The 72,089-nt window shown below is 46.1% G+C and overlaps 2 protein-coding genes across 2 annotated transcripts in view; both read right to left on the bottom strand.

The window, feature by feature from the left end:
- Positions 1–814, bottom strand: part of LOC147001182 (uncharacterized) — a 21,922-nt gene extending 21,108 nt beyond the window's left edge. The window contains exon 1 of the mRNA XM_085830452.1: positions 478–814. Coding sequence (XP_085686578.1) covers positions 478–675 — 198 coding nt within the window. The 5' untranslated portion in view covers positions 676–814. The remainder of the gene's footprint in view (positions 1–477) is intronic.
- A 52,607-nt stretch (positions 815–53,421) lies between these two features.
- On the bottom strand, positions 53,422–65,744 carry LOC147001181 (hippocalcin-like protein 1). Its single transcript, XM_085830124.1, has 3 exons — positions 65,633–65,744; positions 57,729–57,834; positions 53,422–54,173 (listed from the first exon to the last, which is right to left on the bottom strand). The coding sequence occupies exons 1-3, from the start codon at positions 65,693–65,695 to the stop codon at positions 54,076–54,078; spliced, it is 267 nt and encodes an 88-aa protein (XP_085686250.1). The 5' UTR covers positions 65,696–65,744; the 3' UTR covers positions 53,422–54,075.
- Between the last annotated feature and the right edge of the window lie 6,345 nt (positions 65,745–72,089).

Raw genomic sequence — 72,089 nt, 5'->3', positions numbered from 1 at the left:
TGTGGCAAGTAGTGGGCACTGCCAGGCCTCCCAAGATGGGATGGGCACCCGTGCCTAAGCAGCTTGGGGTCCCTGGAACTGCTCTACATGTTGGCTCAGAAGCCACAGCTGCTCCCGCCGGGCTACTTCCGGAACAAGTTGGAGAGGTCCGCGCAGGGAGAGCCATCACTCCGGGGCCGCAGAGCTCGCAGGGGTCCCCGGCTCGCAGCCGCCACGCAGTATGCAGCCAAAGTTGACCTTTCCGAGGATGGGAGCAAAGGACCTGAAACCCTGCGCTGGAAATGGGAACAGGCAGGATCGTTCCCAAAAAAAGGCCCAAGGTGGTCAAGCAGCCTCTCCCTAGAGCAGGGAACAAAGGGCTTCTGTGTCGGGCACTGCTGGCCCGGCTGCGTCCGGCTTTGGGGGACCAGAAACTTTTCCCGGGTGTGGGCGCAGGCGGAGGGCACTGGGTATCGGTCACCAGGCGCGGAAGCCTACCGGGTGCCCAGGACGCAGCGCGATCCCCGCGACCCTAGCCTCCCGCCCGGCGCGGGCTACGCTACCGCTCACCTCCTCGATGGCCGCCACGGTGTTCCTGCACTGGGCCGTGCGCGTGGTGAAGCTAGAGGCCGTGGGCGCCTTGTAGTCCTCAAGGGTCTCGGCCACGAATTCCGACACAGAGATCTGGTCCGGCATCGCCAGGGCGCCGGGGCGTGGACTGCGGCAGCCTCAGTCGCCCAGGGCGCGGGCTCCGACCCCGCCGCCGCTTGGGGACTTGAACAAAGGGAAGCGCGGGCGCGGAAGTCGCCGCGGGGCGCGGGAGCCACCGCGGGACGCCCGGTGGCAGCAGGGGCGCGCGCAGCCCGCCGCTCTGCCCGCTGTGCTCCAGGAGCTGCAGCTACCGAGTCCTCTGCAAAGGAGCCCAGCAGCTGGCGCGCACCGTTAGCGGGAACCACGCGCCACCAAGCCTCTGTCCGTGACGCCTCCAGCGGAAAGGGGAGGGCCCGGCTGGGGAGGGCGCGGAGGCCCGCCCGGCGGGGCGGGGCCCAGACCTGGCCGCCAATCGGGTCGCCCGCCGCTACCGAGCCGCCAGGAAGCTGAGGCCTCAGCAAGGAGGGCTATGTGCGCTCAGGGCCTGTCAGTGGCTGTGGGCTGCTGGGTTGCATCTGCCTTCGGGTAGTGCTGGCGTTCGAGGGCGCGCCCTCTCCTGAGCTGCGGTGCCCGCCTCCCACCCCGCACCTGCCATGACCTCTAGCAACATTGCCCAGAGGGCGTGGAGTGGAACCGGGGATACTGGCTTCCGGGCTGGAAGGGAGCCCACCCTTTTACTCCCCAATCCCACCCTTGGGCTCAGGACCCCCTGAATTCCCCACCAGAACCTCAGGGAAGGGCCAGTGAGACAGTGTGGGTAGCTCGCCCCCTACAGGACAGTGAAATCCTCCAGGGCACTTTAGCGGGACGAGATGTAGGGACAGTTTGGGATGCAATGATGGGGACCATGTTCTGTCTGTGTGCCTTCTCACAGCCTTAAGAAGCCAGGGGTAAAGGCAGGTATTTTGCATAGGGAGTTGACCATGGTACAAGCCGAATGGGAATTCAAACCCATGACCTTCGACTTGGAAGAATACGCCAACCCCTAGTAAGCATCCTGTTCCCTAAGCTTGTACAATTAGGGACACTCCCAGTTACTTGATGACAGTTTTAGGGTGCTAGGCCAGGCTTCACCCTGAGAACATCATAGAATGTACTGATGTGGGGTGGGAAGTGGGGAATACCCAAGAGAACCAGAGGTAGAGCATGGTGGGGGGGGGGGGCGCATATTATGCCTGATGGTTCTCAGAGAGTACTCCAACCCACAGCTGACTGATCACAGACAAAACTGGGCCAATAAAAATCATCTGAATTAGGACATTTTCGTCTATATCTCATTCAGAAATTCTCAGCTGTATTTTAAAAACCCAGAGGTTCTGAAGACACTAGTCAAAAATCACACCATCTAACTCCCCGAGGCAAGAGGCAGTTACTGCTGCTGCCAACAGCACAGCCTAGAGAAACTTTACAAAAAACTTTTGTGTGTCTGAAAAGGAGGGAATGTGAGGGACATTGTAAACCCAACATGGGAAATAAAAGTGGTCTCCTGCTGCCATAGGACAGTAGACCAATCAATCTTTTTAAGGCTCCCATGTACAAATCTGCTGTATGAGGTAGCAGCTGAGGTTAGACATTATGTATGGCTTCTGGTATTTTACCAGCACTGCCTGTGAATAAGTTCAGCCTTCAAAAATAGCTGTGCCAGTGGGTAGCTTTTATTCCAGCACAAGGCAATAAACTGAAATCCCAAAACTCTGCCACTCTCTGCCACTTTCCACCATTGTGAACATCCTTCCATTTAGTGTCTCAGGAACACATCTATCTCAGCATGTATAACTCGAGGGTATTGTGTTATAGTACAGGCTCTCCTGCACGAAGCAATTTTCTGATCCCTCTGCCTCTTTTCCCACCTATAAGTCCTTTTGTTTTTCTCTGAAATTGAAGGATATTCCCTGTGACTTTTCAAGGTTTTGTTTTTGGAGACCTGGTCTCTGTGATGCCTTGGGAAGTTAAAAGAAAGTAGTGTTTTTCCTTGACATAATATAGTACCAGTCAAACTAATCAATGTGTCTAACACACACACACAGACACATAGACACCCAGACACACAGACACACATATACAGAGACACACAGAGAGACACACACAGACACAGACACACACACACAGAGACATACACACATACAAACACAGGGACACACACATACACACACAGACACAGAGAGACACAGACACACACACATACACAGAGAAACACACACAGAGACACACATAAAGGGATACACACGCAAAAACATACACACACAGACACACACAGACACAGAGAGACACAGACACACACATACACAGAGAAACACACACAGAGACACACACAAAGGGATACACACACACAGACACACTCACACAGACATGAACATAATTTAAAGTTTAAATGTTGAACAGGAATCAAGAGAACACTACCCACTCCTTTGTATGTGGTGCTGAGGATTGAATCCAAGGCCTTGAACCTATAGGCAAGTGCTCGAACACAGAGTTACTACCTCAGCCCTCATTTACATATTTTTAATGCATCCAGAAAAGAAGATGCTGATATTACCATTAGAGACACGGACACCACTAAGTTTATTTTAAAAAATACCTGAAATAATCTATTTTTAAAAATAATTCTTGTTGGGCATGGTGTCACATCCCTTTAACCCCAGCAGTCAGGAGTCAGAGACAGGTTGGTCTCTATGGGTTTAAGGACAGCCAAGTTTACGAAGTGAGTTTCAGGATAGCCAGGGTTCTATACAGAGAAACCCTGACTCAAAAAAGATATAATAATTCTCAAGGATAAAATTGTCCTAAAACTGAATTGAGGCAATATACAATTTCACTTATCCCATCCCATACAAACATTTATGTTTTGCTATAAAATATAAATGCCTTTGATCATACAGTATTCTTTTAGACCTCACTAGGGGCTGGTTCAAAATACATACCATGTAAAACTATGTAAGTTTTAAAGTCTGAGAAATTATGAATCCATATATATTTGAGCCTATATTTTTCATATAAAAGACTATAGTCCTATTTTTTTTTACCTTGTGTGTACTGGTCTGTTTCTGTTGCTCTAATATACCTGAGGTTGAAATTTTTGAAGAAGAGGAGGTTAGCTAGGATGTTGCCAAAATGGTACATTGTTACTGCTGGTCTGGAGTATATGGAGCCCGTGGGTTCAACAGCGAGGGGAGGGGGGAGAGGGGAGGAAGTTAGCTAGTGGTTTTGGAAGCTGCCCTGGTTAGTTTTGTCAACTGGACACAAACCTAGATATAACTGGAAGGAGAATCTCAGTCAAGGAATTGTTTCCATCAGATTGGGATTCAGATATGTCTGTATGACATTTTCATGATTATTAATTGATGTAGATGGCCCAGTCCACTGTGGGTGGCACAATTCCTAGGCAGGTGAGCCTGGCCTGTGTAAGAAAGAGGCTAAGTAGATCAAGGAAGGCAAGCCAGTAAGCACCATTCCTCCACAGTCTCTGCTTCAGCTCCTGACTCCAGTTCCTGCCTTGGCTTTCCTGAATGATGGTCTATAACCTGTAGCCCAGTGAAACCCTTTCCTTCCTCGAGTTCGTTTTAATCAGTGTTTTATCACAGCACAGAAAACAAACTATGACAGAGGTGTACAGTCTAAGATCAAGCAGCCCCTTCCATGTAGCTTCACGTAGGTGGTAACATAATGTTGACATCATTTACTTGTAAGATTGATCACGGGCTGGAAGCCAGAAAAACAGACATCAAACTCCCTACTTTAGAACTCGCTTTAATGAGAACTAATGGAGGCAGATTTCTGAGTTCGAGGCCAGCTTGGTCTACAAAGTGAGCTCCAGGACAGCCAGAGCTATAAAGAGAAACCCTGTCTCAAAAAAAAACAAAAAAAAAAAAACCAAAAAAACAAAGAGAGAGAGAGAGAGAGAGAGAGAGAGAGAGAGAGAGAGAGAGAGAGAGAGAGAGAGAGAGAGAGAGAACTAATGGAGGTTCCCAAGAAAACTCCCTTAATTGCTTCCAAGGATAGTACCCTCAGTGCCCTAACTCCTCCTAGTCCCCATCTGAGCCCCACCATGACACCAAGGCCAAGGCAGGACAAATTGGTGCCGAAACCTGGGAATGAACCAGGGACCTTTAGATATTTGTCCTGTGCTATTCCAGTCCCGCAGGAACGCACACAGAACACAAGTCAAGACCTTTCGTGGTTACACTTTATTTATAATCGTGAGGTAGAACAAAGAAGGATAGAAACGTGTTGCTATATATACCCACAGGTGTGACGTGTTAATACTACTGGCGGTTCCACCCACAGTCTCAAATGTCCCAGGGGATGGACTAGTGACTTGGCAGGCATTTGCTCAGGCACATGCGCACAATGGAGCTTAGCGCCATCTAGTGACAGCACGTATTATCACGGCTTCCTACAAATTCCATCTTTTGCTTCCACATCACTGTTCCTTATTAAAGGAAGTAGGGGCAGGAACTCAGGGCAGGTACTAAAGCAAAGGCCAGTGAGAAGGGCTACTTACTGGCTTGTTCCTCATGAGTTGCTTGGCCTGCTTATACATTCCAGGACCACGTGCCCAGAGGTGCCCAAATGGGTAGGGCCTAACCCTAATAGTAACTAATTAAGAAAATGTCCTACAGTCTTGCCTATAGGTCAGTTTTGTGGAGGCATTTCTTAAAAATTATGGTTCACTCTTCCAGCTTGTGTCAAGTTCATATACGAAAAGAGATAGATGAATAAGTACATAAATTTACCCAGGAAACCCTGGTTTCATCCCCAATACCACAAAATAGGAAAGTAGATAATGGTTGACAAATATAGATTATAGATGATAGTGGTGGTTAATAGAAGACAGATGACCAGATAGATAGATTGATAGATAAATTATAGATAGATAGATAGATAGATAGATAGATAGATAGATAGACAGACAAGATGATAGAAAATAATGATATATGTGATAGGTAAAAGACAATAGAAGAGAGATGGATGATACAATACTATCTATAGATGATAGGGAATAATAAGGTACATGACCCGTAGATGAAGAGATAATAAAAGAGAAGACAGAGCTAGGTAGATAATAAAGACAATAGATAAATAAAATAGCCGAGCATGGTAGCCTGATTCTTTAACCACAGTACTCTGTGGCCAGAGTCAATCGGATGTTTGCAAGTTCAAAGCCAGCCTGATCTAAATGCTGAGTTGCTAGGATAGGCAAGGCTATTCAGAGAAAGCTTGTCTTGAAAAACTAAAAATAAAACAAAACCAAAATGCAGATGAAATAGATGACATGTCTAGATCATAGAAGAAGATATCACAGAGATTGATTTTCATACAGGAGATCTGTAGTTAATAGAGACAGATACTAGAAGATAATATTAGCTGAATAAGTAGATGAAGATAGAACGAATGTAAGGGAAGTTCTGGTAAGGGAGCATGAAAATGGTGAGACCACAGAATGAGAGGACAGCCTAGTTGGAACTGGGCAAGCATTCCACATTTCTCCTTTCATAAGGACAGCAGTCATATTAGTACCTTCCTATTGCTGAGGAAAAAACCCACCATGACCAGTAGTTCAGAGCTCATGTCTATCTTTTTTCTTTATTTTTCCACAATAGTTTTCTTTTTCTTTTCTAAAGAAAATATTTGTTTTCATTGTAGTGCACTGGTATTTTACCTCCATGAATGTCTGTGTTAGGATGTCAGATCTCCTCAAGCTAGAGTTACAGACAGTTGTGAACTGCCATGTGGGTGCTCACCTTGGGATTCATTCCATCAACAGCAGCCCCACGTTATTTCAGAAGTATTATCCAAGGATGGGCTATAAACTCCAACACACAGAATAGTCCAGCAAAACCTCCCGTCTCCACCTGTTCAGAATGCTGTGTCTTTTCTCATGGCCATCCTAGGCCTCTCCACTCCTGGGTTGCCATAGGTACAGTCCTCAGCATCTTTTCTCACCTACTGGGGCTATGGTTGCAATGACCATGGTCCAAGCCATGATCATATTTTGGATGTGATCCCGTGCCAGAGCTGCCATGCTGCTGAATTAAAATTCCTCTATACATGTGTGCTAGGCTTTGAACTCAAGTCATGCTTGCCCAATAAGTACACTTGCCCTGACCTCATTTTCCAAATCTAGATTCTGGGAGGCCTTACTTAGACCTTTAAAATTAGTCTTCAGGAGAGGAGCTCAGGTAGCTTGTATGCTTAATAGGATTTCCAGTATTTTCCATCAAACAAAATTCAGAAGCTTTATGTGGCAGTTAGGTGGAGAAGCTCAAAGCCAGAGTGTTGGGAATTTCTTTATGAGTGTAGGCAGGCAGGGGGTCATTCTTGGAAGTAAGTGAGCAGTGAGCCCATTCCAGAGCCCACAATCCAGCAATCCTCTGAGGATCCATCTACAAAATAATGACTCGAGAATAAACATGGCCAAAAAGTAGGGAAAAACACTTGCCACAAAGCCTGGTGACCTAAGTTCAGTTCTCAGAACCAACATGGTAGATGAGAGAACCAAGTCCTGCAGAGTGCCCTCTGATTTCTACATTAGTGCATGCTCACACAAATATAATGAGAAATATTTTTAAGACCAAAAGCGTTCCCAATGGAGCTGAAAGTGTCTAATATCCATGCTTGGATCACTCCTTTGCTCTCCTGGTATGTGTTTGAGGCAGAGGGATTTGCTTGTAGGATTCTGAGCTACCTGTAAGTGGAAGCAATGCCCAAATCACAGAGGTGACCTAGTCCCTACAGACTGTTTTCTCAGTGCAGTGGAATTCCTAGTGTCTGATGCCCTGTTGTGGGGCTTTCTTTGCAAAAAGCTTATAGATTGTTTTCTTGAGGCTTTTTGATTTGCTTAAAAAACTAAGTCTAGCAGCCTGAGGGTTGGGCATAATTCCCCCAACAGCAGTGGGGAGCCAGGCACTTTGCCCCCAAACATTCATTTCCTGTTAGTGCTTAAAAAACAGAGTTACATTCCGGTTCTGTTTGTTCCAGTTCCCCTCTCCTCTCTCTCCCCTGACCTCTCCCACTCAGCTTGGGCTTCACAGCCAATGCTGATCTCACTGGCTGACTCTGCATTTCATTTTGGTGAGTACCACTTACTAGTGCCAAGAAGTGAACGCAGAAGCAACTACCTCCTGTCCTGGTCAAAGTTTCCTACTGGCTCCCAGCCTCGCCACGGTCATGCCCTGAACCCTCCCCTGGGTAGAACCCCTAAGAGTGGCAACGAAAAAGTCCCTGCATGTGCCACACCTGTAGAAATGTCTGGTTAGGCAGGCTCTCTGGGTCCCTCTGAGTAATTAGCTGGAGATGGCAGCCCAGCAAGGCCAAGACCAAGGGATTTGACATCAGGGTTGCCAGCTGATCAATGTGGTCTTTGTTTTTGTTCCAAAAAAGATGACACAGCGATCCAGCCTGGAGCTTTTAGGAACAAGCAGCATCCCTGGAAGATGCTGCTCACTACAGTGAACCAGGAAGAGCACTGATGGCAAACCAGGAGTAACCTCCATCCTTCATGTCTCAGGGGACTCATAGCCCATATAAGCAGGCTTCACACTTGTCTGAAGTCTGATCTCAACATGGCAAAAGACCCTACAGATCCTGTCCTGGCTAGTTTTATGTCAACTTAACACAAGCTAGAGTCATCTGAGAGGAGAAATCTAGATTTAGAAAATGCTTCCATAAGATCCAGCTGTAAGGCATTTTCTTAATGAAGAAATTAAGGCAATTTCATAATTAGGTGGGGGAGGTCCAGTGAATTGTGGGTGCTGTCATCTCTGGGCTGGCGGTCCTGGGTTCTATAACAAAGCAGACTGAGCAAGCCAAGAGGAGCAAACCAATAACTAGCACTCACTCCTTCATGACCTCTGCATCAGCTCCTGCCTCCAGGTTTCTGCCCTGCTCAAGTTCCTGTTCTGACTTCCTTTGATGATGAACCGTGAGGTGGAAGCCTAAGCCAAATGAGCCCTTTTCTCCCCCAAGTTGCTTTGGTCATGCTGTTACAGCACAGTAATGGTACCCCTGACTTCAACAGGTCCCTTGTCAGATTAACTACTTGGTTCAGTAAAACATGCTCACTTTCACGGAGGTCCCAGTGGCTGCCAACCCACAGGGAGTGGACGCTTCTCTTGCCCACTGTTCCCTGTCTTTGTTCTTCTCCCTCTAGTTATCAGAGCAGAAGCTTCAGCACCACTTTCCGGGCTCTTCCTCTTCAACTATCGACAATCAGTTGGTAACGAATCCACGTGCCATTGGATTGGATATTTCAGTTTATTATCCACGAACCTGTGGTTCTGAGCCCTCATTTCCCACTGTGCCCTTATCCATTTATGTCTCTCCTCATCTGCAAGTATTATTTCATAATAAATCTTCCTATCTCTGGGTTAATCAATTTTCCAATCACCCTGTTTACTGGGTGCCAGACTCTTTCCCATAGTGATCCTTCTAAAAAGCAAATGTAGTTTTAAGTGGCTCAAAATCTTCCAGGGTCTCCCTACAGTCTACGAATAAACCCTAAATTCTTCAATATGCTGTAAAAGATCCTTCATGGCCCAGAATACCTGACTGTGCTGACTCACTTCTCCTCCAACCTTGCTTGTACCCAGAGATTGAACCATAGTCTATTGACTGAGGCATTTCCTCATTCAGTTTCTGCTTTATTTCTTTTTAAGGTGTATCTATTTATTGTATGTATATGAGTACACTGTAGCTGTCTTCAGACACACTAGAAAAGAGCATCAGACCCCATTACAGATGGTTGTGAGCCACCATGTGGTTGCTGGGAATTGAACTCAGGACCCCTGGAAGAGCAGTCATTGCTCTTAACCACTGAGTCATCTCTCCAGCCCCAGTTCCTACTTTATTTATAATTACACAATTAGTGTTGGGGGTGGGGGCTGGTGCATACATATAAGGGAGTATGCATTTGCCCTAGCATGAGGTCAGAGGGCAACTTGCAGGAATTGGTTGTTCTATCTTCCCATGATTTAGGTCACAGGATCAAACTCAGGTTGTCTGCTCATGGAAAGTCACCAAACCACTTCAAGAAGGTTTGCATTTTCAAAGTATCTCCCTGATTGGGAATTTAAGAACATTTTGAAATCCAGGCATAGTGGTACATGCCTTGAATCCCAGCACTTGAGAGGCAGAGGCAAGTAGATCTCTGTGAGTTTGAGGCCAGCCTGATCTCCATAGTGAGTTCCAAGTCAGCCAGGGCTACATAGTGATACTCTGTCTGGAGAAAACAAAAACCAAAAAGAATGCCTTGAACCCAGATTACCACATGGTCTTCTGTGCTTTACAGAAGCCAACCAACATTTCATCCACTAGGGCTGACTTCCACTTCAGTCTACCTGATGAATTCATTCCCATGGTTCAAAACTCAGCTTGCAAGCTTTAAAATTCAAGAGCACTCCTTCCCTTCTTCCCTTGCCATGTTGAGCATATCTTCAACACTTCCCATGGCACCTTGTTCTGTTATAGCATGTGGTAGCTTAGATGTGAAATGTCTGCCAAAGACCCAAGTTTGAAGAATTGCTCCTCTAGGTGTGGCCTGGGGAAGAAAGTTAGATCATTGGGAGCATGCCTTTGAGGCTCTGTTGGGACCTTGCTCCCCTTCCCCTCCCTGCTTCTCTGCCATGGTAAACGTGCTACAAGCTGCTACCATGATGCACTAAGTTGCTAGAGGCCCAAAGCTACAGGGCCAAGCAACCATGGACAGAAACCATGAGCCAAAAACTAACTCTTTCCTCGTAAATTGATTCTTTCATTTCGTCACAGTTATGTAAAAGTGAGTGACACACAACACTTTCCACTTACAGGTCTGTCTTTGTCACTAGATGAGTTTGCTGAAGATCAGGTATATAATCCTTTCAGCTTTATGTCCTTAAAACCCAGCACTTGATTTAATTGTATTTTTTGAATGGATACATTTATACTGGTGTTTGTGTGTGTGTGTGTGTGTGTATGTGTGTGTGTGTGTGTGTGTGTACAGAAAGGTCCTCCTTTGAATCATAGAAAATGCCTTTAGTCACTGTCTTTCTCTACTGGAGGACACTGTCCATCTAAGACCCAAAAATCTTGTAAAGGATAGGTGGGCCCTGTGTGTTGCTAACATTCCACAAACAAGCTTCTAGAGGAAAGGGGAAGAGAGCTTTTTTTTATTGATTTGGTTAGGTTTGGCTGTTGCTGTTGTTGTCCTGGGGAGTCAAACCAAAGGTCTTAAGCTTGCCAGACAAGCACTTTGCCATTGAGCTGTTCCTTCGCCCAAGGAGTGGGGTTTTGAGCATTCTCCCAATATTGCATGATTTGGAATAGAAGTCTCTTGAACACAGACCTACATGGGAGGTGTAAACTCACAGTAGGCTTCAGTGAAGCAGGGCAGAAGGCCATGCAGACTGTGTGACATGGAACTATGGGGAGGAAGGGTCCCCTTGTCTTTCACAGTTGGCAAGATCGACCTGCAGATTTCCTGAGCTCCATGTCCTATGGGTGACATTGGAAATAAGAGAAATAGGTAACTTCTCCATGATGAAAAGAGCTCCCCTGAGACTACACATAGTAAAGCTTGTGAGGTTTGAAAACCTGAAGGGGTGTTTGGGTGAGAAGCTTGACTGAATTTGTGACTAAATCCTGTCAGTCTTTAGTTGAGATTAATCAGTTTAGGAAGAAGCAGGTTGGGACTTGAACTCGGAATGCACGTAACATCTTTGCTGAAATGGTAAGCTGATTTCTATGTACGAATCCTTGAAAACTGAGATTCACTCATTCTTTCACTCATTTCTTCATTCATCCACTCACCATGTTCATGAAGGACCCCTTTTCTAATATTTTTATTTCATTTACACTTTAAAAATTATTATTTTATCACTTTTATCATTATTAATCTGTATATATCACACACATACCACATATGTATGCAAATTCAGGGGATCATTTTCTTTTCTCAGAAAGAAAAAAAAGACGGGATTACTGGGTGAGAAAAATTTTTGGTGCTAAAACACTGGTGTCCAAACCTCTGTCTTCAGGCTTACCAAAGTGCTGTACTCAAAATGAAGAACAGCTGGCATGAGAAGTAGAAAGAGGCCTTCAGAAGATAGACCTGGGTCCTTCAGTCCCACACCTATTGCTGCTACTGTTAATGGAGCTGATCTCTGACCCCAACCCAGAGGGCTTGATCCCAAGGACTAAGCTGAATAGCAGGAAAACTGATACTGGAATGCTGGCCAGAGGGCCTTTAGCAGGTGAACATTGTTGTAGAACACAGCCCTCTGACCAATAACAGACACCATCTTTATCAGATCAACCATGCATTCTCTCAAGAGACCATCAGAAGCAACCTGTGGAATGTTGACCTTCCCTCAGAAAAGGAGTCCCTGGATCCTTGGGAGAGACTCCAGCTTCTCCTTGCAGGCATTTAATTCAATTCTGCCCTAATTGTACTTAGTCTGCAGCTTACGGATTACTAAAGCACAATGGCTGTGGAGGGGATGTAGTTAGATGGGATGTATCAGATGTGCTGTGTGAAGAGTTTCCAGTGTTCCTTCTTAGGGGTCACCCGTGTACCTGCTTGTAACTCTTCACCCCCACACTGTAAGGAAATAGTTTGCTTAGTTTGTTTTCTATTGGTGGGATAGACTGCCATTAAAGGAAGTGACTTGGGATGGAAAGGGTTTATTTCATCTTACGGCTTGTAGTCCATCATGACAGGAAGTCGGGTAAGGAGCTAAAAGCAGAGACCTGGAAGCAGGAACTAAAAAAAAAAAAAAAAAAAAAAAAAAAAAAAAAAAAAAAGCCCTGGAAGTATGCTGCTTACTGGCTTGCTCCCATGGATTACTCAACCTCTTTTCTTATGCTGTTCAAGAGCATGTGCTTAGGGGAACATTATCCATGGCGGGCTGGGTCATCCTCTCTCAATTATTAGTCAAGAAAACCCTGCAGATTTGCGTATAGTTAATCTGATGGAGGCATTTTCTCAATTGTGGTTCTTTCTGTTTGACTCTAGCTTGTGTCAAGTTGAGAAAAAACTAACCAGGACATAACCTCAGTAAACTCATTGGTTCTGCTGGATGATCCTCAGTAGAAACATATGTTGGTTTGTCATTGGGGCCTTAGGAGGAGGGAGTAGATGCTGCTTATGTTTCTCCAGAGAGAAAGCAAGGTCTATCATTGCATATCTAGCCATGGAGTAAGAAGGAGGAATTTCCAAGATCATAAGACTAAGCTGGCACACTAAGCCTCACAGAAGCAAAAATCTATGTTCTGTGTTTTTCCCCATCAATTCCTTAGAAAGCAGATCCCATGGGATGATAGAAAGGGAAAGTGGGTTCATTGCTTTTCTTTTGCTATAACAAAACCCCTCACCAAAAACAACTCATGGAAGACAGGGTTTGTTTTAGCTCATAGCTACAGTGGGATACAAGTCTCTCATGGCAGGAAGGCACAGCAGGAAGTGACAGGCACAGATGGAGGAAGAGGAGGTTGAAAGATCACATCTTCAACTCCATTCAGAAAGAGGAGAAGAGCAGAAATGGAAGTGGGGAGCATTTATAAACTCTGAAAGCCCACCCCTATTCTATGCTTGATCCAGCAAAGCTATACCTCCTAAACTTCCTCTGACAGCACCACCAACTGGAGATTTGCTGTTTAAATCCCTGAGCCTATAGTGTGGCCTCCCTTCCCCCCAGCCTGGAACCTGCCTGCTCAAGGGTGGAGCTACCGGCTCATTCGTCCTGCCACGCCCACTGCTGGAACCTGACCTTGCTGCCTGGAGGCACACACGTGTTCGTCCTGCTACTGGACCCTGAGTTACTTGGCGGGAAATTGGGTTCCCTCCCCCTTCCTTTATAAACTGAGTGTCTGGAAATATTAAATTGAGCCTCGATCAGAACTTGTTGTCCTGGCTTCATTCTTTTCTTCCGCCCTATCTAGTTACCTCTCTTTGCAGGGAACTGCCATTCTCAGTTGAACCGTTCGTGTTGTGGACCGCGGGCGGGCCGCAACAGTTGGCGCCAGAACTGGGACCTGAAGAATGGCAGAGAGATGCTAAGAGAAACGATTGCTGTGTGGAGCTCCACAAGAAAGGAAAGAATCGTCGTATCGGAGGAGCATCGGAGCAACGGACAGGTACACATGCTAGCGCTAGCCTAAAAAATTTCAGTTTTGAAAGTGTTGCGGGGATGCAGTAGGATACGAAGCAAGTTTGAAGCAGTGCTGACCCAACACTGGTTCTACTTGGGGTCAGCAGTTCGTAAATCGGAACTAGATACGGAGACAGGCGGTGTGCCGCAGTTTTTTTTTTAGAAAACTGCTTAGGTGGAAGAAAGAAGGGTTCTAAAACATGGATCAGGCAATTGTGTTTAGTTTTCAGGAGTTGCTTAAGGAAAAAGGAGTAAGGCTTGAAGTACAATTAGTAAGAAATTTTTTAGATAAGATAGATAGCTGTTGTCCATGGTTCAAAGAAGAAGAAACGATAGATTGTGGAACCTGGGAAAAAGTTGGTGAGGCCCTGAATATCGCTCAGACAGATAATTTTACCCTAGGTCTCTGGGCGCTTGTAAATGATGCTATAAAAAATGCAACTTCCCCAGGGCTAAATTGCCCTCAGGCGGAGCTTGTGGTATCTCAGGAGGAGTGCCTATCAGAGAAGGCCTCCTCAGGAAAAGATCTTCTTAACTCAAAAATTGATAATTGTGGAAACTCTGATGATGGACTGAATTTTAACAAAAATCACTCAGATAGAGGAATGGCCCATTACCCTAATGAGAATTGGTCCTCTTGCGAATCTCCCGCTCCACCCACAGTCACCACTTCGGGAGGTGCTACGCATAGGGACACACGGCTAATTGAGTTAGAATTTGAGATTAAGCTTCAGAGGCTGAGTCTCTTAAGATATTTCTAGTTTAGATAATGATTAATGTGGTTCCTATCCTAAATAGTAAAATTTAAGATATAAAGCAATGCCTCTTTATTAAAGCGTTAAAGCTTGCTTTAATAGGTATTCATAGGTATTAATTGATATCCAAACTTCGTAATATGATAGTAATGCTTCTAATATTGATTTTAACAGTGATAAATTGCTTTAAACGTAGGTTTTGCTTTCCCAAAGTTGTAGGTATTATCCTAACCTTGCACAAAAACTTAAAAATTATGGTTAAAACTGCCATTGTTCCATTGACTGCAGCTTGCAGTTTGATTGCAAATTTAAGATTGATGCTCAGATTAAAAAGTATTTTACCTTTGAGTCAATACAGGGCTCTGGGCAGTCCCAGAGCGGCTTGTGGCCTTTTCTTTTGTTTTGCAAACAATGCCTAAAAAAGTTTTTCCCTGTGTTCAAGAAAATTTCTTTTTAACAGTGTTACAGATCTATTCAGATGTTTAAAATAATGCTTAAATTCAAAGATTTTTGCTTCTAGTAAACTGGTAATCACTAGAAAATTTTGCCTCTATGTATGGCTAATATAGCTTTACATTATGTAAGAAAAATGTTTATTGTTTCTGCTTCTTTACGAGAAGCCAAAAGTTTTAATCTTTCAGTATATATTGTTTCCTACGTGGAAAATATTTTATTAACTAATGCTTCTCAAGGGAAGTTTACCTTAAATCCTTGCTCTCACCCAAAAGATTCAGAGACAGTATCCTTTTGTTATTTGGTGTTTTGATTTGCTGCAAAAGGTTTTACAAAAAATAAAGAAAGCTTTTATAATTGTTGTTAATTGGTAATTAAAAATTAGTTGTGCCCAAGACAATTCTTTGGCCAGAAAAAACATTATTGTAAAGTCATTTTTCTCATCCTCCCAGCCGATCGTTGGCCACGTGGGCCCAGCTAGCTGCTGTGGAGCAGAGTCTTAACACACAGTTGCCCCTATTCCAGCACAAATAATCTGGTTGTGTGCTGTAGATGGTGTTTTAAAATGCTGAACAATCAAACCTTAATTTATATTGATAGTCAATGCTATATCTCTGAGCTCATAATTACTTAAAATTGTTCGTCCCTCAGATACTATTAATTCTCAAATTTACAATTGCTTATACATATTTCTAGTTAATAAATAAATAAATTATGCACGTGTGACTCTTAATAACTTTTCTAGCCTTCTAGTTACAACCGTTCCTTAAGAAAAATAATTGAAAGTGCAATTAGTCACTGCCCCTTTACAGCCAAATATTTAAAATGTTTTGTCCAAAAAGTTATTAATTCAAAAGGTTAGATATTGTAAAATTTTAAACTTTAACCTCTTAAAAGACAAAAGAGAGAAATTGTATCCCCATATATACTATTTAGTGCATTTCCATGCACACTATTTAAAACATACCTTTATTTTCAAAATTTGAGATTAAAATGTCAAATTTAATAAATGCTTTTTAGTATCTTAAAAGGGTCTACTTATTGGCTTATAAATTGATCCTAAAACAGCTACCTTATTAGGAAAGGGAAAAACAGGTTCTCTCCACAGAACTCTACAGAAGCATATTGGTAATTCGTGTGCTGAGCTGACAGGTAAATTAACTCAGTGTCCTGATTAAAAGGACTAAAAGATTAAATTCATGTTTTAGATCCATCCTTGCTTGTCATTTTTCCAGTTTAGACTAGCTTCTAGCCTTTTAACTTTATGGCAATAGTACATCAGAGACTGTATATTCAGACTTAGTAAAATTAGTCATTTAATAGAGTCATAATGATTTTTCACTCTTCTTCAGTGTGACCAGCCATTCTAACTCAATCTTAGACTGGTCTAATATTCAGTCCAATTATTAGAGATTCCTATATTCTAAATTACCTAGCAAAGTTAATTCAGAGCGTTTCCCCCAAGGTCACCAAAGGCTCATCTTGCCTTTACCTTATTTGTCCTAAACTTTTTGCAAACTGACATTAAAGGTCAGTCTGCAGCTGAACGCCACTGGCACCCAGTTACTTCTAATTCTTATGCATTGGTAAAATGGAAGGACCCCCTGACTAATAAATGGAAGGGTCCAGATCCAGTCCTAATTTGGGGAAGAGGGTCGGTTTGTGTTTTTTCACGAGATGAAGATGAAGCACGGTGGCTACCAGAAAGATTAATTCGTCAGGTAAACACAGATTCTGTCTCTCCTCGTAAGTATCACCTTGAGGACTAAAATTCCTCTTGAGCTGGGAGTGGAAGCTCTCAAAAAACACTGTTTCCTCTGAGCCAATTCCCCTACAAAAGGCCGGAGATACACTTTAGCTTTACAATTTGCATCTAAGTAAAGTACCTTGACTTCTCCAAACAGAAAATTTACATTACTACACTCTAATTGTTTAGTATTCTTCCTTCTCTCAAGCAGGTCAATCTACATTCTCCGGTTCTCCGCCCCTAAGAGCAAACAGGTGGTTCTGCTAATCTCCCTTCCAGGGACATCCCAGCATGTGGCTTTTCAGTCTAAGATAAGATTTAGATTTACCAGGAGAGCTAGGGAAGTAGAAATTTCATATATATATTTACAAAGATTAGTTCTTATTTTGATAGATATAGGCTTAGTCCCTTAGCTGGCCTCTGGCTTTTCACCCTTGCTGTTACTGCAAGGTGTCCTTAGTTTCTCAGGCTACTGGGAATAACAGAGATGAAGAGAAAAGACTTTCAGCTCCTATTTTAACCAAAATTAATGGTGTTAATAGTGACATAATTCTTGTCTAGGCCTTGCTAAATCTGAGGTTGACAAGTCTCACATAGAGGCCTCGCAATAACTCAGAATTGCGATACTGATTCATAATCATATGAATACGGTATGGGTACCGCTTGGCGCAGGAGATCACTGCGGAGGGAAGGTCCAGTTTGACCGTTTCTGAGTTCCCTGTGCGACACACCTGATTTGAAAGAGGTTGGTATCCGACTCCAGCTAAACACTAAAAATACTTACGGCTCTGCCTCCCCTCCCCAAAAGATACCAAGAGCCACAGATGTGAGTTGTTACGATACTCACGGGAGGAATCAGGTTAATGTCCACCCAAGTCAAGGTTAAAGGCCCACTCATCTACGGATGAGAAAATCATTTGATCACCTCTGTTAAGCATTGCCTATTTAAACTTAATTAATAGGGGGGAGAGAGATTGGAGACCTTGCTGTTGTAAGAGCAGGCCCTTCACTGCCTCCCACCCAAAAAATAAAAAAGCCAATTGGCCTTGTACTAGGAGCCAGCCAGTCTTAATCTCTTCTCACTGTTTCCCTGCCTGTCACCCAAAATTGTGGATAATTATCAGTTCAGTGTTATTCTAAAATTGTTTAGCTAAACTCAGCCAGGGTTCCAACGCCCTACTTAAAAGGCAAACAGGTAGCTACCTATTCAGCACTAATTAGCATTATAAAGTCAGAGCCTACAGCCCAGTGCTGGTATTTCAGTCAGTGCTTTTAAGACAGTCTTAGCCAGATACAGTTTACCATTAGAAAAGTTAGGGAATCCCACGGAAATAGGTTTTTTCTTTAGCCCTAGGAACTCAGGCAGAACTATTGAACATAGATAATTTTTCTGCCACAGGCCACCCCCTTTTTATTTTTGTTTTGTTATCTAATGGGGGGAAATGTGGCCTCCCTTCCCCCCAGCCTGGAACCTGCCTGCTCAAGGGTGGAGCTACCGGCTCATTCGTCCTGCCACGCCCACTGCTGGAACCTGACCTTGCTGCCTGGAGGCACACACGTGTTCGTCCTGCTACTGGACCCTGAGTTACTTGGCGGGAAATTGGGTTCCCTCCCCCTTCCTTTATAATCTGAGTGTCTGGAAATATTAAATTGAGTCTTGATCAGAGTTTTGTCTTGACTCCATTGTTTCTTCCGCCCTATCTAGTTACCTCTCTTTGCAGGGAACTGCCATTCTCAGTTGAACCGTTCGTGTTGTGGACCGTGGGCGGGCCGCAACACTATAGGGCAGTGATTCTCAACCCATGGGTGGCGAACACTTGGGGGAGTCAAATGACCTTTTAATACGAGTCACATATAAGATATTTACATTATGATTCACTACAGTAGCACAATTACAGTTATGAATTAGCAGTGAAATACTTTTATGGTTGGGGGTCCCCACAACATGAGGAACTGTATTATAGGGTCACAGCATCAGGATGATTTTTTTTTTTTTTTTTTTTTGGTTTTTCGAGACAGGGTTTCTCTGTATAGCCCTGGCTGTCCTGGAACTCACTTTGTAGACCAGGCTGGCCTCGAACTCAGAAATCCACCTGCCTCTGCCTCCCGAGTGCTGGGATTAAAGGCGTGCGCCACCACGCCCGGCTCAGGATGATTTAGAAGCACTGCTCTAGGGGATATTTCTATTTCAAACCACTACAGAAAGGAGGTGTGGCCTGTGTTCTGTCATACTTCACCATTTTAACTATCTGTTTGGTAGGCTCTCCACGAACACCTTACAAACAAGAGTCAGCTGGCTCAGTGAGCTAACATCACTTCAAAGTGGTGCACGCCCATCTGTAAGCACAGGTGCTTCCCTGCTGTCTGGTTGTCCTTCTGTGAATGTTCTATATAAGCCAGACTCTAAGGATCAGGGTCAATATGGAGGTGGTATAACATAAGCTAAAGGAATATGTCTTTTTAGGTTTCAAACTAAGCTGGCTGCACAGTGCACCTTTCTTGGCAAGGGAATAAAAACAAGCTGCCTAAATCAGATGGGAGAAGAGACAGCTGTATTTGGTTTGTCCATGGGAGGAACATGCCTGCTCTTGGAGATAGCACTTCAGAGTCCTCCTTACATTCTTGATAACTTACCAAGAAGAAGGATAGTGATATCAAAATGTTACTTCTCCCAGAGAAAAGCCATTAGTAGGCCTGGCCTTGCAGCCTGGTCACCCCCACCAGCCCCCCTCTTCCTAGCTTGAGCATTAAAGTTTTCTATGTGGAAGCTGGATGGTCAGTCAGTCCCACTGAGACTATTCACAGCTGCCTGCCTGAGCTGACTAAAATAGAATGTGATCTCAAATAGATCTCAGCAACCAGCTTGCTCCATTGTCATGGTCACAAGGTGAAGATGTCCAAGTTTGCTCTGAAAAAAGGAACCAACACAGGTCTCTGCCCACATCAGGGAGGTATTTGTTTCATCTCCTGCTGTTAAAGTTCTTTGTATAAACTGCTCTGATCACAGATGATTTAACAAAAGCCACATAGGAGAGTAACAAGAGCCAAGGGCACTGAGGTCCCTGCACAGCCCACAGGAGAGACTTTGGGGATCTAAGTGAGTTTGGGAAGTTTCCACAGTGTCGGCAGATCCCAGACTTGGGTCCCCAAAGGGGTCTGGGCCAGGGACAGTCCAGCCAGAAAGACAGAATTAAAACATGGCAAGGTCTTTGCCAAGGGCACGCTAATAGCTCACATCTATCACCCAGGGAAGGCAATGTCTGGGAAGAGACAATTGACTTTTCATGGAACAGATGAAGTTTTACATGTCATGCTTCCTGAGTGACAGCTTTGCCTTGGGACAGCAGCAGCATGCAGGAGGGAAAGCATGTCCAAACTCTCATCCTATCCTCAGGCCTGGGTTTAACTTAGACCTGCAAGGTTATTTCCATCACTTAGACCCCAAACTCCATCTGTCTTTGTAGTCATCCCAGAAAACGGAATCGTCCCCACATTCCAGTCCACAAATTGCTATTACTTATATGTTCAAGTTTTTGTAAAAATGTGCTTACCCATTTTGTACCTTTTTATTGCTGCCTTAGTAAGAGATATGCAAATGGTATGCAAGGAGTGACAAGATTTTATCTGGTTTACCTGTAGGTAGACAAAATGGGGGCAGGCACTAATATGCCCTCTGAAGTTCAGAAAGGCAAAGTGGCACACTCATTGTCGCAGAGCAAAGCTGGGCTTGACCTCATCCTTCAGTTCTCAAGCTCTGCCTAGACACTGTGTCCCAATTTTGCCCACAGGTAAGAAATGCCTCCATACCTGATGCTCAAGGGTCATGTGACAAAGCTACCTGCCCATTATACTCAATGTTTGTCATGAGCCTCTCCTGTAATGACACTGCTACTCACAGAGTCACCAATCAAGTTGTCCCCAAGCAGACACACGCAAACACCTGTCTTCCTTAGTGGGTCTCTCCTGTCTTTTCCCGAACTTGGTAAGGTACCAGACCACCCTGCCTGTCCTTTCTGTCACCTTCCAGCCTCACAGCTGGGCTCTCAGAGTCACCCAAAGGGACATTTATATCTCTGTTCAGACTTCTGGAACTCCTGAAGCTGGTTCAACCAGTCTGATTTTTCTAACAATACAGGTTTTGCCTCTGTGTTGCTGTAAGCACCTTATTTGGATAAGGTCTTCACACAGTGTCTTAAACATGATCAGCAGTTAACAACTGAGGATTAGAGGGTGTTCCTAGAAAGGACCACACTTGGAATAGGGACACAACACAGGAGCACACTCATAGGAGCACCTAGGAGATTCTCTGGGTGACAGAACATATATGAGGATGTCCCTTTAGTCTCCAACACCTCCCAGGGGTCTCCTCTTCCTACCAGTTCACACTGCTCAGCATTCCACATACTGTCTAAAATCCCTCTGTATTACTCAGGGCTCTTTCTGTTCTGAGAGACCAAAGTCCTATTCTAAGGGACTTAATTACAGAAACATATGTTCATTGGCTTTCATGCCTACCTGCCCACTAAGGAGTGCTGAAGGGGAGTCACAGAGAGGCTACCACATGCCTGGCTTCCTGAGGCAAGACCAAGGAGTTGCACACAGTTATGGGGGAATGAAGAGGCAGAATAATAGGAAGTGTGGCACTGATTGTTCTGAATTCTGGCTTTGATGCCATCACCACACATGGGCATGCAGGGCAACCTACTGCTGTCTCTTGGGTGGCCCTTCAGTGGGTGTTAAGGACTTTCTATAGGACTTCCCTAGTTAGGGTAAGGAGAGAGGGAAACACTCCCAAGAATGAGAGATGGTAAATTGGTCAAGAATGCCCACCCAGAGCAAGTCATTTACAAGAAAGTCCTCCTCCATGTAGATATCATTTCCTTCCTTTAAGGAATCAAGGAGAGAGCTTCAGGACCAGGGCTGCCCTGGATAACTTACACTTGGGGTCAGAAATCAGAGAGCTGCTACCTGCTCCTTCACTGTGATTTGTTGTGGCTTCCACTTTGTCAACATGGGATTTCTCCCATTCAAAGAGGTTGATACAAACCAGCCGAATTTCCTGGAAACCCCATGGAAACCCAGGACAAGTTGATGAAACCAAGCATGACAGCCATTAGTCTGTGCTTGGCATGGAGTACTGTGGTTCAGAGCTGATGGGTTCCTGTTGGTTGTGTGTGTAGGAGGGACACATTTACCATCACTGTACATTCAGGCAGTTCTCATCACAACAGATCAGGATGTGCTGGAGGCCCATAGAAACCTTGGCTGCTTCCTCTGCTTCTCCACCCAACCACTGCACACAGAGGGCTCGAAGCCTGAGTGAAGGCATTGCATCTTGCTGCCTGGTTGTCCCCACAGAGACATCCTCTATGTGACCCTGGAAAGTCTCTAAGTCTTTCTGAGCCCTGGTTCTTCTTTTGGGAGGCTAGGAAACTTGGTTGTACAACACACAGAACTATGTTGTACATATAGAAAATGTTCCATAAGGGGACTCAGGATTATCTATTATACTGCTACAGAAAGTGATTCACCTAGAAGCACAGCAGACTGTAGACACAGCATCTTTTCTAAACAGCCCTGGGGGAGCTGTTTCCCTTTGTCACCAGGGCCAGGCTCTTTACCCCCCACCCCCACTCTGTGCCCAGGACCAGGACACAAGTTCCTCATGGGGAAGGTCAACTGGGAGCTTTGGTTGCTCATTGGCCTAAATTAGATGGGCTGATGGCTGTTTGGGGAAAGAATAGCTGCATTCTTCATGTGTTTTTCCCATCAAAACATGTCTGTTTTGTTCTCTTTTAAAGGGCACTCATGAGGCATTTAACAGGAACAAAGACGTCTCAGTCTGCCACTTTCCAGGTGATTCACCTTCAAAAGTGTGTGTGCATAGAATCTTTTAAGATCTGAAAACATGCCCCAGAGATTCCCACAGGCACATGAAAGCAGGGGATGTTCTGACAGGCCATTATAGAGGTGACATCAGAATTCTCAGCATCCTTTACTCACAGATGTTGTCTGGCAGGGAAGCTGTCATAGGCTTGTTCTGTCAGGGAAGAAAGACAGACACAATGTGTTTCCCCAGGCTAGCTCGCTGGGTAAGACACAATGTGTTAAGCCGGGCAGTGTTGGCACATGCCTTTAATCCTAGCACTTGGGAGGAAGAGGCAGAGGCAGAGGTAGGCTGATTTCTGAGTTCGAGGCCAGCCTGGTCTACAAAGTGAGTTCCGGGACAGCCAGGGCTATACAGAGAAACCCTGTCTCGAAAAAAAAACCAAAAAAGACAAAACAAAACAAAACAAAACAAAAAAGACACAGTATGTTTCCCCAGGCTAGCTCACTGTTGGAGCATCATGCTCTCAGGATGGTCTCCACTCTTTTGGGAGACAACTCTCCACTCAGTCCCCAGGATTAATAAAGACACCTAAGGAAGATGGGATGAGAGGAGATAGAATAAACTCCAGACTGTTCCCTGGGCCTCTGATACCTTCACCCTATGTATCTCAAGCAGGCTTCCAGTTGAGGGTTCCCTGGACACCCGTACCACATGCCACTCGATCGTGTATTAGCTGGGAGAGCCCAGAGGTCAAGAGCACAAGTTGGATGCCAGCTTTCCTCCCTGGCCTTGTGATCAGACCCTGTTTCAGGGTTTCATGAAAAGCACGGTCCCTTATCTGATACAGAAGAAGCCCAGAACAGATGTTACATGCTGTTCTCAAGAGCATGTTGTCCTGACTGCCTCTACCACCACCACCACCACCAACAACAACACCGGCAACACCACTAAAACCACCACCAACACCCAATTTCTTCCTCTGTTCTCAGCAATTGGAACTCATTCTCTGCTCCCTAAGATCATGTGTATGCTGGTTACCTTATGTCAACTTGACACAAGGTAGAGTCATCTCAGGGATGGGGTCATACCTCCATTGAGAAAATGCCTCCATCTGTAAGGCAGTTTCTTAATTAATGATTGATAGAGAAGGGCCCAGCCCATGGTGAGTGGTAACTTTCCCAGAGCTGGTGGTTTTGGGAGCTATAAGAAAGCAGGCTGAGCAAGCCATGAGAAGTAAGCAAGAAAGCAGCATTCTTTCATGGCTGCTGCATCAGTCCCGGCCTCCAGGGTCCAGATCGGTTTGAGTTCCTGTCCTGACTTCCTCTGATGATGAACTAACTACATGTGCAAGTGTAAGCCAAACAAACCCTTTCCTCCCCAAGTTGCTTTTAGTCATGGTGTCCTAACCAGGACAATGTGTGATCTCATCTCCCTAAAACCATCAGGACAATAACACAAGTGTCTGTGCACGGCTTACTGCACCTTCCATTCTCTGACCCACTTGCTCATTCTTTCACTACTTAACACATTTGTTCACAACACTGCAGAGCATGGTGAGGCCATTGCCTTCCAGACACTGTGTCCATCCAAGGCAACAGAGCTGTGGAATGTCCCTATCTCTGCCTCTTAGAGCTGAGGTGACACATTCTAAAGGACAAACTGTTATCAGTAGTATGGGAGATGGAGGGAGCAGGGCAGTAACCAGCAAAAGTGACCTGGATGGAGGCTGAGCCAAGATCCCAGGAATCTCCTAGAGAGTGTCCTGAAGTTCTGGGGATGCCCATTGACTCCCTCAGTCTTCCATACCTCATCCAAGGACTAAAGAACTATAATCTGTGCTCTCTATTTGGCACAAGCATCTTCCCTATTGAATCTTGCTGGCTCTTCCAGCCTCCCTGGCCTTTGCCCCCTCATCCTCACCATGGTCCATGCCCTCTGAAGTTCACCCAGCCTACTATAGAATCTTTCATTGCTTCCTTCCTTATGTTTTCCTTGGTCCCTTGTCTGTCTCCGCCAGACTGTGAAATCCCTGGGGGAAGGGACTGTCTCACTGGTATCTGGATCCTGGGAGCTATACAGCCATTGTAAGGAGAGTTCTGTTCTCAGGAATTACTGGCCCAATGGCTAAGTGGTCTGGGGGCAACAAGATTATTCACTGCAGGTTACCCAGTTTGTTCTGGCTAAATCTAATCTTAAACAGCAAATAATCCAGCCTTGGACTCAGTTTTTGTTAATGTCCCTGGATCCCTCTTGAGAAAAGCAGTTTGTTGGGGATTTGTTGTTAGGCAAACCAGTGTGATTTTCAAACTATTAAGTAGCCAGGAAGCCTAGGCACAAATATCTCAATGAACAAGTCCTGATGAGAAAGGGACTCCTGGAATCACCTCTATTTGAAGATATAGCTGTTGTCCATCCTAGTATTGTGGATTGAAGGAGAATGGCTCCTATAGTCTCATATATTTAAATACTGGGGCTCCAGTTGATGGAACTGCTTGTGAAGGATTAGGAGGTGTGGATTTGTTGGATGAGGTGTGTTATGGGGGTGGGCTTTAATCTTCAGAAAACTCCTGCCATTCCCAGTGTTTCTTCTCTGCCTCTTACTTGCAAAATCAAGATGTGATCTTCCAGCAGCTGCCTCAGTGTCCTGTTGCCATCCCTTTGCTCTACCAGCATTGCTTCTAACCCTAAGCACAGTAAGAGAAAGGTAACTAAGGCCCTTTAACAGCCAGCAGTGACATGGCTGCCAGGCCCAGTGACTTGCACCTGCAGACTCAACACTTGGGAACCTGAAAGCAGAAACATTGTCACAAGTTCAAAGCCAGCCTAGGCTACACGAGGAAGTCCACACTAGCCTAGCCTGGCTGCAGAGTGTGACTGTCTCAAGCAAAAAGAAAAAGATGAAGCCTGGAGAATCTATTGGTATTGATGAGACACTGCACAATTTCTGGGGCCTGTCTGCTTTCATCTCTGCAGAGTAGCAGACCACAGCAAAAGGATAAAATCTAAAATTAACCAAAGATCCTAGGAATCCCTGCCCACCACATATCCCTGTGCTCTAGAGCAAAACACTTCACATTCTGGCATTTCCCCAGTCTAGGGTATGCTTGTTATGCCAACTACACGGGAGGCTGATGCAGGAGGATTGCAAGTTCAAGGCCTGTCTAGGCAACATAGTGAGCCTTATTTGTCTTATTTATCTCAAGATAAATAAAAATGAGCACGAGGGTATAGCTCAGGGGTACAGTACTTGCATAGTGCACATGAGGCCATGCTTTCATTTCCTGATATCACAAAAGACAAAAAGTGCTTGGATTTCAATTTCCTTTTCTGTATCATGGTTCGAGAGTCCTGTGAAGTCAGAGAAAACATCCATGCAAAGTGCACGTAATGACAACAGCTTGCTGTTTCCTTGGTGTGCTGTGGCAGACAGGCCCTCGTTCCTCTAGCAAATGGCCTGTTCCCCAGGCTACTGTCACTCAGCTCTTAAGAGCCAAGCATGGTGCTCACCAAGGCCTCTGCTAACTCTGAGCCTCTTTACATCCTCGTGCTTGTGACTCTAAGTCCATGATTTTATTATGCATCTGCAGGCAGTAAACCCGTGGTATAAATAGAGTAATACAGAAGCAGCAACTTCATCTTAGAGCGGTCGTTCTCAATGCTGCGACCCTTTGATGCAGCTCCTCACATTGTGGTGACTCCCCACCAACAAATTACATTGTTGGTGCTTCTTAACTGTGATTTTGCTATGTTATGAATCTTTTTTTTTTTTTTTTTTTTTTTTTTTTTTTTTTTTGGTTTTTGGAGACAGGGTTTCTTTGTATAGCCTGGAACTAACTTTGTAGACCAGGCTGGCCTTGAACTAAGAAATCTGCCTGCCTCTGCCTTCTGAGTGCTGGGATTAAAGGCGTGTGTCACCATGCCCGGCTTATATTATGAATCTTGATGCAAGTATCTGATATGCAGGATATCTGATTGGGGGACATGACCCACAGTTTGAGAACCAATACCTTAGATGAAAGAATGTGGACAGCTGTCTTTGAGCACTGATCATCCCAGCCACCTCTCCATTCTTCTCTCCATCCATCTCTCCATTCATCTCTTCATTCATCTCTCCAATCATCTCTCCATTCACCTCTTCAGCCATCTCCACCTATTCTTAGGCATTTATTTTAACTCCAAATGTACATTTACTCATCTTGTCAGTGTATTATCATGGCAATAGCAAAGTAGCTATGGCACTGTCTTCTTTCCACAAGTGGTCATGGCCCTGGTTCCCCATTTGACACTCCAGAGTGCTCACAGCGAGGAACACTTGCTTTTTGTCCCTGCAATGAATTCTCCTATGATGACAACATTCAGATGACTCAGATGAGAGTGTACTTTTGAAGTGAAAGATAATGTTGAAGAACAGGTAGAGAGGACTGGAGTTATGGCTTAGCAGTGAGGAGACATTTTTTTTTTTTTTTTTGCTCTTGTAGAGGAACCAGGTTCAGTTCCCACATCCATATGGCAGCTCACAACTGTTTGCCATTCTGCTTTGAGGATCAGATGTGCTCTTTTGGCCTCCACAGGCACCAAGCACACACATGGTGCACATATATACATGCAGGCAAAGCACAGAGACACATAAAGGATTTTTTTCCTTTAAAAGAGAGTGAGAGAAGAAAAGAAAATTAGCAGCTTCGGTCTCATATTTTTGTCTCTGTCTTCCAATGAGGAAACAGACTAGGGAACAAAGCATGGCTCCACCAGTATCCAGATGCTAACTAGATGCTAACTAGCTGTCATGGCTGGCCTAATGCAGTGGGTGCACTTGGCTACTGATGAGTCATATGTCTCTTGGGGCATCTGCATGGCTGCAGCTTTGAAACCCATCTTCCCCAATGCTGAATTAAGAGCTCCAAGATGGATCTAGGTCCTATTTATCCATGGCAGGTTTTCAATTAGTTTCCTTTTTTGAAAACTCGTCATAGCAGCTTGGGCCATTATCTTGACGTGAATCTTCAGAGCACTTTCTTTCTAAAGGAAGACTTGTCAAAGGAAAGTATCTGTGAAGACGGTTCTGGATGTTTCAGCATAGGAGAGTCCATTGTGGAGAGGAAAAGGAAGTGGTCTTCAATTGGAGTGTCAAATGATGGAAAGGTGTCATGACCTAAGAAGACAATGTCTTAGTTACATTTCCATTGCTGTGATAAAACATGGAAAAAAACAACTTAGGGAGGAAAGGGTTTATCCAGTCTACAGTTTATTCTCCATCTTTTTTATTTTTTAAAGATTTATTTATTTATTTATTTATTTATTTATTTATTTATTTATTACATGTAAGTACACTGTAGTTGTCTTCAGACACTCCAGAAGAGGGCATCAGATTTTGTTACGGATGATTGTGAGCCACAATGTGGTTGCTGGGATTTGAACTCAGGGCCTTCGGAAGAGCAGTCAGCACTCTTAACCACTTATCCATCTCACCAGCTCCCTTATTCTCCATCTTGAAGGTCAGTCAGGGCAAGAACTCAAGGCAGGAACTTGGGGGAAGACCTGAAGTGGAGACCATGGAGAAATGATGCTTACTGGCTATACTGGCTAGTTTTGTGTCAACTTGACACAGCTGGAGTTATCACAGAGAAAGGAGCTTCAGTTGAGGAGATGCCTCCATGAGATCCAACTGTAAGGCATTTTCTCAAATAGTGATCAAGGGGGAAAGGCCCCTTGTGGGTGGGACCATCTCTGGGCTGGTAGTCTTGGGTTTTATAAGAGAGTAGGCTGAGCAAGCCAGGGGAGGCAAGCCAGTAAAGAACATCCCTCCATGGCTTCTGCATCAGCTCCTGCTTTCTGACCTGCTTGAGTTCCAGTCCTGACTTCCTTTGGTGATGAACAGCAGTATGGAAGTATAAGCCGAATAAACCCTTTCCTCCCCAACTTGCTTCTTGGTCATGATGTTTGTGCAGGAATAGAAACCATGACTAAGACACTGGCTTTCTCACTTTGGTGGTAGTTTGCCTTCTTTTTTTTTTTTTTTGTTTTTGTTTTTGTTTTTGTTTTTGTGTTTCGAGACAGGGTTTCTCTGTATAACCCTGGCTGTCCTGGAACTCACTCTGTAGACCAGGCTGGCCTTGAACTCAGAAATCCGCCTGCCTCTGCCTCCCAAGTGCTGGGATTAAAGGTGTGTGCCACCAGGCCCGGCTGGTAGTTTGCCTTCTTATACACCCAAGGACCCTCTGTCTAGGGATGGGACTGTGGGTCCTTCCAATCAATCACCAATCAAGAAAATGCCCTACAGACTTGCCACAGTTAGTCTGATGGGGGCATCATCTCAACTGAGGTGCTGCTTCCCAGATAACTCTAGCTTATGTCAATCAGAATATTTGGCCCCTGTCAACTTGTTACACCAACACTACTATTAAGCCAGAACTCTTCCTTCCTTGTTTATCCTCAATATTTCATATATTAATGTCAATATTACAGCATGAATAACTTTAGAAGTCCAACCATCTTTACATTTTCTGAGACTTTTAGTCCAAAGTCTTTGTAAAAATACAGAATTTTTAAAAGTTCAATGTCTTTAAACTGTGGACTCATGTGAAATAATAATAATATTTTCTCATTTCATGAGGGAAGACCCAGGGTGTAGCCACAGTCTGAACAAAACAAAGCTAAACTCCAACCATGCTAATAACTCAGTCCCCAGTGCCTGGCACTCATGATCTTCTGGGCTCCAGAGATTCTATACAACTCCACTTCTTGAGTTCTGACATTTCTAACACACACAGTTCAACTCAACTCATAGGCTCAGGCCAGCTCCACTCTACAGCCTCTGCTCTCATGTGCAGTGGCCTCGCCCTCCTGACATCTGCATCTGCTGGGGGCTCTAAAAGCTGCACCTTCACATAGCCTCCTGGTCTCTTTTCAGGGACCCTGACACTGACATATGGTGCCAAGCCTCAGACTCCCTCCATGGCTCCTTCAGTCTTTGGGTTCCCACCACAGCTGAGGCTGCACTTTCACTGAGGACCTCTGCTGGCCTCTCAGAGTGCCAAGTTTCAGCTGTTCTCCATGACCCCACTGTGTCTTCAAAACCAGTTAGATGTGAGAGACTCTGACACATTACTGTGTTGGCTACCAGCATGGCCTATGGGCTTGTCTCCCTCTGAACAACAGCTTTAGTGTGCTTACTCTAAGGAAACACTCCAAAACCTCGCCTCAGTGATGATGGTCTCTTCTTAATCACCACTAATTTCTCAGTTTCAGCTACTTTTGATCAGTTCTCTATTTTCCCAGTAAAGCAAAGGTTTCAGTTTAGTGGTACTGGTTTCTTATTAATCACACCAGATTTTTTAACTCAAATTGACAAGACCCACAGATTCATAATTCAAATATACCATACAAACTACCCTGATAAAATCTTCAAGGGATTCTCAAATATCCCTCTGAAACCCCACAAGCCAGGCCTCCATTGTCTGCATTGCTCTCAATATTCCCTTCCAAGTTCCCACAAGACAGGTCACTAAGTCCCTAATACTCAATGGCTCTATAAAAATACATTTTTATACATTTATTATTATTGCAAGATGTGTGACAGAATCCCTGTCTGCTGTGTTTGTTTTTTGTCTACTTGACGTAAGCTAGAGCTATCTGAGAAGAGGAAACTTCAACTGAAATAATGCCTCTATCAGACTGCCTATAAGTAAGACTCTCCAGCATATTTTTCATTTCAATTGACGTGATGCTGTGGGATATAAAAAAAGCAAACTGAGCAACCCAGGGGGAGCAAGCCAGGAAGCAGTCCACAAACTCCCAGGTTTCTACCTTGGGTTGGTGGCCTGACTTCCCTTCCAGATGGCCCATAAACTGTAAGCTGAAACAAACACTGTTTTTGGTCAGCGTTTTATCATACTAACAGAAAAGTAACTAAGATAGAAACTGAAATTGGTACCAGAAGTAGGGTAGTGTTAAGAGCTGTTTTGTGGGATCTGTTAGGTGAGGTAGAGAATGGTCCTGGGCTGGGACCATTCACTGATTGAGCTTGGATAACATGTACTGCTGCTTCTCATGGCTGTCACATCAGAACTCTGAGGCTGGGTCTCCTCTCCCTGCTTAATGTTTATATGTTTTGCCTTAGGAAAATAAATGGCCCTGTAGAGCCTGTGAGACTGCCCAGAGATAAAGATACTTGCTGCACAGACCTGACACCCGAGTTCCATCTCAGAACTCACATGGTAGAAGGAGTGAACTTACTCCTGAAAGTTGTCCTCTTACTTCAATGTACCACAGTACATGCATACACACATGTGCACATGCATGCACAAAGAAAACAAACAAACACACAAATAGTAATAAAACAAATTTTTAAATGTCCTTGAAAACTCAGAAGTAGGGAAAGGATGCTCATTTGATACTTTTTTTTTTTTATGAGACAGGCTTCCCTTTCCAAGACAGGCTTCTCTGTGTAGCCTTAGCTGTCCTGGAGCTCACTGTGAAGTCCAGGCTGGCTTCAAACTCACAAATCTATCTGCCTCTGCCTCCCAAGTGCTGTTATTAAAGGCATGTGCCACCAGTGCCCGGCTCATTTGATAATAATATAAACATTCACATGTTTTAAATTCAATTCTTGGGCCATGTATCGTGGCACATGCTTTTAATCCCAGCACTTGAGAAGCAGAGACAGGCAGATCTCTGTGAGTTTCAGGCCAGCATGGCCTGCCTACATAATGAGTTCCAGGCAAGTCAAGGTTATATAGAGAGAACCTGTCTCAGAAAGAAATAAAATCAATTTTTGAAAGAGAGTCAGGATGTAGCTCAATGGAATGAATACTAAGCATACCTGAGGCCCTGACCTCTACCCTCAGTACTGCATCTACAGGGCATAGTGGCCAGACCCAGTTACATAGACCCTGTCTCACAATGGATAGATAGATAGATAGATAGATAGATAGATAGATAGATAGATAGACAGATAGTTGGATAAATAGACATAGATAGATAGATAGATAGATAGATAGATAGATAGATAGATAGATACATAGATAGATACATAGATAGATACATAGATAGATACATAGATACATAGATAGATGAACAGACAGTCAGAAAGAGAGAAAGGAGGAAAGAAAGAAAGAAAGAAAGAAAGAAAGAAAGAAAGAGAGAGAGAGAGAGAGAGAGAGAGAGAGAGAGAGAGAGAGAGAGAGAGAGAGAGAGAAAGAAAGAAAGAAAGAAAGAAAGAAAGAAAGAAAGAAAGAAAGAAAGAAAGAAAGAAAGAAAGTTACCAAGTACTTCTTATACACCTGTGGCCCAGTGAAGAGAAATCACACAAATCAGGGATGGCAAACCCTTGCCATCTTATGCCTGCCACCTGCGCCTCCTGCCCAAATTCTAGGAAACCTTCAACTCAGAAGACAGTGACCAACAATCAGTGAGTGCAGGTCCCAGTTCCCCTTGTCAGCAGCTTGTTCACACAGTACAGAGCTGAAACTTAGAATCTAGGCTTGTCACTGTAATCCCGGGCTCCCCGAATGCACTCTGTGCTTACACCTGGAAATAATTTAACATCCTGTATTCCCCAGAGAAGAGCTATGAAGAAGTTGGCCCCAGTGCCTCAGTGTGTGGACTTATTTAGAAATAAGATCTTGGCTGAAGTGAGCACAGTGTGTGTGTCCTAATAGCATCCGTGTCTTTCTGAGAAGAAAAATTTGTCTTTCTTCTTTTTCATTTTCAGTTTGGTTTAAAAGCCATTACAATCAAGGACTTCTAAAAATTACTTTTTTAATGTATGAGGCGGGGGTTATTTCACTGAAGTTGGTGCTAGGCAGGTGGCCAGTGCTCTCAGTGATTCTCATGTCTTCACCCACCACAGTGCTGGGCTCACAGGGCCACTCCTGGCTTCTTATGCTGGTCCTGGGAAAAGGATCCCAGACCTCAAGCTCACACAGCAAGCACTCTGTTCACCTTGTCATCACTTCAGCCTACAAGGACTTTTGCTCCATTTGTTTCATAGGAAAGGCAATTTGGACCCAGAAGCAAATACGGATAGAAGAAGGAAGACACAGGAAGATGGCTAAACACAAGCCAAAGAGAGGCGTGGGCAAAGTTAGGCCTCCAGGCTTGTCTTAGGGTTTCTATTCCTAACACAAAACATCATGACCAAGAAGCAATCTGGGGAGGAAAGGGTTTATTCAGCTTACACTTCCACATTGCTGTTCATCACCAAGGAAGTCAGGACTGGAACTCAAGCAGGTCAGGAAGCAGGAGCTGATGCAGAGGCCATGGAGGGGTGGCACTTACTGGCTTGCTTCCATGGCTTGCTCAGCTTCCTTTCTTATAGAACCCAAGACCACCAGCCCAGGGATGGCACCACCTACAATAGGCCCTCCCCACTTGATCACCAACTGAGAAAATGCCCCACGGCAGAATTCATGGAGGCACTTTCCCAAGTGAATCTCCTTTCTCTGTGATAACCCTAGCCAAGTTGACAACACAAAACCAGCCAGTACATGGCCTCACATGGAATCAACCCCTTCAGCACATTGCTCTCGGCCCTTAGCGTCTAGAGTGCTAAGATGATTCATTACCATGTGAGTCATCCTAACTGTTGACATTATTTTTCTTTTTTTTACAATAGCCGCAGGAAGTGAAGAAGACACTGATGAATGGTACAGTCATCTTAAACTAACTACTGTTCTGGGAGACGCTGGGGCTTTGTGTTTGTTTGTTGTCTTTGAAACAGAGTCTTATGCATCCCAGGCTGGCCTGATATAAAGATAATCTTGAGCTGGACAGTGATGGTGCAGGACTTTAATCCCAACACTCAGGAGGCAGAGGCAGCTGAATCTCTGATTTGGAGGCCAGTCTGGTCTACAGAGTGAGTTCCAGGATAGGCAGTGTTACACAGAGAAACCTTGTCTCGAAAAACAAACAATAACAAACTGCTTGCAAGTGCTAGCATCACAGGCATGTACCTCCAAACCCATTTTATATGGTGCTGGAACCCAGGGCTAAGCAAGAAGGACAGCAGAGTCTGGCTGTTTTCCACAAGGGTGACTACCAGCAAGGCCATTGCAAGAACAAGGTCCCTTGACTCCACATCCAGTGCTCCCACTCACGAGGATTACCACCTACTCACTAATGGCTCTGTGACAGTGGATAATGATTGTCAACTTGATGGAATCTAGAATTCCGTAGATGATAAAGCTGTGGACACATCCGCAGGGGAATTTCTAGGTAGCACCATATAAAAGGAAAGACTCACCCTAAGTGTTGGTAGCACCCTTCTGTAGGTTGGGATTCTGGGCTGAATAAAATGGAGAAAGCAACTGAGCACCAGGATCCATCTCTCTCTGCTCCTGACTACAGATGTGTTTAGGTTTGGCAGTCGTGGTCAAGATTCAGCCCGTGGTCGACCCATCCTTGTCTCTTCTCAGCACACAACCCTTCCCCATATCTGTCCTGCAGGCTGTCAGCAGTAGAGACAGAGTCCTGTTCTAGCTAGTGTCAGGGTCCCAGCACTTTCCCTATGTCAGCTTGAAATTCCTGGTGAAAATTCCAGTTCCTTGGGGTCCATTGTCACGGTTCTCAGAAAGCTGAAGGGAGGGCACAAGTATGTCTTTAGAACAACCTTGGTCTTGCCACGACAGTCACAATTTCTTCCTGCTTTCCAATCTGATAACTCCCACAGAGTTTGCATCTCCAACCTGCCCTATCTACACAATGAACTCTGTGCTTTTCTAGCGCGGTGCAATCTTGAGTGATTGCTGTGGGCTCCCTCTTCTCAGAACAATGCTCCTGTCTTCTAGTATCCTATGGTCTACACTCCCATTCTCACAAATCAATGGCTCTTGAATAAACCATTTGGCTATCCAGCTTCAGTTTTCTCATTGAAAAATAAAGGTTTTTATGTTGGGAGACTTCAGTCTCTTTTCATTAGGAGAGCCCTGCCTTCTCAAGGGCTGCTCCAGGCTTGCATTGAAGGCTAAGACCAAGGCTCTCAAGCTTCAGCTCCCAAAGGAATTGCCACAGGAGAGGTGTAGGAATCAAGGTACCACACTTCAGTACTGTGATGCTGTGGCCTGGGGCTAGGCCCAAGGAGCTGCATTCCAGGAGACCCAATCTCAGACACATTGCTGCCTCTCTGGCTACTGAAGACTGACAAGACTACAGGCCAGGAAATGGCTTGAAGAACACCCAGAACCCTCCCTAGATCTGAACATGCTCTTCAGACTGGCTGGTCCCATGAAGGACAAGTGTTTTGCTTTGCTTTCTTTTTTTTGTTGTTGTTGTTTGTTTGTTTGTTTTTGTTGTTGTTGTTTTGCTTTGTTTTGTTTCATTTTTTGTTTTTGCTCCTTCCACTGACTTCACAGCCAACGGGCTCTTTGTTCCAAGGAAGCAGCATCCTAATTTGGCTAATGGAAGTAGTAAGGGAGTTTATTTGTGAGATATGGGTGACGCCCAAATCTCCAGAGGGGCCCAGACTAGGTCAGGCACTATTCAGCAAGAACCCCGTGTCAACTATGTACAGTGGTGTTTGTCCTCTCAGGACCCTGCTGCCCAGCTCTGGCTTCTGAACATTCTCTGATGGTAGAGGGGGGTAGTTAGATCTTTCTGCTGATGTCTGCCACCCCAGGGAGGATTCTTGCCTCCTTTTCACAATAAAATCCCAGTTCAGGACCAGTGCCAAACCTAGGCACTGTACAAGGTGGCTGGGACTGTAGTTCTGGGATTTCAGTTTCTAAAAGCCAGAGGGTTTTTGCTTAAAGGAAGAGTCAGTGGCAGATAGATACAGGTACAGAAACTTCTGCTTTATAGGGCAGAAGAAAGCTTGTCACTAGCCCTACTGCCTCCCTTGACAGCAGAATCTACCTTCTAGAGTCCAGGCCCCCATGCTCAGGGGGAAGACATGAGCACACCATCCAAGAATAGACTTAGGGTCTCTAGGAGACCAGGGAGGAGTGTTGTTCAGTGCCTGTGGCTCCTCCCAGGTCTCCCAGCATCCCTCAGTACCTATGGCTCCTCCCAGCTCTCCCAGCATTCCTCAGTACCTATGGCTCCTCCCAGCTCTCCCAGCATCCCTCAGTACCTATGGCTCCTCCCAGCTCTCCCAGCATTCCTCAGTACCTATGGCTCCTCCCAGCTCTCCCAGCATTCCTCAGTACCTATGGCTCCTCCCAGCTCTCCCAGCATTCCTCAATACCTATGGCTCCTTCCAGCTCTCCCAGCATTCCTTAGTACCTATGGCTCCTCCTAGCACTTCTCACCCCATCCTCTACCCTAAACTTCTCCTTCCGGGGAGCTAGACTTTAGATTCCCTTCTCCAAGCCTGATCCCTGTATAACTCAGCCATTTGGGTTATGCTGTTCTCTTGGCCCTGGCCACCTCTCTTCATATTCTCTCTCTCTCTCTCTCTCTCTCTCTCTCTCTCTCTCTCTCTCTCTCTCTCTCTCTCTCTCTCTTCTCTCTTTCCCCCTGCCTTTCTATAATAAAGCTCTAAAACCATAGACAGTCTCTGCTCATCAAGGCTGCATTCACTCTTGTTAGTGTTGGGAACCTCTTCCTTCATCCCTCTCCCATAAACCCGGTGGCTTTAGCAAAGTAGCTCCAGGACTCCCAGGTAGAGCTGCCCCTTGCCAACTCCCAAAGAGTGGGTCAGAGGCTTAGATGCCCACCCAGGGATGAGTGGAAGGTAGATAGCAGCACTCACACACGGAACAGACCAGAACCTTGGGACCTGGAACCTGCCCACGGTTGTCTTTTTGTTGTTGTTGTTAAACATTTTGTTTCTGTATTTGCATACATGGGTGGTGTTCATAGTCAGAGGACAACTTGCTAGAGTCCATTCTCTCCTTCCACCACATTTGTCCACAGGATCAATTAAGCTTGGTAATAAGCTCCTTTACCCACTAAAGACATCTTGCCAGGCCTCATGAATATTCTTCAGCATTCTACTTAACTGATCTTACCTCACATCAGGGCTGGGAGCCATGTGTCTTAGTGTGAAAATCTATGTTGACTGTTCACTCGGGAAGGAGGATTAGAGAAGTAAGGGACTGGGGAGCAGTGCTCCTGAGTTAGAAGGAAGGAAACAGCCAGGTAGGGCACCTGAGAAGGGGAATTGGGATGGATCTGTCTTTGCATTCCTGTGCCCGAGCCCTAGGTCCAAACAGGAGCCAGGGAGAGCTATTTAGTTTCCCACTAGGTGGATCTGACTCGGCTTGCAGAGTTTATTACATCCTCAGGCACAGGGAACAGTCAAAGATTTTTCCTTGTTTGACAAAGACAGATTCAGTCTGGATATGCAAATCAGTGATCAGAGAGAGTCCTTGTAGCCTGGAAGAAACTTGTGATTTGGACCTTAGAAAGGGTGGCCAGATAGACTGGACAGACAACTGGACAGATAGAAGATGTCAGCTGTACCACAGACACACATTCTGGGATTCTGACATCCATCAATATTTAGTCTGTGGTGAGTGGCTGGGTGAGTTGCAACACCCTGTAAGGTTTCCAGCTTGCTCACCTGTAAAACAAGATGGATTCTCTTAGCTCTTTGATAGTGGGTGTGCTGGTTAGTGGTTTTGTCAGCTTAACATGAGTTAGAGTCATCTAAGAATCGAGAACTTGAATTGAGAAAATGCCTCTATCAGATGTCCTATAGGCAAGTCTATGAGACATTGTATTGATTAATGGTTGATGTGTGGGAAGGCCCAGCCACTGTGATTAGTGGGACTGGTGTGTATAAAAAATGCTATCTGAGGAGATGGAGAGATGGCTCAGTGGTTAACACTGGCTGCTCCTCTAGAGGACCTGGTTTCAACTTCCAGAATCCACATGGTGGCTCACAACCATTTGTTGTTCCAGTTTCAGGGGATCTGGAGCCCTCTGGTGGCCGCTTTGGACATAGCATGTACATCTTATGTAGACAAGCAATAAGTAAATAAATACATACGTGAGCTAAAAATAAGTAAGTTTAAAAAAAAAAGCAAGCAGAGCACTTTGTGAGGAGCAAAACCATAAGCAGCCCTCCTCCATGGTCTCTGCTTTACTTCCTGCCTATTGGTCCCTGCCCTGCTTGAGTTTCTCCCTTCTTTTCCTTCATAATAGACTGAGCTGCCAAATGAAATGAAATCATTCCTCCCCAAGTTGTTTCTGATCATAGCGTTTAACGCAGCAATACTAAGCAAAGTAGTTCAGTGAGTTAGATGTTGCTTTTATTGGCATTTGGGGACCATGAAGAGCCATGTTCAGTTAATAATGGAGGGAGGTTATCCTCCATAGATCCACACATGACTGTGTGGGTGTCAGGGAGATCAGCAATAACTCGAGGAGGTGGGGAGCAGATGAACAGAGATGGTTTAGTTTTATCATGAATCAACTGAAACATGTCTTGCATTGGCAGGGCTTTACTCCCAGTACCTCAGGGGACTGGACCCTAAAGACAGAAAGTTAAGTCTAACCTGAAAACGAAAGAACCTAAAGAAAACTAAATAAACTAAGAAAACTAAAGAATGCACCTGAGCATGCAGATAAAAGACAAGCTTTTTCAGCCAGGCTGTGGTGATGGTGGTGGCTGCCCTCTCACCTTTATTCCCAGTACTTGGAGTGTGGGGAAGAGGCAGACAGATCTCTGAGTTCACGGCCAGCCTGGTCTACAGAGTGAGTTTCAAGACAGCCAGGGCTACACAGAAAACCCAGTCTTGAAAAACCAAAATCCAACCAACTAACCAAACACACAACCAAAAAACAAACACAAAAACTACAACCAAAAATACAGACAAACATACAAAAACCAACAAGTTCTCCAGGACAAGAGAGATGGATCAATGAAAGTCCTTGTTTTTCTTTCAGAGGACGCAGACTTGATTCCCAGCACCTGCTCACAACCATGGTAACTCCAGTTCCAGATGAGGGGGGTGGGGTTTATGCTCTTCTGTCCTCTACAGGCAGTAGATACTCATGCACTCTACACCTCGAGCATGAATGCATAAAAACTGTTTCCCTGGACATTTTACATCAGTGAATGTTTTATCTAAATATTCTTTGATATTTAATTATGTAGAGATTTGTGTGTGTGTATACACACACACACACACACACATATATACACACACATACACACATACACACACACACACACACACACACACACACACACACACACACACACACACACACACAGATGCTCGCAATTGAGTGCAGTGCACAAAGAAGGTAAAGACTTGGTTGGTTTCCTGGAGCTGACCTTACACTTGGTTGGGAGCTGCCTGATGGAGGTGTTGGGAACTGAACTCCTGTCCTCTGGAAGAGCCTAAAATGCTGTTAACCACTGAGCCATCTCTCTAGACCCTTCTCTTTGTATTTAAATCCAATAAACCCCATAGTGAACTATCATTGCTTATGTGTCTAAATAGTTAAAATAAAAACAGTGACACACCCAACACTGGCAAAGGTTCACAGTGACTGAATTTCTCATAAATTGTGGGTGGGGATGTACAATGTCCCAGCCACCTGTACTGGCAACTTTTGGTTGTCAACTTGACTTCATCTGGAATGAAGTAAAACCCAAGCTGCTAGAAACACCTGTGAGAACTTTTTTTCTTTTGAAGTGGGAAGTCCCATTTTTAATCCAGGTTTTCCGAGGTGGGAAAACGAACCTGTAATCTAGATCCTTTGAGATGAAAATGTTCACCTTTAATCTGGCTACACTTTCCCCTGGCAGCCTATAGAAAGAACATGGAAAAGGGAAGCTTTTGCTCTTTGCCTGCTTGCCCTTGCTCTCACTGGCAAGCTCATTGCTTCACTGGCATTGGAGTCTATATCTTCAGGATTCCAGTGTCTACTGAAGACCAGCTGAGATGCCCATCACCATGAACTGAAAAACTACTGGATTCCTGGACCAGTAGACAGCCATTGTTGGACTAACTAGACCACAGCCTGGAAGACACTATAATAATTCCCCCTTTTATGTCCCTGTATAGATTTGCTATCTGTTCAGGTCTCCTAATACACCTTCCTAGAAAACAGTTTAGCTGTTTTGTAAGAAACAAAACATAGCACACTGTGGGTACTAAAGAGGGGCAAGGGAAGGAGGGGGAAGGAAGGATAGCCCACGTCTGGCCAGAGTTCCTCCTATGCTCTGGGCAAGCAGATGCAGGAGGTCTACCAGACTCTCTCCACTTGGACCCGGGTGGGCATCTAAGCCACTGACCCCACTAGAAGAGGGGTGGTGGTGGTGGTGGATGAAAAGGGACAGCCCCTGACCTGGGGCCCAGGGACGCCACCCTGTAGCACTGGGGTTATTGGAGTGAGGGCTGAGGGAGAGAGGTTCCCATGCAGGTGAGAGTAAGCACAGCAGACCTAGATGAACAGAGACAGTCTATGGTTTTAGAGCTTTATTATTGAAAGGCAGGGAGCATGAGAAAAGTTAGAAAGAGAGAGAGACCAGACATGGCCAAGAGGAGAGAAGGAGGAAAAGAAGAGAGAGAAGAAAGTCTAGAGTAAGAGGGAGTGAGTAAGAGGTTAGAGAGGAGAGGAGAGAGGAGAGTGGAGAGTAAGTGTAAGAGGAGTAAGAGCAAGAGAGCAAGAGAATGAGGAGGGGCCAAACAGCCCCTCTTAGGTATGCTGTTATCTTTACTGTTGCTAGGTAACTGGGGAGGAGTTTAACCTGAAGTTCAGAAGCTTGGGGCATTGCCTATTTGACTAAAGCCATGCTTCTCTTGTGAGGGCTGTGGGGCGGTAACTTTGACAGGAGCCAGAGTTCCAGGAGACATGAGAGAACTTCTGTCCCATGTAAGTCAATTATCATCAATGGGTCTTGGGGTTACACCTCAGCTTGACTGGAGACCAGACTGTCAGTGTATAGCCCAATGCCCAACAGCACACAGGCTGGTAAGATGGCTAAGTGGGTAATGGTGCTTGATAACCTGAGGCTAAAACCCAGGATCAATGTAGCAAAACTGACTCCTTCAATTTGTCTTCTGACCTCCACATTCATACACTCCACCTATGAAAGTAGTAAATGAATAAAATTTTAAAACAAACAATTGAGCTGAGCATACAATTGCTGTGAGGTCCAAGCATCGTGTTCCTGGGCAGTTATCTCACAGACATGGATTCTCGTTTTCACAGATACACCTTTTTGTAAATGTTCACAATGATTGTGTGTAATGCCCATAAGCACTGTCCAGATGTCCTTCAATAGTGACTTGATAACCCAGATGTCATGCATTGGTGCTGTGGAATGCATCTTAGCCATAAAGAATGTCTAGGGAATTCTATGGAGTGATAAAACATCCCAAAATGGAAGAGAGGAAGAGAGAAATAGAGAGAGAGGGAGAGAGAGAGAGAGAGAGAGAGAGAGAGAGAGAGAGAGAGAGAGAGAGAGAGAGAGAGAGAGAGAGAGAGAGAGAGGTATATGATTATTAAAAGGCAATGGAAGGCTCCTGAGGGGGCTGGAACCATCTTGAGAATTGAGGGGTGGGGGTTGAGACAGGGTTTCTCTGTGTAGCCCTGGCTATCCTGGAACTTATTCTGAAGACCAGGCTGGCCTCCAACTCAGAAATCCACCTCCCAAGTGCTGAGATTAAAGGTGTGCACCACTACTGCCTGGCTTATTTGAAATTTTACAAGTGTCATTTATTTGTTTGTTTGTTTCCAGAATAGGGTGTATATAGCCCAAAGTGGACCCAAACTTCATGCTTGCTCTTCAGAGGATGACGATGACCTCAAATTTATGATCCTCCTGCCTCCACATCTGAGTTCTGGGACTATAGATGTGTGCAACCATGCCTAATTTTATGTAGCACTGAGTACCCCACCCAGGGTGTCATGAAAGTTAGGCAAGCCCTCGACCAACTTTGCTACATGCCAGCCCGAATATGATTTATTTTTGTAACTACAAGGGAGATTTTGCTTTAAAAATAAACCTGTTCTTATTCGTAGCAGTTGCTTAACCCTTGCTAAGCTGGAGCCTGAAGAACTTTCTTGGGCTGCTAAGGGGTGGTGAGAAGGCAGACACTTCTATTGCAAATGAGGAGTTCTAAATTTCTACCCAACAACTTCCATCTCCACCCGGGTTGGTGACATAAGGTTTCTGAGACTCACCTAAAGCCTCAAAAGCCCCAAAGATGCCTGTACCTCATGAACCATAGGCAATGGTTCTTGTTCTTTGCCCTCACCTCTTTCTGAAATCCCTGGCTGATGGAAGATGTATTAACTGCTGGAAGATGTATCTGCTGCTGGAAGATGTATCTGCTGCTGGAAGGTGTATCTGCTGCTGGAATATGTATCTGCTGCTGGAATATGTATCTGCTGCTGGAAGATGTATCAGTTCCTTACAGATATATCTGCTGCTGGTGTTCCTGTTCATACCGATCTACAGGTCTCTTTATTATCTTCTCTGTCCCTCTCCTACTCCAAACATCCTCTTTGGCTCTATCAGGGCCAGGTCTCTCCTTGTTGCATAAGCATGACATATTTGTTTTTCAGAGGTTGCCTTGCCTGAATTTTGTAACCAGCTCCCTCATGAAGGATAAGACCCATCTCATTGCTAACAGTTTTCTCTTCTGAATTCCCATGAGCATGTCTGTTCTGCTCATGACTGAGCTGTATCTGTGAGTAAGGAAGAGAGTTAGTTAATACTTAGTTGAATTCAGGCTCTTGGGTGAGGCTCTGTGGGGCTTGTGTCTTCTGGGGCAAAGTCAAGAAGCAGCCCCACATGTCAGTGTCCACACATGCTGCCGTAGGTGTGCTGAGAAAGCCTATTCATCAGTCTAGTCTAGACTGACAGCACCTCCTCTCCTGCTCCTCACTTGGAAAATGTCATTGAGCTCACATTATGGGGAAAGCAGGAGTTGGGAATTTCCTACATCTGTGCCACATTGTGTGATTGAAGGGGTCCTGAAACTTTTCTGATGATGGCAATAAGGACATGTTGCTGTCTTGGATTACCCACTTCTGGGTCTCGTTACTATGGAAGAAAGGTTCTTTCTTAGCTGCAAGTGAGTAGCTCAAAAGAGAAAACTGTGTCCAACAGAAGCCCCCAAAGGAGGAAGGACAGGACACTCAGGACTTGATATGGAGGTGCCAATTATGTTGTGGAAGACAGGTGATGAAATTGCTTCACATCAATTCTGGTTTCTGTTTTAAAACATTTGGTTTGTTGCTATGAAAACAAATATATGGAAAGAATGCAGGTCGGTGACACGAAAGGCATTTCTTCTTCCTAAATTTAGATGCTGTTTCCCTCTACCCTTTGACAAGTCGCTGACCAGTAGAGGAGACAGACATGGGAGGGCAGCCAATGCTCTTTCTGGAGAAGTGGCCTCAGCCCAAGCTCACAAGGTGTGTGTGTGGGGTGGGTCGGGTGCAATTTTAAACTAATTGATGAACTGCTTTGGGAATCTACTCATTAAAACACACTCTTGGTACTGATGGAACCCTAAGCTACAGGGGCCAGTAGAAGGCATGGAGATGCTGGTCAAGGGGACAGTCTTTATAGTTCTCTGTGACTCACCAGGCTGTCTTCTGCAGACAGGGGACAGCACAGTCTTGGTGGCAGGGAGATTCTCACTGTGACTGCCTGTTAATTTAAAGCTCATGAGGAAACACAAAGAGGAAACAATTGTCCCATAGGATAGTCTTCTGTAATGTCACTGCTACAGACCCTTCTACATGAGACTCATTAAAGGTCTGGCTCTGAGGACCAAAATGGGGCAAGGGTGTCTGGGATGGAGTAGAAGTGCAGGAACAGTGTGGCCCTTCTAAGTCCCTCCCTTGGTAAAGAGAAGGTTTAACTTACATTGATGTATTAGGTCTATATTTTGCTGTAAGAAAAGATATACCATACAAATCATAGACCTTTTAAAGCAGGTGAACTGTGGGTTAGATTCTCCTAGGTTCCAAACTGGCCTCAGAGCATGAACAACTGAAGTCCCAGGTGAGCTCCCTAAGGGCCCTCTCCCCACCCTGAGGGAGGTGACTTCCTCATAGTCCCTGCCAGGATGGGAGCCCATTCCACCCCGGTACTCCTAGCAATGCAATCCTTTCTGAGACCAAAAGTTTCTCTTTTCTCATACAAAACCATAGACAGTCAATTGCTGTGCTTCCTCTACTGATTCCAGCTGTCAGATGGGCAGGCCCACCTCACTAACAACTCTGGAGTAGGCGAGTGGGCAGAGGAAGCAGTGAGATGGGCTCATGTGTGTGTGTGTGTGTGTGTGTGTGTGTGTGAGAGAGAGAGAGAGAGAGAGAGAGAGAGAGAGAGAGAGAGAGAGAGAGAGAGAGAGAGAGAGGGAGAGGGAGAGGGAGAGGGAGAGGGAGAGGGAGAGGGAGAGGGAGAGGGAGAGGGAGAGGGAGAGGGAGAGAGACAGAGACAGACAGACAGACAGACAGACAGACAGACAGACAGACAGACAGAAGGTGAGAGCACTGAGCACCTATCTCAGTGTGTCTTGAGAAACTCTTGGGACTGATTCTCCCTCTGTTACTTGCTGGCCAGTCTGTGTTGGAGACCAGCAGTTGGCATGGCGGGAAATAGGATGGGATGAGTGGGCCATTTCTTTACTTCAGCCCAATGCTCCCTCCCTCCCTCCTCTCCCCCTCCCTCCCTTCTCTGTCTCTCTGTTCTGTCTCTCTGTCTCTGTCTCTGTAACTTTGGCTGTCCTAGAACTTGCTATGTTGATACCGGCTGAAGATTAGGCTGTATCTTTGTGTGCTGGGATTAAAGGTATATTGCACCATGCCTGGCTTCTGCTTTTTTTTTTTTTTTAAAGGGGTTGTTTAATTTTATGTGTATAAGCATTGGTCCACATGTAAGTAGGTGTGCTACATGAGTGCAGTACCTCTGAAAACCAGAAGAGGGAGGCACTGGAGAAAATGACAGTTGTGAGATGCTGTGTGAGTGCTGAGAACCAAATGGGGTTGTCTGCAAGAACAGCCATTGCTCTGAATCACTGAGCCATCTCTCCAGCCTGTTTTCTTTTTGTTTTAAATCTTGTCTGTTACTGTTGAAGAGGTCTTTGTGAATGTCAGCAGCCCAGGACTTCTCAGGAAGCAGTCACATTCCCTATGGTCCCCACCAGTGTGCGTTCAGACAGTGGACCTCCTCCCAAGGTTACCCTTAAACTCATGTTTGCTCTCCCAGCATTCCTGTCGCTCAGGAACGTAGTAGCTTAGCTGGCCCAGAATCTGGGGTGTGGCCAGGGCAGCTTTCTCTCTGTGTGTTTTCAGGTGGCACCTGGCAGGCCCTGGTTCTTGTGGGCTGTTGCTACCTGGGCCTCTCTATAGGGCTTCTAACACTGGTAGGTAGCCTCCCTCCTCATAATGAGTGGGCAATAAGTTGATAGAGACCAACTCGGGGGCCTGTTTTATCACCAGATCTTAGAAGACACCCATAGCTTGAGGTTGGAACTCTTGGGGACCCCTAAGAAGGCTGCCTCTCATCTCTCTCCTTTATTTTATTTATTTATTTATTTATTTATTTATTTATTTATTTATTTATTTATTTATTTATTTATTTGAGATAGGATTTCTCTGGGTACCCCTGGCTGTTTAGGAACTCACTCTGTAGCCAGGCTGGCCTCAAACTCAGAGATTCAGCTATTGCTGCCCCTGTTGGGATCAAAGCCATGCTCCACCACTGCCTGGTGCCTTATTTTATATACAGAAGTATGCCAAGCTTTTTCATGTGGCTATTTAGATATATCTTAGTCTTGTGACTATATGTACCTATGTCTGTGTATCACACATTCTGCATACTGCATTCCATACCCCAAAATTGCTTGACTCCATCTCTCAGGATTGATTTTCAGTTCTTATGACAAAGAATGCTCTAGTGAGCGTTTGCCAGTCCTCTCTGTGTGGCTGAGGGAGAGAGCTATGATGTCAATCTAGTCTCTTTCTTCCTCCTTCTGACCTCTAACTGACCTGCACCCTGGCTCATCTCATAGCTTGTTAACAAATACCAGCAAGACCCAGACAGTCCTCTCCTCTCCCTCCCCTCCTCTCCCCTCCCTCCCTTCTCCCTCCCCTCCCCTCCCCTCCCCTTTCCCTCCCCTCCCTTTTCTCTCCCTTCCCCTCCCCCTCCCCTTACCCTCCCTTTCCCTCCCCTCCCCCTCCCCCTCCCTTTACCCTCCCTTTCCCTCCCCTCCCCCTCCCCTTCCCTCCCCTTTCCCTCTCCTCCCCTTTTCTCTCCTCCCCTTCCCTCCCCTCCCTTTCCACTGATCATCTTGCCTCTATCTTATGCTTCTTGTTCTTCCCCAGATGGCCCTGCTTGCAGCCTAAGCTCCATAACTCCCCTTACCAGCTTCAGGCAACCTGTATGAACATTCCAGCTCAGACTGGGCATCTCTCCTCCAGGTCCCACAGTGACCTAAGCAGGGTTCCATTCAGAACTTGGAGACTACCTCAGGACTATCTGCCATGTCTGTCTTTCTGGGCCTGGGAAATCTCCACTAGCAGGTATCAGCTGAAACTCTGAATGTAAGCCTTGTATAGTCCTGGCCTTAGCTGCCACGCTCTGACAGCTAGTGCAGGAATAATGGATCAAACACACCTTGAACATGAACACTGTTGTTAACAGAGTTGCCTTTCAAGGCTGGAGACAAATATAGGGAACCATCAGTTCTAAGTACTTGTGCAGTGTAATTGCATCTCTGGACTGTGGCTCTCTGACCTCTAATCCTTTTCCATGCAGCCCTGAGCACGATAGAATTTTCTTCCTCCTTTGGTCCTCTGACATTGATTTCTGCTCAGCCCCAAGACCTGAAGGAGCGGTCATCTCCACGATGAGTTACAGTGCCTAATGTTGGCCTTCCTCACTCCAAGGCCCCTGACAAGCCATGCTCACAGTGGTTACTAGAGGTCAGGAAAGGCATTTATCTCCCTGTTGTTAGTCTGTGCCCACTGGGGAGACACATTGGTGGCAACTTTTCTTCTACCCAAATTTTAAGAATCAGCGCAGTGGGCCAGGTATGGATGGAGTTCCATTGGAACAGATCTGTGATTGACCCTCTGTGGTTGCTTAATATTAGTTGTTAATTTGACAGGATCTAGTGTAGCAATTCTCTTCTCAGCCTTCCTAACACTGCGACCCTTTAATACAGTTCCTTGTGCTGTGGTGACTCTGAACCACAAAGTTATTTGTTGCTGCTTCAAACCTTTCTACTGTTACAAATCGTATTGTAAATATCTGATATGTGACCCCCACCACCACCACCACCACCAAAGGGGTTGAGACACACAGGTCGAGACCCACTGATCTAGAATCACCATAGAGATATACCTCAGGGTATGTCTTCAGGGGATTATCTGTCAGGTAAATTGAAATGGGAAGAGCCACCCACCTTAAATATGGGCAGCAGTATTCCCCCAGCTAGCGTTCCAGAGAGCATAAACAGGAGAAAGCCAGCTGAGTCCCAGTATTCATCTCTCTGGGCTTCCTGCTGCCATGATAGACTGCATCCTTTTAAACCATCTGCCATAGAAACCCTTTCTCCCATGAGTTGCTTTTTGAAGATATTTGGTCACAGACACCAGAGAAGAAACCAGCAAACCCTGCCAGCTCTGGCTGCATTGCTTAGCCACTCTGAGCTGAGGAACTGTCTCTAAAAGATCTGCCCTAGGGGACGTCAGATGTGGCTTAGTGAAGGACTGAGTGTGTAATTGCTTGGAGTCTCCATTAGAGTGAGGTGCCCACTCGCAAGCATCATTCCTCAAGTCTTTGCTATACCCCTTCAGAGACCACATCCCGCAGGCTATAGTTTCATATTACAACCAACTCCTGATGTCCATTTCCACAGTAGAGCCTGAACTCCCCACAAGAGCCACCTTTGTAGAATGGCTCTGGCATCTGAGCACAGTGTCTGTTGAATAGACTGACTGTCTTCGCTGCTGACCTTCTACCCAAGCTCCCTGCCACAGTTAACCCTCGCTGTGCTGCTCTTCCATGCCAGCACTGTTCCAGGCATAACAAAATCCATCCTACTTAGTATCCAACTGGCCCCAGTGAAGAAAGTGCTGCCCAGCCTCTCTTTGCCCCCATGACCACAGATCTTGGCCATTTATCTTGACTACATCTGGCATCAATTAAAATCCAAACTTGTTGGGTATGTATGTACACCAGTAGATTAAACTACTGCAAGCACAGATGAGAGAGTTAGGGGATGGTTGGTCCCTGCTTGCTCTTTATCTCTTGCATCCCAGCCTGCATGTCTGTGGGTTTGAGGAAGACTGCCCCACCCTGGCTTAAACAAACACCCTCCAAGATGGCCAGGACATCTGGGAAGACTAGGGGTGGGTCTCAGTCATCCATATGGCTATGGAGAAAAACTGGTCCCTGCAGGATAAAGGCTTTCTATGAGCAGCCTTTTGGGTGAAGAGCACCCACACTACTGCAAACACCTCCACCTTATGTTCTCTATGGAAGCTCAATAACCTCATTGGCTTTACAGAATGGACTTTGGCAAATCTTGTTTCCGTTTGACGTTGAGACCTTAGGGGGAACTGTACCATTTTGTCTCCCCAGAGGAGGGATTTTAGTACTGCATGTGTTTATTTAGTCTCACTTCACAAAGGAAGGAGCAGAGGTTTGGGAAGTTGTGTGATTTGTAGTCTCACACATATGTCACACGGGTCCTAGTTGTGGGTGAGAAAAGCCGCTGAGTTACAAAATGTCCTTAAACGACAAACTCCCCAATCACATGGCCACCTGCTCCCTTGGAAGTTGCTCCAGGCCTCTTGTCTGGTGCCTAATGCCTGAGAGGTTCTGAGTGGACTTTTGGAGCCTGCCCTGGCTCTGGAACCAGAGGATCGGGTTTGGCTAGTTGGTTCTGACCAGACAGAACCTGGTCTCTCTAGAGACTGCTTGTCTTTCAGCCTGGAACTCTCCTTAAATCTTCATGTCTTTTGCTTCAGACACTGAGTTTATCTAAAATTTCCACAAAGAGGAGGACATTACCTACGGAGACAAACCCTGTGTCCACCATAGGGCCACCCTGTAAGGCAGGTGCCCAGCCCACAGGGGGCAATGCTAGATGATTTTTCTGCTGGGAAAGGCTCCTGGCCAGGATATGGGTCTGGACTTTGGGTCTATTTTCAGTGTCGATTGCTCAAGATGACAATTGTCAAGAGCCTGAACTCTTGACAGGTCTAAAGATAGAGAAACAAACCCCAATGGGAGCAAGGCAAATTCATCAGTTCTCAACCTAAGGGTTAACTTTTTTCGGTACACTTCTATCTCCAAAAATATTTATATTAGAATTCATAATAGCTGAAAAGTTACAGTTATGAAGTAGCAAGGGAAATAATTTTTTTTTTTGACTGGAGGTCACCACAACATGAGGAAGTGTATTAAAGGATCGCAGCCAGGCAGCTGACCCTGAGGATGTCCTGTCTGCCTCTCAGATGCTGGGATTACAGGTAACTGCCATACTTGCCCAGCTATTACATGGTTCTAGAGATCTGATTTCTGGTCTTCATGCTTACATCTAGCATGTTTTATGCACTAAGCCATTGTCTCCCCACAGCCCTGTTTTAAAAAATTAAATAAAAGTTTTGATGTTTGAGTAATGACAGACCCAAGGGAAGCTGCAGCTGGGTCCATGAATCTGTCCTTCAGGTTCACACCTGGTCCTGTCTTGAACAGCTACAGTGATATTGAAGTCAGGGATAGGGACACTGCTACCATCCACACAGCTTTCTCATATCATGATTGTGTGCGCGCCCCGACAAATGCATGCTGTGTGCATGGTATCTGATGCAGTTTCAGAGCATGTGTAGATCTGCGTTGTCACTGTCACTGATTTCTCTTCCTATGGTTAGAAAATTGCAGAGAATATTCTGTGGGGAGGCGACCATAGGGTCTCCTAATGATGAACCTTCCTGCCCGATCCTCGGCTCTGTACCCTTCCTTCCTGCCCCATCCTTGGCTCTGCACCCTTCCTTCATGCCCCATCCTTCTCTCTGTACCTTTTGTCCAGGCGACTTTCTGCTCATGCTCACTTCTGAGTACACTCCCCCTGTGGTCCATCCTGTGGTAAATAACCAGCTTAGAAATCACAATGGACTAGTTTCTAAGCTGCATTTACCAGAAAAGGCTACATGTCTAGAAGGCTTTGCAGGGCCTTCCACTAATTTTAGCTTGAATCAAAGAAAATAAACTTTCATGATTTGTCGATTACATTTAACAGCTGCAGCTGACCCTGGAATGACCTTTAAGTCCGTGTCATGAGCTTACAGCATAGCTCCGTGCACAAGTGACCCCATTGGGGGTGCTTCTGTTTTTTGGCTGAATTCTACACTTTGAGGGGTCTTTCCTTACTGAGACAGTCTCTGAGAAACCTAGCAAGTGAACTCCCACGGAAACAAGGGGGACGGAAACATCCTATCTTCTTGATATCAATTTTCTGATCCACAAATTTCGGTCACTCACTAGTATATGAATTCTTCCATCCATGAACTCCTATGTTGGAGGTCTGTAACAGAAGCCCCAGACTCACCCAGTGGAAAAAATAGTCCTGCAGGCTGCAGAAGCAGCAATTGAGTAGTGCACCACTGCCATCTAGTGCTCACATTCAGTGTTGCACCAAAGGGTGGCTCTTAAATATCTTGGAATCCAGCCTTGTTAGACTGGACTGTTCCTTGGCCTTTCAATGGGAACAATTTAGTCAACTTCAATGGCTCCCAGAAAAAGGAAGTCTAGTGTAGAGAAGCTGGGGTCAAGGGGACCCTGAGATGAAGCTGACAAGGCTTCCCACACCCTTTGGAAGGGAACAGAGCCAAGCAGTGGTGACCGTATCTAGGGGCTCTGGGTCAGGCAGCACAGGGTTGGAGTCCTGAGTCTGTCCCTTGTCAGTTACTGGACCTAGAACAAGATACTTAGGCCTCTTCATTCATTCTATGAGACAGGGTGTTCCTGGGGAGGCAAACATGGACTCAAATTTGAGATTCTTCTGCCTTAGCTCCTCTAGTGCTGGGATTAGAAGGGTGAACAATCATGACTGTACCACTTTAGCTTTTGGAGACTTGTGTTTTTAATACCTAGTGGGAAACAGTACTAGTAATCTGACCCTAATTAGGCCAGCATGGCCATTAAAAATATGTGAACCACAAGGAACATAATAGAGCCTCCAAATGGAAGGTATATAGAGTTCTTACTGACTGGTCGCTAGTAAGACTAAGAAGGAAGTATGGGGGACAGGGAACGCTACAGGGTTTGAGTCCTGAGTCTGTCCAAATGAGACAGAGAGACAAGGTTTTACAGGGTCAGTAGGAGTTTTCCATTCTAAGGGGGAAGGGCAGTCCAGATGCAGGTACTATGTGTACAAAGTCATTTTATTAAGAATTGTCCCACTGTGCTGAGTGCATTTCATTGAGTTTGGCCTGGTCTAAGCTCAAAGTGGATGAGGTATGGCTGGAGAGAAGCTCAATGGTTAGAGCACTTACCGCTTCTGCTGGGATCAGAGTTTGGTTCCCAGCACCCATGTACCAGGGCTTACAACTGTCAGTAACTCCAGCTTCAGGAGATCCAATATCTTGCTCTGGGCCTCCACAGGCACCTGCATGCATATATGCAAATGCATGTAGTGTTTCTCTCTCACACACATGGCCACAATTGAAATAATAAATCTTAAAAATCCACTGAGTGAAATAGAACAGGTGAGTTTGGCTAGAACCTCCAGGAGGGCTCAGGAGTCCATCTTGCTTCCAAACTTCCTCCAACCTTTCACCTCCCCACCTTGACATTCCCTCTCTGGGCTTCTTGCTACTACTGTTTCCAACACTGTCTGGATACAAGGTTTGGTATAGGGTAAGGAATGGATTGTGGTTAGCTTCACCCACAGCCACAGAAGTGCAAAAGCCACATTCTGCAAGGCTCACCAAGACTTTGTCCCTTTTGGGTGGTGCTTCCTTCACGTGCTTGAATGGCCCTGGCTTCCTAACAGAAAGTTCATCTTTAGATTTGAAAATGGACTGTGGGACTGTAATCTTATGGATGTGTTGGTAGTGTCCCTAATTCTATGAAAGCTGATTAGCACCTTCACTCCCAACAAGACATCCTGTGGGTGTTCTGGGGTCCCATGGATAAGGCTAGCTCACTGTTTTTCCACAAGAGAGCTTCTTCCTTGAATAAGTTCTTCTTTTTCTTTTTAAATGTTTATCTAAATTCGTTTCACATGCATTGTTGTTTGGCTTGTATGTATGTCTGTGTGAGGGTGCCACATCGCCTGGAACAGTGATTTCCTGTTAAAGACAGTTGTGTTTCTGTTCTATTTCTGTTAAAGACAGTTGTGAGCTGATATATGGGTGCTAGGGAATTGAACTCAGGGCCTCTGGAAGTGCCATCAGTGCTCTTAACCACCAAGTCCTAATTAGTACTTTCTATGACAGTTGTCAAATTTTGTTTTTGAGGCATGGTCTCACTATTGAACCCTGGCTGGCCTCAAACTCAGTATGTAGCTAGGAATGGCCTTTGACTCCTGATGTGATTGTCAGGTTCCCAGACTGCTGGGGTTGTAAAGACAGATGGAGGCCAGAGGACAACTTATGGGAGTTGGTTCTTCCCTTTCACCATGCGGGTTCTGGGAGATCAGACTTGGTCTCTGATCTTGTATTTTTGAGCTAGAGTCCTAGAACTCATGACTTTGCTGCCTCAGCCGCCCCTTTCTGTGCTCTTCTTTCTACCCCTCACTGTACTCTCACATCTTGTGTGTCTTTGAGTTCTTCATTTGAGAAGACTCCCAAGGCTGGAGAGATGGCTCAGTTATTAAGAGCATTGACTGGTCTACCTAAGGTCCTGAGTAATCCCAGCAATCACATGGTGGTAGAGAGAGAGAGAGAGAGAGAGAGAGAGAGAGAGAGAGAGAGAGAGAGAGAGAGAGAGAGAGAGAGAGAGGTCTTCATAACTGGGCAGACACATCCATTGATCCTTTTATTCCCCATTATTTGAATTAGTGATCCTGAACTTGCTGTGTAACCTTCGCTCAGCCTGAAGCTGGCTGAGCCAGACCTTGACCTTGCTGCCACTAAGGACATTACCTAGGGTGGAACCTTCCTCCGTAGATCACACAATTGTTCAGCCACTGTTGCTGTTCCTCTTCAAGATACTGCTACCTGCAGAGAGGCGCCAGAGCTATTCTGGAGACTATGCCCTATCCTGCATATCATCACCTGCAGCCAGTTCCAAAGATCAATTGGTGGGAATGGGCCTCCCTCCCCACTTTATAAGCCCATTTGCCATTAAACATTTGAACCTTGATCAGAACATTGTCTTGGCTCCATTTCTCTCTCTTCCTCCTAGTTTCCCTTTCTTTAAGTGCCAGCCTGCCACTCAGGTGTACCCTGTACATGTGAGCCACTGGACGGCTTGCAAGATTAGTGGGTGACATTAGCCAAGGCACATGCCCTGTTTGGCCCTGAGGGATTGATTGTGTCCAATATCTAAAACACCTTTTAGCCAACAGCACCTTTCTCCTTGAGGTGAGGTGGGAGCAAAGACAATGTCTGGCCAATCTCAGAGTCTCCAGTGCTTACCCAGGACAGATACTCAGTGGGTGTTTCCTCAACATCTTCAGACAGTCTGGGCCTCAGTCTACAGGTTCTGTGGCTTTAAGCAGGAGGGCCAATGGCCTTGCTGTATGTGGAGCCCACTGAGTGGGGAAAGGCTGGCATGGACTCCTCTCTGACTAAATTCTCGGCTGTTCCAGACATCCAAGGACTTTCCCCATGTCTACCACTTATCTCCTTCATCTCCACACTCACTGCAGAGTGAACCATGAACAGGGTGCTTGGGGAAACATAGGAAACTCACAGACCTTGGTTTATTTGATCATTTTAATATGCCAGGTCAATGGAAAGGAAGGATGGAGCACACAGGAAAACCGGTGTTTGCAGGACGGAGGGCAGATGTCCACAGTCTTGGGCATGCATGTATCTCCTGTGTAATTAGGCAAATGAATACATAAATACCACAGCACAGCCAGACTTGGGGGTGGGGAGAATCACAAGCCACGGGGGACCATGCTTTTAGGTCAGTCAGAGGCTTTAAATACAGGGGCTAAAACTTCTCACTTTATACAAAACTTATATATTAAAAGTAAGGATACCACGGTATACACATGCAAGCAGCTTTGGTCGGAGAAAATGAACAAAGGAGGTGGAGCCATGCACAGGAAGGGCTTGCCTATCTACTGTCCATCTTCTTCATCCTCACAAAGTCAGCTGGGATCATAGAATAAATCACCTGGTCTCGGTAAGATACTGAAATGTCCTGTCTGGTGTCCTTAAGGGCCTCCAGGCCCTCTGTGGGCAGGGAAGGAGCCCTACAGCTGAGAACACTTGAAACCTTGGAAGGAACCAGCCTGGACTGGATGGGGAGGGACATCTATTGGGTCAGATAGAGGAGGGAGCTGCATCCAGCCAGACCAGGTGAGTGTGATGTGCTGCCTGGACCCAGGTCCCTAGAGAGCAGGAGAAATCACGGAGAAATCCACTTTTGCAAGCAAAGCTGAAGATGGTAGGTCAAGCCTGTGTTTCTCACAAGTGTGTAAAAGCCCATTCCCCTCAGAACTGGCTAGCACTGCTTGGATCACACTGCAGCAACCAGACAATGGATGGGTCGCTCTTGGCACCTTTGTTGAATTCTTCCAGGGATATTTTGCCTGAGGAATGGAAGAGGGAGACTTAGGATTAGCCAGTGCTCTGGTTAAAGTCTGGAACCCTCTGGAAAATGAACAATGTCCAGTCTTCTCTCTCTCTCTCTCTCTCTCTCTCTCTCTCTCTCTCTCTCTCTCTCACGCACGCACACACACACACACACACACTCACACACACACACACACACACACACACACACACACACACACATATGGGGACACATGCCATTTTGAGGCACACATGTGGTCAGAGGACAACTTGTAAGAGCTGGTTCTCCTTTCAAGGAATAGGTTGTGGGGATTAAGCCCTAGTCATGAGGTTAGGTTTGGTAATGAACTCTTTGGCTTGATGTAAGCAGATAGAGGCCTGGAGAGCCACCATGATCTGGGGCAGCTGGGGAGAAAGGACAAATTATGGCTGCAGGTCAAATTACATTTCTGTTACTGTGACAAAAATCCCCTGACTAAAAGCAACTTAAGGGAGGAAGTTTTCTTTGGTTTACTTCTAGGTTACAATTCATCACTTCAGGAAGTCAAGGCTTTAAAACCTCACGGGGCAGAGAGAATAGAGGTATGAGCACCTGGCTCATAATGAGACTCTGTACTTTTTTTCTGATACTCTTCTTTTCCCTTTATTACACAGTTCAGGCCCCCTGTCTAGAGAATAGTAATGGGGTTTCCCGCATCAATTAACCACCAACACAACCCGCAACAGGCATGCTCATAGACTGCCATGATCTAGATGGATGGTTCTCAGCCTTCCTAATGCTGTGACCCTTTAATACAGTTCCTTGTGTTGTAGTGACCCTCAACCATAAGATTATTTTCACTGCTACTTCATAACCGTAATTACACTATTGTTATGAATCTGAATCTGAATATTTGTGTTTTCTGTTGGTCTTGTGCTACCTCTGGGAAAAGTTCATTTGATCCCCCAAAGGGGTTGGAACCCATAGGTTGAGAACCACTGATTTTGATAATTCTTCATTAAGATTCTTCTGAGCTGAGCAGTGGTGGCACACATCTTTAATCCCAATACTCAGGAGGCAGACTGGTTGATCTCTGAGTTTGAAGCCAACATGGTCTAAACAGCAAGTTCTAGGACAGCCAGGGCTACACAGAGAATCCTTGTCTCTAAAAAACAAACCAACAAGCAAAAGAAAAGACTCTCCTTTATGGCTGATGAGATGGCTCAGCAGTTAAGAGCAGTTGCTGCTTTTGCAGAGGGTCCTGGATAAAGTTCCCAGCATCCATAAAGCAGTTCCCAATCATTTGTAACTCCAGTTCCAGGGCGACCCAGTGCCCTTTTCTGACCTCTAACACATTACACAAACATACATTCAGGTAAACGCTCATGTAGAAAACAAATACTAATTCTAAAATAAAATAAAAATTAAAATAATTAATAAAAAAAAAGAATTCTGAGGTGATTCTAAACTGAGTCAAGTTAACAGTTAAAACTATCACAGTGCCCCCTAGCGTAGAATCATGTCAGCTTCGGGTGTTCAGAGCTATCCCCCTTTGCTGTCCTATTCTTGTCCTATTCTGTACCAGTTTCTCTGACAGTCCAGACTTCTCATCTCTTGAGTGCTAGCAAGTGGCCCCTGGCTTACAGGGCAGAATATGCACTCAGTGGCCTCCATTGTGAGACACAAACAATTGGACAAGTGCACAGTGGGGACACGGTCTCCAATCTGAAACTGCTAAAGCTCCTGGCTTTGACAATCAGAAACAATGGCCCTCCATGTTAAGTGTGCCACCAACATAGTGCTACTTCAGCCTCACACCCACACCAGTGGGCTTATCCCCATTTCACGGAGAAGAAAGCCAAACCTGGGAAGTGGGCAAGCCTCAGTACAGTTGGTCTATTGGAACACAAGCCTCCGTGTCAGAGTACACAAGAGAGTAAAGAACACTTTAGAAAATGGCTGAAAGGCAGCACCAGTCAAGAGGCTGCATTGCTTTGTGTGCATTGAAAAGCATTTCCTTGATGTCTGGGAAGCTTTTTGTTGTCAACAGTTCCCTGGAGCCTTGAGTCCCACTGAGCCCTGTCCTCAGCTCACCTGCACAGAGCACTGGAGGCTGTTCACTGCTCTTTCCTGTGCATTAGCTTACATTCAATCTCAGTGCGACCTGGGGAGCCTTTCATGCCTTAATGCTGCATTTCCTGTTGGAACAAAACCCAACCAGTCTTGGCTCTACAAAGCCACAGAGGGGCAGAATTAACTCACCATGCAGCTACCTCACCCTTGCTGAGGTCCTGTGATAAACTCAGCCAAGGCACAGAAGGACCTCTCACCACCTCACCTCCTCCTGAGACCTGCCTTTTTGCATCTGTGGTAGAACCTCAGACTCCTAGGAAAGATGAGGCTCAGTGGCTTCTATGTTTGATGAGCCCCATGAGAATCCGCAGTTCCTCACATCCCAGGATGATGGCCTGGTTCAGAATCTCAAGACTCAATGCCACTTGATTCAGTGTCTCACCTCTAAGCCACCAGTTTGACCTTCCTCCCCTCTGCATATATAATTGTGGAAATAGTAAGACCACTGTTTCTGTCAACATGTGTGCTAGCTAATTTTATGTCAGTTTGATACAAGTTTATGTTATCAGGAAAAAGGGAGCCTCAGTTGCAAAAATGTCTGTATAAAATGTCTGCAGGAAAACTTGTAGGGCGTTCTCAGTCTCTCTCTCTCTCTCTCTCTCTCTCTCTCTCTCTCTCTCTCTCTCTCTCTCTCTCTCTCTCTCCCACTCTCTCTCTCTCTCTTTGTGTTTGTGTACCTCCCTCCCTCTCTCCCTCTTTTTCCCTCTTTTGTTTTGTTTTGTTTATTGAAACAGGGATTCTCTATGTAACAGCCCTGACTGTCCTAGAACTCACCTTTTAGACCAGTTTAGCCTTGAGCTCACAGACAGCCTCCTGTCTCCTATGAGCTCCGATTAAAGACATGTGCCACCATGCCTGACCAGAGGGTATTTTCTTAATTAGTAATTGATGGAGGAGGGCCAACCCTGTAGGTGGTACAACCCTGGGCTAGTGATCCTGAGTTCTATAAGAAAGCAGGCTGAGGAAGCCATGGGGAGAATGCCAGTAAGTAGCAACCCTTTCATGGTCTCTGTATCAGTTCTTGCCTTCAGGTTGCTGCCCTGTTTGAGTCCTGCCCTCACTGCTTTTGATGATGAACAGTTATATGGTAACTGTGAGTGAATAAACTTCCTTGTGGCCATAGTGTCTCATCACAGCAATGGAAACCCTAACTCAGACGACACAGATGTAGCCTACAGCTCAGAGGGTCTACTGACATGCCCATGGTTATAGAGCCCTAGAAAGGGTGCAGGGTGCAGGCTAGGTGTACCTGACCCTGAATTCTAGTCTCCCTCCCTCTATCAGAGCTGAATCAAGCGGGCTGGAAAAGGGCAGGCCTGCATAGGGCAGAGAGTGTATCCCAAACACCTCTGTGCCATCAACAGTTTCACAGGCTCACCTACTCCCCTCTCCCCACCTCCACCCCCTCTCCCAATCCCCTCTTCCCACCCCACCTGCTCACTCCTACCATGTTTCCTACCTTCATTGTTTGTGTCCATCTGCCTGAAGATCTTGTCTGTTCGATTCTCGGGAATAGACTTGTCCTCGGGCATCTTCATCACAGAGGACACCATCTTGTAGATGGCCTGCAAAGGGGCATCTGTGAGTGTGCTGTGGAGGACTGAGGGTGAGTTATGGTCCTCGCTCAGCTAACCAAGGAGCAACGACAGGGCAGAGTCAGGACCCTTCTCTCACCAGAACAAGTCTCACAGACAAGGTTCTGGGCAAAGGGAACCAGGAAACTTTAAGTGACATTCAAGAGCACAGGATACAGCTGGGGTGTGGAAGAATGGAGGGCTCCTTGGTTCAGACTAGAGGGGAGGTTGTGTGGCAAAGCATCTATCTGAAAGGAAGATCTTTGGTGGGGAGCTGGGAAATCCTGGAGGGAAGGTCAAAGGGGAAATACATTGATCCCTGCCCACCCATGGGTCCTGAATCTGCAGATTCAACAAACTACAGGTAGGAAATAGTCTAGAAAACGAAACTGGAGGTACACAGATTCTTGTTATTTCCCAAATAATACACATTATTATTAACATCTATAGATATTGTACAAATTTTATTTACTTATCTACACGACTAGGAGATATTTAAAGTTCCTTGTCCAACACAGACATATGGCAGCTTGATATTGTCTTTCAGAGCACACACTTACTTATCTAAATATGTCCTCCCCTGTACAAACAACCAACTCAAATGTCCACAGTGTCTTGATCAGAAATAATCATCAACTCAGGTAGACAGGTGCCACACATCTGTAATTCCAGAACCGGAGGGTAGAGGCAGGATTATCAGGAGTTCAAGGTCATCTATGACTATATAGAAAGTTCATGGCCAGCCTGAGCTACAATGAGACCCTGGCTAAAAATGTTATATTAAAAGAAAGAGAACAGGAAGTACAATAGTGGTGCATGCCTTTACCCCCAGCATTCAGTGACAGTGAAGACAAATAAGAGTTCAAGGAAGGCTACCCTGGGCTACAGAGCAAGTTCTAGGATAGCCAGGAGTACACAGAGAAACACTGTCTCTCTCTCAAAGACATACACACAAAGACACACACACACAAACATACACACGGGCGGGTAGGGAGAGAGAGAAAGAGAGAGAGAGAGAGAGAGAGAGAGAGAGAGAGAGAGAGAGAGAGAGAGAGAGAGAGAGAGAGAGAGAGAGAGAGAGAGAGAAACTGAGTAACAGAGACAGAGAGAGACAGAGAGATTTACAAATGGAAGATTATGCACAAGGGCATGTGGTGATTGATGCCATCTGTGAGAAGAAGTCCAACGGGTTTGTGAGTGGAGGCCTCCTGTGGAAGAAATTACTGGAAAGGTAAAGTTGACTGAAGTGGGGAATTGGCTGAATGGACAGGTATCTTGTAGACCCTTTTGTCATGTTTTCCTTTGTAATTTTATTTGTTTATTTGTTTTCTGAGATAGGGTCTCATGTAGCTAGAAAGGAGCGAAGACACTACAGTCTTCTCAAAGCAGTTTATTCAGGAACCTTTCAACATGCATGCATGAATCTCTCTCCAGGAATAGTATCTTGTGTATCTCTCTGCCCCCAATCGCAATCCATTATATAACCCCTCAACCACGCCCCATCAGCCCAGTCCATGTAACAGCAGTCCATTGGCCAGAATAATCACTTGTCATATGGTCTGATCTTGCATCATGGTGCACCTGAGCAGTTCTCACGATGGTCGTGGCTTATTTTCAGGTGTATGAGGAAGTCGGGTGCAAGTCATAAGACTTGTCTGCAGTCCCAGGCGCCATCTTGTGACTGCTGCCACACCCACTCCCCACATCTCCCCCTTCAGTACTTATTGGCAGACAGAATGTCTGTCTTAGGTTGCACCCTGAGGCAATGCCTCTTACCCATCATTGGGAGACAAAGAGCATTGGTTTGATCCCTGTCTTAGGTTGGTGACACGCCCAGGGCATCTTACCCGTCATTGACTACTTCTCTAGCATGCCAAGCCACACATGAGGAGATTGTCCTGTTTTCGCTGCCGCAAAAGCCTGTATCATCAAGGCTTGGGCTCTGCACTCACGACTCTGCATGCAGCAGGTGCACCAGAAGGCCAGGATGCTGATTAATATCAGATACAGAGCAAGTCCATCAATTCCAGCTCACTCTTTCAAGCGGGAGACAGCGGACAGTAATCCAAAGCTTCTGCTACATCAACGGTTAAATTATTCACAGCCGCGGCAGTTTGTAAGGGATATGGTCACACCGGTGGCTGTGGTGGCAGAGATTGCTACAGCAGTGACAATAACTGCAGCAATGCCAAAAATCCCTCTTAGGTCCAAACAAAGTCATAGCAGAAGGAGCCTGAAAGGGCTAAGGTACAAAGCGAGACATCCTAGTCACAACAGCTAAATGATATTCAGATGCATTCCAGCACATACTATAATAACAAATATCACTACTACAATTAACAACATTATTCTCATAACTACCATTATAAACAATAAACACAAAAGGAGGCCACATACAAACAGGTGTAGCCTGAAAAGAAGCATTCCTCCGTCCAGCAAATTGAAATACAGAAGTTTTAAACACATTAGAACCATTCCAATAAAAACTTGCATTGCCCCAGGCCCCTCCCGCCACCATGCTTAAGGGGGGAAGATCAGTGCAACTACCATTCACCCCACCTAACACCATACATTAAAAGGATTACTAGCTCCTACTTGAGCTGGATTTTGATATGTCCAATTATACTCTGAAAAGGAACTATTATGGACTGTACCTATATAAGGGGAAAATGAAAAATAATTCTTCACTGCCCAAGGTACTTTTCTAGATTGACAGCAGGTCCAAGGTGGAAGGGAATTGCGAACACTCCTACAAAAAAGGGGCCCATCTAGGTTAGGAGGGTATAGTGCTATTGCCCTTGGATATACTGGCAGGCCACAACCCTCGGATCCAGGTAGCATTAGCTTTAGTAGATACAGCTGAACACAATCACTCATCTGTGAAATATTTTGAACCATCTGAAAACACAACAATCCCCTTAGCTGAAGCAGCATAGATTCCCTCACTGGAGCTATCTCTCCATCCCATGATAAAAAAAAGCAATTGTAGCAAAGCATTAGGATATAAAGAACTGAGGAAACACTTGTGCTGAATGCGTCAACGGCATGGTTTTCAGGAACACAGGCATAATTCCCCAATGTAGCTCTTCAGTTCTCACTAGCAGGACCATTCCCAGCCACAGGAATATCCATGTCCTCATCGCTCTGCTTGTCCTGAATTGCTCTGGTCAGCCGCTCTGGGACCCACAGCAGTTGTCGGTGATCCTGGGGAAACACACAAACAGACCCTCTCTCCCAAACAAACACTGGGTCAGGGCCCTTCCAACAACCAGTCAAAATGTACCCTTGGATGGGATAATTAGTTTGAGCTGCTACAAATCTCCCTTGTCCCAGCAGCATGTCTTGATCCCAGGCTGGATGGCCATTGCCAGCATTTATTGCTGCTTGCTCGGCAAGAAACTCAATGAAAAATGCCTTCTAGTCTAAATATTGGCCTGGTGACAAGCAGGCGAGAGCTAGGTTCTGCCAATTGCTTGGAGACATGCAGTAGTGGTGCAGGTTCTCTAATTGCGCTCTTACAAAAGCAGCACTGACACTGTAAGTATGAACCCCTTCCTCTATACTTTGAACAATCTTCCAATCAAGCGGCTCATGATGATGACCTCCCTGTGCATCCTGAAATACAGTAAAGCACTGGGTTCCCAGTTCCCTCCAGGTTTCTGAATGCAGACTACACCTGGATCCTCTTTCAGGGGCTTACGGACGCGGCCACGGTGGCCCTGGGCCTGAAGGTTCTACCTTCATTTTTACTTTCTCTAGACTGTCGGCTATACTCTCCAGATTGTCCTCAGACATATCCCCATAAATAGAATTTCCTTCTGCCTCTGACTTTTGGGATCACGCCTCTCTCACCTGATTCAGGCCTCATTGCCCTTTTGGAGTTCTGCTCCATATCTTTCCTTCTCCTCGATACAATCCAGTATTAGCTTCTACACTGGCAGCACATGCAATTCCTATCTCACAGCCTTGCTTCTACCACGGTTTAGTGTCCACTTTCCTTATCACCTACAGCCTGGGCTTCAACCACGAGTCAGCCAACCTCTCCCTGGTTCACTGGACATTGAGCTTGACAGGGTGGCCTGTGCTGGCTGGAAGTACCCCCAGAAGCTAGCTACATCCATCTCTGAACAGGAGCACACAATACCAACTTCTCCAGCCACAGAGAGTCTGCCCTAAGAGGACAAATGCGACTGCTGGTGGCTGAGGGGTCACCACAGGCCTAGGATAAGCATACAGATGAGCTGCCCACCATTGATACCCACTACCCATGGCTCTAATCCACACCCCAACATAGAGTAAGACCATATCATGACTCTTTGGGAAGGGATAGAAATGCCCTGGTTTTATTGTAGGTAATTCATTTTGGAAACTCAATTAACAAAACACATGTAAAGTTGAAGCCACCCTGGGAACGCGGAGCTGTAGGTAAGAATGGAGCAGCCAACAGTGGGAGGGTGGTACACCTGGTGGTGGTTGGTCCAAAGAATCCCTTAGTGGAGCAGGACAAGAGGTGCAAAAAGACGTCTGGGGACAATCCAGGAATACTGATGGAGAAGGAAGGGAGGAACGAGGGGAGGAGGAAGGAAGGAAAGAAGGAGGAAAGGAAGGAAGAAATGAGGGAGAGGGAAAAGGAGGGCATGAGAGGGAGAAGGGAACTGGAGTACCTAGAGGAAGGGACAATGAGCTGAGCCCAGGAGGTGGCTACTAGGATGTTACTGTCAGAGGCAGGCCCTCAGGCAGGAGACAAAACTGTGAAACAATGTGAACAGGAGACCCCAGAAAAGAGGGCAGAGTTTGGGGTGGTAGCAGGTAAAAGGTAGAGAAGCCAGGTTGGACCAAGATGGGAGGTGTGGGGTCCCCTGCTCAAATACTAGTATTGGAGAGAAAAGACCTACACCCAGTGAATCCATGTAGCTCCAAGGCCCTCAGCACTGAACCATTCACACAGGGAAACTTACAATGTGTCTCTGGCCTGGAGTTCACTTAGATATGTCACCCATCAGATACATCTTGCTAACCAGAGAACTGACCATCAGAGAGCTGCAGAACCTCTCCTAAGTGAGCCAGGACCTGACTCCAGGATACCCGGGTATGGGATTGTGCTGGTATTGTCCCAGAGAGTGCAATGTGTAAACAGCTGCATTGCCACCATAGCTAGCCCTGTGCTTGTGGCTCCTCTTCATGATCAACAGTCCTGCACCCGACAGCCTTGCCACAGACCCTTGGTTTCCACCTCGCACACGCAGCATCCACTCACCTCATTGAACACACATCACTGCAGTGTCTGTGATTTGTCATCTAACAGAAGCTACTAGAATGCCAAACTCCTTGTACCTGCTCTGCAGATATCTGCCGGGAGGAGGCTGCAGTGCAGACAGCCTTGGAGATATTGGAGGAGAGGCTTTGTTTCCCTTATTTCTCATTCCCTTCCCAATGGCTTGAAGATCTGCTCTTTACCAAATATTTCGGAGGTAGGAGCTCCAGAACACAGGGCTGTGCCTCTGCCCAGACTTTGTCTCCTCCCTGGTATCAGGCTGCTAATTAGAATTCATGCTTTGCATTGGTTTTGGACATTCTTGCTGTTGTGGTTATTGCATACACAAACACACACACACACACACACACACACACACACACACACATGCCCTTGTTCTCAGGATGTACTAATACTAATTTGGAGGCAGGAAGAACCTTGACATAGCTCACATTGAAGCAGATCCCAAGTGACCCTCTGTGGATGCAAAGAACAAGGCATAAGCATCAGGAGGATGGAGACTACCAGGGAACATTCAATCCATGTTTCAGGGCTACCCCTGAGGTGCTGGGGGTTCATGGGATGTAGAAAAGGGAAAAGGAAGGGTCTGAGCCTCGGGATCTGGTTCTGAGGAGCAATGGCTTGAAGATCTTCTCCTGCATGCAATGTCATTTAAAGAAAGGGTGGTGACAATAGGAATGTGTCTGGCCATCTTAAGCACCTGGGACTAATGGCATAAGCAGTATGAGATAAGGAGGAAGAGAGGGTAGGATTGACCCTTTTCGGAAACTCCAGTAAAGAAGGGCTCTATGTAAAGAAGCCTCAGTCCTGGAGGGACTCCATGGAGCATAGTCCTCCCGCCCTGCCATGTTCCACTACACCCAGATAGGAAAACACACCTTTACAATGCTAAGTGCTGCTGAGACTCTTCAATATCCAGCAGCTAGCCCTGAGCCACAGGAACTCTCAGCTACTGCAAGTCAGTAACAGTGACCCCCATTTCGCTCCAAAGGGGCAAGGATTCAGTACAGATACTTGGGATAGAGGACCAACAGTCATATAGCAAGATAGCCAAATAATCCTCCAAGAAAAACAAGAAAGCAGGCTCCCAGAAGCAGAAAGCCCCCTAACCACACCTTAGCCTCTTTCTTGACAGATACACCCCGTTAACTGGGAGAGTGTATCATCAGAGAAGCCCATACTTGAGCAGACAGTTAGGAACTGCTTCGGTGTTTTCCAGTCTCTTGGGTTCTTGAAGTATAGATGCTTGAGTCATGCTGGATTGTGGTCCCTACTCTCGAGTGCCCTGCACTACAAATGCACATTCCTAGGCAGGACAACTAGGTGCTCTGGCCAAGAAGATGGAATTTAGAGCCAAAACTGAAGGCCTAGAGGGGATTTTGGTAGATGACAGAGCCTCCAGTGAGTGGTAAGCTGTCTCACATGCCTCAGCTAGTGAAGGAAAATGAGATTTTGTAACTTGTGATTCATGTAAAAGAGTTGTCTAGGAGCCCATATGCCAGGGCAGGGCTCTTCTGTAAAGATGAAAAAGAATGCAAGGATGCAGGCAAGGCTATCTTGTCTGAGTTTACACCATCTGATCGGAACCTCCTCTCTGTCTACTGCCCCTTGGCGCCGGGGTAATGTCATACAACAACTGGTTGCTATGTGAACAATGATAAGGCACCAGCCCACAGGAACAAGGTCCTGATGCCCTTTGGCTGACATGTAATCTTATTGTTGTTTGAATGAGCCAATCCCATACCTTTGTTGAAATTCCTTGCACCCCTATCCCTTTTTCTTTCATAAAAACCCCTAGCTCTGGAGACTCGGAGTCGACTCCCCTGCCTTTTGTGTGAGGAATGTGTCGGCCCAGAGATCTGCCAATAAAGCCTTGTGTGTATTGCAACAAGAAGGATTCTTGCGTGTTCACGGGTGCACCCTATCCCTGGATTAGAGTAGGGGTTACCATATGGGGGAGTCCTACATTTGGGGGCTCATCCGGGATTTGGGAGCACCCAGAACCCCAAGAAAACCCCTTGGAGGTATGTCTGTGTGAGTTTGGTGTGTCTGAGTGCGGTGCCACTGAATCTGTGTGTCGGTTTTCCAGTTTTAGTATTCTGGCAGCTGCTGCTGAGGTCCGTGTGGGTCCAGTGGCTGTGGAAGGAGATGTCTTGAGTCCACAAGCTGCAACCCTGGGAAGACGTTCCAAGGGTGACCCTGGAGGAAGTCCTCTGGCAGAGTGAGGGAGATCAGGTGCTCTTTCTGCCAGAACGGGAGTGGACGTGGAATCCAACCCTGTCAGAGGTCGCGTTTGGCTGGTTGTATAGGTCCAGGCAGGGATGAGTGTGCTTGGATGTTCTGGTGTCCCTTGTCTCTGTCTTCATTTTGTCTCTGTTTCCAATTTTTGTCATGGGACAGACTGTCTCAACCCCATTATCTTTGACTGAGAACCATTGGACAGACGGACGTTAGGGCAAGAGGGCAAAATCTATCAGTAATAGTTAAGAAGAAACCTTGGCAGACTTACTATACCTCAGAATGGCCCACTTTTGGGGTGGGTTGGCCTCCCGAAGGAACGTGTGATCTCCCCACCATTAGGTCTGTAAAGGCCGTAGTTTTTCAGGAAGGACCATGATTGCACCCGGACCAGCAACTGTACATCACAGTGTTGGAAGATTTAGCGCGATTTCTGCCTGCGTGGGTTCATCCATTTCTCCCACCCCTATGTCCAGGTACCAAGGTTTTGACGGTCCGAGAGAATGCTGAGAAGGGGAAATCGAAACTACTATCTGGAGAAGGCAGCAAAAAATCTACTCCACCGCAGCCAGAGGCCATTTCTAAAATCTACCCAGATATAGAGTGGCCCCCTGAATGGCCCGACTCACTACCACCACCTCATCCCCTGGTTCTCCAACCTGTACCCCAACCCTCAGCTTCCATGGCTCCACCTTCGGTTCTAGGGATCGGGGAGGGAGGCCCCTCAGCAGGAACAAGAAGCCAGCGGGGAGCACCCAGCGAGGGGCCAGCCGATTCTATGGTGGCACTTCCCCTTAGGGCTGTTGGAGCTCCCCCTGCCAGCCAGAACGTTCCACAGCTTCTGCAATACTGGCCTTTTTCTTCCTCTGATGTCTATGACTGGAAAGTAAACCACCCCCCTTTCTCAGAAAATCCTACAGGGCTTAAAGGGTTGATAGAGTCTCTGATGTACTCATAACAGCCTACCTGGGATGGTTGCCAACAGCTCCTACAAACCCTGTACACCACCTAGGAGAGAGAAAAAATTCTCCTCGAGGCATGGAAGAACGTCCGAGAAGGGGCCGGTCGGCCAGTACAGACCCTGGTCGAGATAGACAAAGGATTTCCTTTGACTCGTCCTCAGTGGGATTATAACACAGCACAAGGGAAAGAACGGCTGTCCAATTACAGACGGGCACTAGTTGAGGGTCTCAGAGGGCCCACTCGTAGGCCCACAAATTTGGCTAAGGTAAGACAAGTTATCCAGGGGCCAACTGAGCCCCCCTCAGTTTTTTTAGAGAGACTCATGGAGGAATGCATTTTGTGGTGCACTTAGAGATAGACTTTAGACTTCAGTGAATCTTAGGCAAGCATTCTACCAACAGTCGTAGCCAACTCCAGCCTATTCTCCCTCCTGTCCCTCCCCCTCCCCCTCCCATTTTCATGTGACACAGTCTTTTCTCTGTGTAGCCCTGGCTGTCTTGAAACTCCCTCTGAGACCAGGCTGGCTTGGAACTCACACAGATCCATCTACCTCTGCCTCATGTGTACTGGGATTAAAGGAGAGCCTCACAACCATCTGGCTATGATAGAGTCTTTCTATACAACCCAGTCCAGCCTTGAACTCAAGACACTCCTCAGTCTCCTGAAATTACAGGAGCACAGCATGACTTAAGTGCTCTTTTGAAGGATATGAAAGACATTGCTGCAAGCAGGAGAGGGCAGAGACCTCCATTTCATTCCCACAGTCCCTCTACAGATGGACGTCTTGTGCAATCAGTCCTGGTGGGATTGAGCCAGAATAGGCTTCTCTTCCTTGCTGCTCAACACCGAGGATCAGGTTGGCACTTTGGCCCCAGGCTTGATGCAGCAGGTTCTTTGGGGTCCATGAGCCAGCTATGGAATGACTCACACATGGGCTCCTGATTGGCTGGGATGACAGGTCATATCAATTCTGTTTTGATGCTGCAGGCCAAGAAGCCAGCAATGGCCTTTCCCCAGTAGCCAGGGGAATGGCACGGGGCCTCTAGGACTGGTTCTGCATGGTCAATGACTCAGGTTGCCCTGGCCAGTGGCCAGCACCCAACACTCCTGTGAGGGTGCAGCAGTAACCCAAGAGTGCTGAGGCAGGCCTAGCATACAGCAGGGTAGAATATCTCTCATTGCGCGTGACTGAACTTCTGTGTGTCCCTCTCTAAAAGGAACTGCATTTTACTATGTCAGGCTGCAATGGGACATCCAGATTTGGTGGTCCCTGGGTCAATCCCTGACTACAGCCTTCCCTTCTAGCCATATGTTCTTGCTACCTTGATTTCTCTGAGTCCTGTCTCCTTAGCTGTAAACCAAGAGTGAAGGTCCCTGTGTGTGGAGTTTACAGCCTATTTCTATGAAAGGAAGGGAAACAGAAGCTATGAGGAGACAGAGACAAACTGAACCACCAGGCAAATGCTCGGTGGGGACATTGGAGGACTTTTACTGTGAAAGACCACAGGCTTCCTCAATGAGCTCCATCTGAGTACAGCACCCTGTGAGGAGGGAAACCACCGACCTGAAAAGCTTCTCTTGCAGGTCACACCTAGTGTAGTGCCATTAAAAACCGTATTCTGTGCTGGTAAAGAGCCTGGGGTCACTGTGATCTGGAAGCATCCCTGGGTAGGGCTAGTGACATCCTAACTCCTGTACTTCAAAGAGGAAATGAGGGGAGGGAAGGAAGGATGTAGCCAGGCAAATATCAGGGCAGGGAGTGCAGAGGCTCCTGTTGCTGAGGGGCAGGTCTAGTACAGGGGCCCAAGACCAAGGGCTTGCTAGACACAGGGATGGGGTTTCAGGAGGAAGGCCCCTTATCTCATGGCAGCAGGTATCCTGGGAAGTCCATGCCTACTGCTTGGGAATAGGAGTGTGAGTGTTAGGGACCCTCAGGCAGTGGCTCACACTTCATACCATACACCTTGCAAAGTTTACAGACACACACACACCCGAACACCCCTTCACCAACACAGAGATGTGTTACCTCACTTACTATTCAGAGGCTCCCATCTCCCATCCCTCCTGGCTCCAGTGATAGCACAGGAGGAAGAGCGGTTAGAAGGAGGACTCCTCAGAGCACTACATAAGACTCCGGAAGATAGCCGGGCGTGGTGGCGCACGCCTTTAATCCCAGCACTCGGGAGGCAGAGGCAGGCGGATTTCTGAGTTCGAGGCCAGCCTGGTCTACAAAGTGAGCTCCAGGACAGCCAGGGCTACACAGAGAAACCCTGTCTCGAAAAACCAAAAAAAAAAAAAAAAAAGACTCCGGAAGATATTTGCCCTGGGAGCTCGCTATTCTTACACACAGCAATACAAGTCCTTTGCTCATTCATTCATCCAGCCACCTTTACCAAGTATGCATGGACTTGGCCTGAAGATGTGCTGAGCGAATGACCCTAAACTTGGGCATATGCAGAAGATGCTGACTGGTGGACAGGAAAGATGGATGCTCAGAGGAAGCCTCACTGTGCTCAGAGGTGAGTCACTGTGACACAAAGGGAGCATGTGGAGAAACATGTGGAGAAATTAGGGAGGGAGGGAGCAGGTCATTATCTACTACTGCAGAGCTGTCACTCAGTACATGCTGAGCTCTGAGCTGCAGAGATTCACTGCACCCCATCAGCCTGACCCATCTTCCCATCCTCTCAGGCCACGAATATCTCCACTGCTTCTGTATCCATCCCGATGGCTGCCACTGGGCCTTTGCTCCCAGACCTTCTTCAGGCTCTCTCCGAGCTCACATCTCTTAGCGTTCCTGGAATACTTTGACGAAAAGGGAAGCCTCTACACACAACCTTCTAAGCCTAACCGCTTTCCAGCATTACTTATTCCAATATTATACAATGAATTAAAGGCCCAGGCTGTACTTTGCTTTTCTTTGCCATTAGAAGCCAGAGCCCTCAAGATCACTGGGGACAGAGTATATCCTTAATACATGCTGAGCACAGCCATACTGACTGCCAAGGTAGACAGCTAGCAGGAAGGCTGTGCCCCAGACTTGTACATGCTTTCATCCACAGGCAGGTGGGTGGGAATGGAGGAGGTGCCCATCATCAGAGGGATCTTTCTACTGATCATCCTCTGACTTCTGACTATATAGCAATGTTCTGACATAAGATTAAGAACTATCTGACCCAGACTCTCCTCATTCAGTGCCCAGGTGTGTTTGGCTACAGAGGAGTCACTGGGTGTACACCAAAGCATCCAAGGGCCTCAGGATGAGAAGAGCCACTATAGGCTAGAACTTGTACTCCTCTGACCTCTTTGTCTGCTCCTGCTTCCAGACATCAGTTTCCAGGCTTGACTGGACCCTACCATACACTTGTGCATGGATGGCATCTGGAGTCAAGGACCCTGGGGCCTGGAGGTACATATGCAGGTGACATTCAGTCATATAGACTCAGAAACTGCTCTCTTTAGCCCCAGCAGTGCACACCATATTCCATTGTGTTTATTTTCCATTGAGGGGACCCAAAGACCCTCTTTCCGAACACAAGGGCCTGTTTCTGGGTATCTCCTTCAGACTTACTGACAACCTGGACAGAGTGTCTGGAATGTGGGGGAGTGAAGAAAAAGGCAGCAGGAGATATCTTCTCCCTCCAGGAGATGAAGGCCAGAAAGGAACTCCACCCACAGAAGTCCTGAGGACACCCTGTGCCATGAAATTCCCTCTATGAATGCTATAGGAGCTTGAGTGTCTGGGGCTGGGGGTATGGGTGAGGGAGACCCAGCCACTCCCCGGTCTGCTGGGAACACCTGGTCTAAGTCTCTAGGGAACTAGCTACCTTTACTAGAGCCAGGGACAGAAGTACCACTTGACATTTGCCTCTGCATCTTGCAGACCTCTTGAGGTAGCAGCCATTGGGATTAGAAAGAACCATGAAACATGTACAAACTCTGAAACAATGGTGGTGATGCTGGCCTCATGGTTAAGTAGGCCTGGCTCATCCTGGTACTTACAGGGTTCTTCTTACCTCTCAGCCTCCATTTCATGACCTGTCCTCTGAGATCCCTGAATAGACTGTCCCTATAGTCTCTGCAAATGGCACCCCTTTCATTCACAGCTTTAATGCTCTGCAGGCCTATTGGCCTTGGGGTGACTTATATAGCACCAAGTGAAGCCAAGGCAGAGCAGGGATCAGAACCACTTGGGGATGATGCACAGGCTCGACAAGCTGCTAGACCATGCCTGTGGAAAAGAAGACCACAGATCACATAGGGCACTGGCACCTGGATGAATTCACAACATCCCTTCACTTGTCCCAAGTACCCAAGCAAAGCTGATTGTGTGTGTTTACGTCAGTATGCACGGGTGTACCATGTGTGCATTTGTGTATGCATGTTCTATGTGTGTGTGTGTGAATATAATTCCTATGATCCCCCATTAACAGAAGCCTGGTGAGATACTGGTCACCCTCAGCTGGAATAACATTGTCACAAAACAAGTGTGGGTGATGGTCATAGCCATTGCTCTATGGATTCAGGTGACTGGGCTATCCAGATGCAGCTGTGTGTGGCTCCTAGAACTTTTTCTTTTCTGGTCATTAGGATGCTTGATAGAGTATCCTGGCTGGGCTTGGGAAGGCTCAAAGGAGCGCCCAAGGTCCTGCTCTGGACCTTATTGGGAGTGCCAGAGCCAGGTCTTTTCTTCAAAGCCCATATTGCCCAGACGTGCTTCGCTGGCTCAGAAAATGGCACATAGAAAATGTACACATGGAGTAAAAATATATCCCAACTCAGACAGCACACTACCGTCACCAATCTGGTCAAAGATACATAGTCAGCATCATGAATATTACTTAGCCACCCTGTAGAGCCAGCCCTGAAGGCCATCTCTTTCCTCCCTGTCTGTTCCCCACATGGGGACTGGAGGCCTCTTCCCAGTGAACAGTATTATGGGATGTTCCTAAATAGTCTTGTACCTCACTCAAAGCTGTCATTGTCCCCTGAGATCCTCAGGACAGACCAAGGAGGGAGGCCCAGTGTTACCTCCATTTCTTCGAGAGGGAAGATGGGGCTCACAGGGAGGCTAGTAATTGACTCAAGAGCTAAGTGGCAGTCAGAATGGGACAGGAAAGTCCTGTCACCCGAGCACAACTTCTCTTCCTAGGCTACAGCACTGTCTCTGTTTCCCCTTATGGTACAGTCTCTCCATTCACAGCAATGATCATACTTGCAATGTTCTTACTGAACCAAGCACTGGTTTGGCCCAGAGTCTGTTCTAAAGAGCAGGAGGACCTAGGACTCCCCTTGCTCTGCAGACTAAGGATAGTGGTGGAGACTGTGTGTCTGCCCTCCTCCCACCCAGCCAGGTTGACTGAACACCATGAAGTCAAGAGGGCATCACTTCATTCATTACCTTGCATCAGTGCCTAGCCAGGAGCTATAAACAAAGCAGGCACTCAATACTCAGTGCTTTACAAAGGACTGCACCTGAATTCAGACTCAGACCAAAAATCCAAGATCTGGACTAGAAAAGCCATGCACATCCCTAACAGATATGTGCACATTAGTGTGGGAATATGCACATTAGTGCAGGTGCCCGCGGAGGCCTTATGAGGGTTCCCGATCCCCCAGAGCTGGAGTTACCAGTGATTGTGATCCTCTCAACATGGGAGGAACTGAACTAGGGTCTGCTCAAAGAACAGTAAGAACTCTTAAGCAGGGACCCACCCCGCCAGTCCCCATATGTATTTTTTATTAGATATTTTCACTACTTACATTTCAA

The sequence above is a fragment of the Mus caroli genome, unplaced genomic scaffold (assembly GCF_978045245.1).
Source record: "Mus caroli unplaced genomic scaffold, Mus_caroli_1 scaffold_14, whole genome shotgun sequence".
Lineage (NCBI taxonomy): Eukaryota > Metazoa > Chordata > Mammalia > Rodentia > Muridae > Mus > Mus caroli.
Note: the sequence above shows the minus strand (reverse complement) of the source record. Positions and strands in the feature narration are given on the sequence as shown.

Coding starts and splice junctions, on each gene's coding strand:
- LOC147001181 (XM_085830124.1), bottom strand. CDS start 65,695: ATGGTGGGGAGATCACACGTTCCTTCGGGAGGCCAACCCACCCCAAAA. Junction 57,835..65,632: donor CAAAAGTGGGCCATTCTGAG/GTATAGTAAGTC, acceptor GCCCCTTTGCAG/GCCATCTACAAGATGGTGTC. Junction 54,174..57,728: donor GATGGACACAAACAATGAAG/GTAGGAAACATG, acceptor TCCATTCCTCAG/GCAAAATATCCCTGGAAGAA.